The sequence below is a fragment of the Microcaecilia unicolor genome, chromosome 7 (assembly GCF_901765095.1).
Source record: "Microcaecilia unicolor chromosome 7, aMicUni1.1, whole genome shotgun sequence".
NCBI lineage: Eukaryota > Metazoa > Chordata > Amphibia > Gymnophiona > Siphonopidae > Microcaecilia > Microcaecilia unicolor.
In genome coordinates this window covers 93,712,620-93,767,139 of record NC_044037.1, presented here as the reverse complement: position 1 = coordinate 93,767,139, position 54,520 = coordinate 93,712,620, and the positions used below count along the sequence as shown (strand labels likewise).

Genomic DNA, 54,520 nt, shown 5'->3' with positions numbered 1-54,520 from the left:
ATGCGCCAAGGCCCCCTTTTACCACAGCTGGTAAAAGGGAAGTCTCCGCTTCCTGCAGGAAATGGCTGTGTGGCAAGTAAAGCACTTGCTGTGTGGCCATTTCAGGGGAGAGCCATTACTGACACCCACTGATACTTGAACTGAACTACATCATTGAGAACATCAACATAGCTCTGTTTTATGTGATTCAAACAAGACTGGTAGGCCAGCCAGTTGCAAAACAAACTCTAGCAAACTAGCTGGTGTATACATATCTGCTATTAACAGTCATCTATCCTGCCGTCTACAGAAAAAAGCCTGTTGAAATAAAATTATTTTAATTAGCTTAACCTATAAATGGTTAATTAATTTAATCACCATAAGGCATGCCCAAAGTTGATATTGGCTTTTATTATATGAGATAATAATCATACAATAGGGGAAAATATCCCTAACTAGAGTACGATTACTAATACTCACAATTATCAAGTACTCACTTTACTCAAAAGTTATAATGAGCTGTTTATGCATAACCTGCTGATGCATTATTAGCCCGTGCCGAAAATAGGTGTGAGGCAGCGGTAATAAAAAGGGTGGCAGAATTAGGCTAGGAATAAGGAGTGCTGGAGTGATCGATGAGTGAATGAGGATTAGTGAAATGTATGCATGCAAGACATTGTAAGCTATTTTGAAATAAATGGTTTAAGTGAAACATTATAACTTTTGAGAACAGTGAGTACTTGATAATTGTGAGTTTTATTATATGCGCCAGCTGTGAGAACAAAGAATGCTCTGGCATCCTGGCCTTTTAGTTCCACTATTTACAGAGCTTACAAAATTCAGGATACACTGAAATCTGGGTTTTTCAGCCATTTACGTTTGGTTCTGTTTTCCAGGCTCTCATTTCCTTTACTTGAATTAAAATTATGCCTTTGCTTTATTGTTACCACATTTCATTTGACATGATTGATATATATGTTTACTTCCCTTAATATTGACTCCAGTCAACTGACCCACCCCGATCGAAAGTGACGACCCCAGTACTGCCACTTATCGTCAGGTCTACTAGTGGCACAAAGAATTTTGGTTTGATTTCTGTGTGTGTGTGACCGTATTCCTTGCTCTTGTATTTTTACAGGATTGCCAGCGATTTCTCTGTAGTCTTTGCCACCGTGAATGAGGCGGTCTCGGCTTCCTTGATCCGCCCCGACCAGAAGTGACAACCCTGGTACTACCACTTATCTTTAGGGCTACTACCGCTGCCTGCTGTATAGCTGCACACCATACGCATGCGCCGAAGGAATATGCTTAGGGAGCATGACCTGCTTCTTTGTGCACTTCTTTGTACGCACCAAAACATGCTGTTAGGAAAAATTTCTTTGATGCCTTTTTGGAACTTTGTTGTACTTTTAGTGCCGACTTCCATTTTGTGCTTTTACAACCCTATTCCGGTTTTCTGGGGACACCACCCATTTTCAAGTCTTGCACCCCTTGTTGTGCCAGCATTTCCTGGTCAGCCTGTGACAAAAGTCTGTCTTAAATGCCCCCGTAATCCCTATGAGACTTAACTGTCGTTCCCTGCAGGGGAAACATCTTCTACTATAATAAAAAGCACCTCCAACGTTCTGAAGCTTCCAGCTTGACTGAAGGGTTTGTAATGGTGTAGACATCCGGTCTCTCCCATCTGTCTCTGCCCGGCCCTCGCGTCAAAACGTCATGACGTCGAGGGAGGGTAATCAGACGCCAGGAGTCAACGAACCCTTCAGTGAAGCCACACAGTCAGCTTCACAACGTTGCAGGTGCTTTTTTATTATAGTACAGATGTGTTCAAGTTTGGCAAAGGTATGAGGAACTTATCGCTGGGTGTCTGGAGGGGGGCAGGGGACACAGCAGAATCGCTGGGTGCTTGGAGGGGGGCAGGGGAGAAAGCACAATCGCAGGCAGGATGGAGGGGGGGTAGGGGAGAGAGCGCAATCGCTGCATGGCTCGAGGGGGGCAGGGGATATATGAGAATCGCAGGGTGGCTGGAGGAGGGGCAAGGGACACAGGACAATCGCTGGGTGGCTGGAGGGGGGGGCAGGGGACACGAGAATCGCTGGGTGGCTGGAGGGGGGGGCAGGGAATAGAGAAGAAAATCGCTGGGTGGCTGGAGGGGGGCAGGGGACACAGAACAATCACACACACTCTCTCACCCAGACACACTCGAACCTAGTCTCACTCTCTGTCACACACACACACACACACTCGCACGGTGCTGCCAACCATGGACAGGGGGGAGAGGCAGGGAGTCCTGAGACCACAGGGGAGGGCTTCTGTTGCAAAATAACTCTCCTCTCGTGTGTCTGGGCAAAAAACTCTTTATTTGGGAGTCAATCCCCTTCTTATATACTCTATGAATATTCATGGATATTACATGTATTATCATTACTATTGGTTACATTTTGCTTACACAACCATGATCATGCATTGCTTACAAGAACAACTCTACATGAACAGCTCGTGAACCTGCTCAGGAATGTACAAACATCACCTGCTATTCTGCTACTTTCTCAGGAAAGAACAAAAACATCACATGCTAGATTCTCAGGAATATACAAAACATCATCTGCTGCCTGTATCCAAATACATTCTATCTACATCTCCACCTTTTTTTTTTTTTTTTTTTTTTAATGAAATCTCCGTGGTGTGCCAGCTGGAGATGGAGGTGGAGATGTTTGTAATAGCTTATAAACATATTGAGCAGAGTGACGTGTTGGAGCGAATGGACGAGGAAAACATAAAGAAAAAAGGTTAGGAATGCATTGTATACAACAGCAAAAAATAGTGAAAACAAAAATACCAATGACTAAATACTGGATAATAGGGCGGAGCCAGGTCCAAGGGATCCATTGCCACAATTGATCCCATACATCAGAGAGTAGGTTATTATGAATAGTAATATGAGTAGTTAAATTCCGTAGGAAAGCTAATTGTTTGTCAATGGCCTTTGAATTGTCAGATAAATTAAAACAGCACATGTCCTGAAACTCTTCGCAACCATGATGGTTAAGTAATAAAAGATAATCAATGGCTGCTCGATTTTGTAAAACTCCATGACGTAATTGCTGTTGCTCAGCATTAAGTAAACTAATAGCAGTGGAGGTTGCATTGATTGATTTAATTGCCCAACAGGCTAATTCACGAATATTTTTTGCATTTGCCGCTGCCAATGCAGGGACACCTATTAATGAAAATGCAAGTGCCAGATATTCAGTTTGACTCAGAAATTTAACATTATCATTGCAATTGGCAGCAAGGGTCATACGCTTGGATCGCATATGTGAGGAGTTAGAAAATAAAATATGTTTACTGGGAAGTACCATAGTGAGTCGACTTAGACAGCATGTAGTACCATCAGATATATTAGCTGGAATATAATTAAAGGTATACATTCCACATGACCAAAACCAGCCAGGGGGTAAATGAGTAAATTTATAAATATATGAAACATTTTCGTAGGAGCTACAATTTAACAAAGTTGGTCCAAAATTAACACAATTTGATCGGGTACAATTAACCATACGAGCACATGTCATATTGATACTAGCTATTTGATTGGTTCTCACATGCATTGCCAAAGTAGGCGGCAACAGGGTTTGTGTTCCCCAATTATGGTATTCATAAGAAGCATTTCGATAGGATGAATTAACAGGAAGCTGTGAATAAAACCAAGTATCATTTTGCATATCTTTAGGATCATGACATACTGGAATCAGGCAAGTTGCCAAAACTTCTCCAACTGCCTTTTGATGAGAAAGACAGAAATCAGTTTGGTTCAGTGAAATTGCAAACGCTTCCCAAATATTTTTTGTGGGAAGTAATTGTGACTGTCCACAAGGTATGTACAAACAACAACACAGTAGAAGCAATGTAATGGAATTAGCATTAAGCGCTGCAATAATAGCCACTACGAAGTTATCATCAGTCTTTTCAATATGAGCTTTTTCTAAAGTCTCTGTAGCTTGTTGACTCAAGGCTTTAATTTGTCCCCAAGTAACAGGAGCATTAGGTTGACGAGTCACTGACCGTTTGCGTGTTTGCATCTGCGGTCCTTGAAGGGTGAGTGTGAAATTGGGAATTGGGTTGTGAAGACCTTGATGCCACGACATGAGGTTTCACCCACTTTGCTGGAATCCACACCGGGCCAGAATCTGTTTGAACAGCAGCGTAACCACGACCCCAGGTAAGGAGAGGCACAGGGGAACTCCACTGATCAGAAGGTAGTTGTCGGTATATGACCAAAGGACGAGATAAAGGTGGGGCAGGAGTACGAAAATGTTGTTCAAATCTGGAAGAAAAAGTTTTTGTAGCAGGATTATTGATGAGATTGAGATGATTCAGTGTGTAAAGGATTTGTGCTAAGCATTCATCAATGCTTACTCTATGACGGAGAATACCGTCTTTTTTTGTAGTCAGATTACTTAAAGCAGTTTTCAGTGTGCGATTAGCACGTTCAACAATAGCTTGACCAGTGGAGTTATAGGGGATACCAAAAAGGTGCTCAATATGCCAGAGGGTCAGGAACTCCTGTAAGGAGGTGGAAGTATAAGCAGGGGCATTGTCTGTCTTGAGAGTTTTAGGAACACCCATGACCGCAAAAGCTTGGAGAAGATGAGAGCGGACATGAGATGTAGTTTCCCCTTTTTGTGCAGTGACCCACAAAAATCCAGAATGAGTATCAACAACCACATGAAGCTTAGACCATTGACCAAAAGGGGGAAAGTGAGTAACGTCCATTTGCCAGAGGCTATTAACTTCCAGACCACGAGGATTAACTCCAGGAAAAAAGGTAGTAGGAGCTGAAAAGGAACATTGTGGACAATTTTTGATAATAGCTCTAGCTTCTTCTAAAGAAATTTGAAACTGGCGAGCTAGGCTAGGTGCATTTTGATGATGAAGTTCATGACTGCAGTGTGCTGTGGAGAAAAAATGAAGATGGCGATCCGCTCGAGCATTCCCTTCAGACAGACCACCAGGAAAAGGTTGATGACTGCGGATATGACCTATAAAGAGAGAAGAAAGGCGATTCTCCAAGTAACCTTGGAGGGTTAACAGTAAAGCATAAAAAGAGGCATCCATTTTGAATGATACATAACTGTCGGGCATGCGACGGACAAGATTAGCACAATATTGACTGTCAACAATAAGATTCAGTGGTTGATCTGAAAATAAAGAAAGAGCCAGGATGATGGCAGCAAGCTCTGAACGTTGAGCAGAGGTTTGTGGAGAGGTAAATTTGACGTGCCATTTGTTCAGATTGTACCAAGTAACCACCCCACGAGTGGGACTACCATCTGTAAAGACGGTGAGAGCAGTAGGGAGTGGACGTAAAGAAATGGGATCATGAAGAGTGATTGGCAAAATGGATGTGCCCTGTATGCGAGGGTCTTTAGGATAGTGGCAATCTATAATACCAACATAAGTGGCTAAAATAAATTGCAAGTCGTCGGAGAACTGAATCATTTTTTCCCACTGCCACAAAGAATGAGGAATGATGAGTTTAAGAATGTCGAAACCAGTCATGAATGTTGCTCGCTCTCGAGCTTTAGTAATCAGCAAGGCTAGTTGCTGGGGCCATTGTGTAATAGTAGAATGGAGAGTATTCTGTAAATAGACCCATTCTATCAATTTCGGAGGAGTTGTATCTTGATATAAGACACCAAACGGTTGTCGGTGGGTGGGGTCTTTGAGAACGCAAAAACAAAAAAGGGCAAATGCATCTCGTCTATCTGTCCATTTTGTTTGTAAGATTTGATCCAATTGTGACAGAATTGTTTGTTGCGATGCAGTGAGTGTAATTAATTCAGCAGGTGTTTTATGACCTTTTAATGCGAGAAACAGGGGTTGTAAAAATTCTGTAGGAAGTTTCAAGTAGGGACGTAACCAATTGAGATTTCCTAAAATCTCTTGTAATTGATGTAATGTCGTGGGAGACTGTAAATTGAGATGAGGAGCGACAGGTTGGGCTGCAGCTTTAGTCATACGGAAACCTAGATATAAATAGGGTTCCTTTTCTTGAACCTTCTCTGAGGCAATTGTTAATCCTGAGGAGGCCAAGATAGAAATTAAAGTAGATTTCCAAGAAGGGGGAAGAGTTATCCCTGCAATTAGTATATCATCCATATAATGATATACCAAAAGTTGAGGGAAATAGGCACGAAATGGTTGCAAGGCTTGATGAACATAGTATTGACAAATAGTGGGTGAATTTAACATTCCCTGGGGCAAAACTTTCCAACAATACCTAGTAGTAGGGTGTGCATTATTGTAAACAGGTACAGTAAAAGCAAAGTATTTATAATCTTTTTCCTGGAGAGGAATTGAAAAAAAACAATCCTTCAGATCTATAATAGCTAATTGATAATCATAAGGAATCAAATTAGGATTTGGAATACCACATTGTAACGGGCCCATTGGTTCTAAAATCGCATTAATAGCTCGTAGGTCATGTAAAAATCTCCATTTTCCGGATTTTTTCTTGATCACAAATACCGGAGTATTATATGGAGAATTGGTAGGCTCAATGTGATTTAATTGTAATTGTTCTTCCACCAATTGATGTAAAATCAACAGTTTTTCTCTGGTAATCGGCCACTGCTCTACCCAAACAGGTTTGTCAGTTTTCCATTCCAAAGGAAGAGAAAAAGACATATTTATGAACTGTTAATCAGGTAGGATCAATGATGCATCTAATTGTTCCAAAAGGTCACGACCCCATAAATTAAAGGGTACTTGTAAAATACAGGGCTTAATATGTCCTAGAACCTTGGTATCGTTAGGATATGTAATAGATAACCATTGAGAACTTTGGGAGGCTGACTGAGTTCCCCCTATTCCTGTCACATGTGAAGTATCTTCAATGGGCCATTCCACAGGCCATTGTTTATAAGCTATGACAGAAACATCCGCCCCGGTATCTAATATACCAACAAAGGGCTTTTGTTGCAATAAAAATTGAGCAGTGGGTCGTGCATTAGAAACCGGTTTTAAAACTGCACTTACCTGTCGCGTAGATCCAAAGCCCCCTGTACGAGAGACAGTAGAAGGAATAGGTGCTGTAAAATATGGTAAAATAATTAATTGTGCCCACGAGTCCCCGGGAGAAATTGTTAAAGGTGATGAGGACCATACTTGAATTTTAACAATGCCTGTGTAATCAGCATCAATAACTCCAGGGATAACATGAATACCTGCCTTCGATGCAGAGGAGCGAGGTAATACTAAACCTACAGTAGCCGCTGGAATGGGTCCTTTAAAGGTAGTATTATATACCAAAACTTCATGAGGTAAGATGGCAGTTTTACATTCCGCTGCAATAAGGTCAATTCCTGCACTACCTTGTGTAGCAGTAGTACTATGAGCAAAAGACCCTTGCACTCCCTTTGGACCGAGGTTAGGAGTTAACCCGGAGCAAAGTTTTTTGGGGGTGGCGGTGTGGAATTAATTGGATTAGAGCGACATTGATTGGCCCAATGATATCCTTTTTGACATCGAGGACATTTTCGAGAAGGTCGAGAAGGTCCTTTTGCAAAGTTGGCACCCCCTCCTGGGGCTCTACACTGAGCTCGAAAATGTCCTGGTTTCTTACAATTAAAACACGTCCCCTGTGGCTTATTACCTTTTTGTATAGCTCCTGCTAACAAATTCATAGAATAACCATGAGTCCCCACATCTGCACATGCGCTCAATAAATCTGCTAAAGTAATTCCTGGGCGATGAGCTACAGTCTGCAATGCCTTTTTGCAATCTGAATTTGCATTTTCTTGGGCTAATTTAATCAATAACTCTGTTTGCGCATCAAGATTATCAATTTGCCTAGTTACAGCTTCCTGCAATCGATTAACAAATTGAAGGTAAGATTCGGTTGCACCCTGTTTAATTGATGCAAAAGATTTTGTTGGTTTATTCCCTTCTGGTGTTCTTTTAAATGCTCGCAAGATACAAGTGCCTATGGCTTGAAAACAGGTATCGTTTTGTTGAATTTGCATATCAAGGGTTGAAAATGGTCCCGATCCATAAATTTGATCAGGCACCAAATTAGTCCCAGTGATAAGTTGTGCTGCTTGCTTATATTCATTATCCCACACTACATATTGCGCAGGAGTTAACAGCATACGGAAAAGGTCTTTCCAATCTTTTGGAGTCATTAAGTAACCGTTACTAATCCCTTCTATCATGCCTTGAACAAATGAACTTTTTAAACCTGATTCTACGATAGCTCTACGTAATTCTCTCAAAACTTGATAAGGTAGAGCAGTCCATTCTGCATGATGTGTTTCGTTCCCTGCCTCTATTGTTGTAGTTCTAGTAACTGGGTATAAATTAGGATTAGGTTCCGAATTATCCCATAGATCATCGTTCCAAATGAATTCACCATTTTTTCGTGCTTGCTGTATACCTAATTGAATTAAACTAGGTCGTTCTACGCTCTTTGGTGTTTTGGTAATAATAACGCTATCATTAGCGTTGTTGTTTTGGATATTTTCAATTGGTTTATTAGGGGTAGTAGTAGTAAAGTCAGGAGTTTTGTTTTGCTCTTCCCTTCCCATATCGGTGGCCAGCCGACAAGAAGGAGGAGAAGGTGTAGGTCCAAGAGTCGCGGGAGGTAAAAGAGACCAGGTCTTGCCTGGCAATTTGTTGGATATATTTTCGTTAGTAATGCCTGTCAATCCAGAAGAGAGAATTACTATAGTAGAATATATCTCTCTCCAAGTCAATAATATAGGAGTCGAAACTCTAGGCTCTAAACGAAACTGCTGCCCTATCTTTTCCCATGTTTGAGGATCGAATGATCCCTTCTCTGGATACCAGGGACATTGACAAACTATTTCCTCAATTAAACGCTCTATATCTTTAAGAGTTATTGGATTTCGGGAGGAACCATATCTTTGCGTTATAGTATATAGCTCCTGTGCATGTTGTTTATGTGATGATGTTAAATTTCCCCCCATACTTACAGTGTTCCGTAGAAGGAATGGCGCGCTGACTGTTCCAGTCGTAGTAAGTACGTCACGTTTTCACCGATCACGTCGGGGATCACCAGATGTTGCAAAATAACTCTCCTCTCGTGTGTCTGGGCAAAAAACTCTTTATTTGGGAGTCAATCCCCTTCTTATATACTCTATGAATATTCATGGATATTACATGTATTATCATTACTATTGGTTACATTTTGCTTACACAACCATGATCATGCATTGCTTACAAGAACAACTCTACATGAACAGCTCGTGAACCTGCTCAGGAATGTACAAACATCACCTGCTATTCTGCTACTTTCTCAGGAAAGAACAAAAACATCACATGCTAGATTCTCAGGAATATACAAAACATCATCTGCTGCCTGTATCCAAATACATTCTATCTACAGGCTTCCTCAGACCTCAGGGGGGGAGGCTCCTCAGAGGGGGGGAGGGGGAGGGGCTCCTCAGACCTCAGAGGGGGGAGGGACTCCTGAGACCACAGGGGGAGGGGGAAGGGGGTCCTCAGACCACAGAGGGAGGAGGAAGGGGGTCCTGAGACCTCAGAAGGGGGGGAGAACATTCTCAAACCACAGGGGGGGAGAACATTCTCAAACCACAGGGGAGGAGGGGATCCTGAGACCACAGAGAGAGTAGTGAATGCTTGGAATGCCCTCCCGCGGGAGGTGGTGGAAATGAAAACGGTAACGGAATTCAAACATAAGTGGGATAAGCATAAAGGAATCCTGTGCAGAAGGAATGGATCCTCAGGAGCTTAGTCGAGATCGGGTGGCAGAGCCGGTGATGGGAGGCAGGGCTGGTGGTTGGGAGGTGGGGATAGTGCTGGACAGACTTATACAGTCTGTGCCAGAGCCGGTGGTGGGAGACGGGACTGGTGGTTGGGAGGCGGGAATAGTGCTGGCCAGACTTATACGGTCTGTGCCAGAGCCGATGGCGGGAGGCAGGACTGGTTGTTGGGAGGCGGGGATAGTGCTGGGCAGACTTATACGGTCTGTGCCCTGAAGAGCACAGGTACAAATCAAAGTAGGGTATACACAAAAAATAGCACATATGAGTTATCTTGTTGGGCAGACTGGATGGACCGTGCAGGTCTTTTTCTGCCATGTACTGTGTACTATATGTACCACAGGGGGGAGGGGGTCCTGAGACCACAGGGGGGAAGGGGGTCCTTAGACCACAGAGGAAGGGGGAGGTATCTCTCTCACACACTCTCTGTCTCACACACACTCTCTCACAGTCAGTGTCTTTCTCTCTCTCACACAGTCTCTCACACTATTTCTCACACTGTATCACATTCACTCTCTGTGTCACACAGTTGGTCTCACAGACACTCTCGGTCTCGCACACTCGGTCTCATACACTCTCAGTCTCACAGAGAGTCTGTGTATCGCACACAAACTCTCACACACACACTCTCTCACACACAGTGTATCTGTGTGAAACTCACTCTCAGTCACTGTGTCTCACATACGCACTCGCACACACACTCTCATTCTCACACTCATTCTCACACACACACTCTCATTCTCACACACACTCTCACACTCTCATTCTCACTCACACTCACATTCTCATTCTCACACACACACACTCTGACTCACAGACACACTCGCACCCAGACTCACTCTACTACTACTACTTAACATTTCTAAAGCGCTACTAGGGTTACGCAGCACTGTACAATTTAACATGGAAGGACAGTCCCTGCTCAAGGAGCTTACAATCTAAAAGACAGGTGTACAATCTGAAGACAAGTGTACAATCTAAAAGACAGGTGTAAATCTAAAGACAAGTGTACAATCTAAAAGACAAGTGTAGAGTCGATCTGATAGGGCATACTATATTTCTCGAAAGGTTAGGTGCCAAAAGCAGCATTGAAGAGGTGAGTTTTAAGCAGAGATTTGAAGATGGGTAGGGAGGGGGCTTGGCGTAGGGGTTGAGGAAGATTGTTCCAGGCATAGGGTGAGGCAAGGCAGAATGAGCGGAGCCTGGAGTTGGCAGTGGTAGAGAAGGGTACAGAAAGGAGGGATTTGTCCTGTGAGCGGAGGTTACGGGTGGGAACATAGGGGGAGATGAGGGTAGAGAGGTAGTGAGGAGCCGCAGACCGGGTGCATTTGTAGGTAAGGAGGAGAAGCTTGAATTGTATGCGGTAACTGATCGGAATCCAGTGAAGTGACTTGAGGAGAGGGGTGATATGAGTATATTGGTTCTGGCGGAATATAAGACGTGCGGCAGCGTTCTGAACGGATTGAAGGGGGGATAGATGGCTAAGTGGGAGGCCGGTGAGGAGTAAGTTGCAGTAGTCAAGGCGAGAGGTAATGAGAGCGTGGACGAGAGTTCGTGTGGTGTGCTCAGAAAGGAAAGGGCGAATTTTGCTGATGTTGAAGAGGAAGAAGCGACAGGTTTTGGCAGTCTGTTGGATATGCGCAGAGAAGGGCAGGGAGGAGTCGAAGATGACTCCGAGGTTGCGGGCAGATGGGACGGGGAGGATGAGGATGTTGTCAACTGAGATAGAGTGGAGGAAGAGGAGAGGTGGGTTTAGGTGGAAAGATGAGGAGCTCGGTTTTGGACATGTTCAGCTTCAGGTGGCGGTTGGACATCCAGGCAGCAATGTCGGATAAGCAGGCCGAAACCTTGGCCTGGGTCTCCGCGGTGATGTCTGGTGTGGAGAGATATAGCTGGGTGTCATCAGCATAAAGATGATACTGAAAACCATGACATGAGATCAGTGAGCCTAGGGAAGAGGTGTAGATTGAGAAGAGAAGGGGTCCAAGGACAGATCCCTGGGGAACTCCAACAGATAGTGGGATGGGAGTGGAGGAAGATCCATGAGAGTGAACCCTGAAGGTGCGGTGGGAGAGATAAGAGGAGAACCAGGAGAGGACAGAACCTTGGAACCCAAAAGAGGACAGTGTGGCAAGAAGTAAATCATGATTGACAGTGTCAAATGCCGCGGATAGATCGAGGAGGATGAGGATGGAATAGTGGCCTCTGGATTTGGCGAGGAGCAGGTCGTTGCAGACTTTAGTGAGTGCTGTTTCTGTCGAGTGTAGAGGGCGAAAACCGGATTGAAGTGGATCGAGGATGGCATGAGAGGAGATAAAATCAAGGCAGCGACTGTGAACGGCGCGCTCAAGTATTTTGGAGAGGAAGGGTAGGAGAGAGATGGGGCGGTAGTTGGAGGGACAGGTAGGGTCAAGTGATGGGTTTTTTTAGGAGAGGTGTGACTACGGCGTGCTTGAAGGTGTCAGGGACAGTTGCAGTGGAGAGAGAGAGGTTAAGGATGCGACAGATGGAGGGGGTGACAGTTTGGGAGATGGTGTTAAGTAAGTTGGTGGGGATGGGATCGGAGCAACAGGTGGTGCATTTCGAGGAGGAAAGAAGGCAGGAGGTTTCATCCTCGGTGATCTCAGGAAAGGAGGAGAAAGAGGCCATGGTTGGTTGGTTGTTGGATGGGGCTACAGGCTGAAGAGGAGGTGGTGGCTTGGTAGCGAACTCAAGGTTGATCTTTTGCACCTTGTCGCGGAAGTAGTCAGCCAGTGATTGAGGACAGAGTGAAGGGGGAGTGGGAGCGGGGGGCACTTTGAGGAGGGAGTTAAGGGTGGTGAAGCGACGACTAGGGTTGGAGCTGAGAGAATTGGTCAATTGGGTGTAATAGTCCTGTTTTGAGGAGTGGAAGGAGGATAGCATGAATTTGTAGTGAAGGAAGTCTGAATGGGTAAGAGATTTCCTCCAGAGGCGTTCAGCGGATCAGGTGCAGGAGCGAAGGTAACGGCTGCAAGGGGTCAGCCAAGGCTGGGGATTAGTACGCTTTGTGGGACGGGAGGTGGATGGAGCGAGGGTGTCCAAAGCAGAGGAGAGAGCGGCATTGTAAGCGGAGACCGCTTTGTCTACAGTCTCGGAGGACATGATGGAGGGGAGGAGATTAGAGATACTAGAGGATAAAGTGGGGGGGGGGGGGGTCAATAGCCTGGAGATTCTGGAGGTGGTGGTTAAAGTTGGACGGGGCAGAGGGGGGGGGGGGTGAAGAAGTGTAAATGTGATCAGGTGATGATTGGAGAGAGGGAGAGCAGAAGCTTGGAAACTGGAGGGTGAGCCGGAGGAGGAGAGGACGAGGTCAAGACAATGGCCGTCACGGTGAGTAGGGGTGGTGGAGCACAGCTGGAGGTTGAAGGAGGATGTTAGGGTGAGGAACATAGAAGCGTTAGGGTCGGATGGGTCATCAACTTGTATGTTAAAGTCTCCGAGAATGAGGGACGGAGATGAGGGTTCAAGAAAGACGGAAAGCCAAGCATCAAAGTCGGTGAGGAAGGAAGAGAAGGATTTATCAGGGGGGCGGTAGATGACTGAGACTCTGAGTGGCAGCGGATAGAATAGCCGGATGGAGTGGGCTTCAAAGGAAGAGAAGCAGTGAGACTGCGGTAGGGGGAGGGGTTGGAAACTACAGGAGGGTGAGAGTAGTAGCCCAACGCCTCCACCGCGGCCAGTTGGGCGGGGAGTGTGGGAGAAGAGATAACCTCCATGGCAGAGGGCCGCGACTGAGGCCGAGTCTTCCGGGGAGATCCAGGTTTCGGTTAGGGCGAGCAGTTGAAGGGAGTAAGAGATGAAGAGATCGTGGGTGAAGGGCAGTTTGTTGCAGACTGAGTGGGCATTCCACAAGGCACATGAGAAGGGGAGGGAAGAGGGGGGGGAGGGGAATAGAGACGAGATTGGAGACATCCCGGAATCGTTCGCATGGATAGGGCGGGGACAGGTGAGGGGGACCTGGATTAGGGTTAATGTCTCCCGCGGATAGCAGGAGGAGGAGCAAGAGAATGCGGAGGAGGGTGGGGGAGGTCGGGCAGCGAAGGCGACGAAGACGGGGTGAACTTAGGAGGAATGGGGATGGGTTAATGGCAGGAAGGATGTGTTGAAGGTTAAGACCTAGGAAGGAGGAGGGGGACAAGAGGGATGGTGAGGTGGTGGGGGATGACGGTGAAAAGGGTATTGCCGTGGCGGGCAGGGCGGGAGGGCAGCGAGTTCTAGTGGTAGACAGTGGGAGTGGGGGGGGAAAGAAGATTAGGAAGGGACAGGGCAAGGAAGAGAACGTGGACAGGGGCCATAAGTGTCTGAGGTGTAACAGGTGACTATGTAGTGACTGCGGTGACTGAGCATATAGATAGAGCATATAGATAGAGCTGGAAAGCTGGGTTTTGGACTGGCGAGTAGGTAAGTCAATGGCTGACAAGCTAGCAGGCAGGTAGGTAAGTCAATGGCTGAGAGGCTCACAAGCGGGCAGGCAGGTTACTCGATGTGTTAACAGGCAGGCAGGTAGCAGCTGGAACAAGCGGACAGGAACAAGCTGGGATAGATGGACAGGAGCAAGCTGGAACAAGCCGGGACAAGCAGGAACAGATGGACTGTGTCAGGATGTGCAGACGGACAGGCTGGAGCAAGCCGGGGTAGGCAGGAACAGATGGACTGTGACGAGTTGGACCAGAAGACGACAGAACAACAGGATACGCTGAGATGGTTGGGTTGGAACACGCTGGAACAGACAGACTGGCACAAGCTGGGTCATGCAGGAACGGATGGACTGGAACAAGTTGGAACAGTCGGGCTGGAATGGACGGACTGGTGTCGCGTGCTCGAGGACCTTGGCATACTGTCAGGCTTCTTCCCCGGGAGCACTGGGTTCGTGAGCCCATGGGCCACTACCGTGGAGCGGCAGTGGCAGGCAAGATCACCTCCAAGGTATAGATGAGACAAAACTGGACCGGAACCCCGGACTGGAGTTCTACACCGGAATACACGGAACTGGAACACACCGGACGGGTGCGCATTGGAGTGGAGCCCGCTGGACTGGAACACACTGGAGGGCCCCACAGGACTGGAACATACAGGAGTGAAACCCACTGGACTGGAACACAATGGACCTAGGCTTCACCTACGCTTGACCACCTTTCCCCGAGGGTTGAGCCCTCAGGTTCTGGCAGCCAGTAGGACTTACAGGAAAACCCGGAACTGGAACTTGCAAGCAGGAACAGCAGGAATGAAGATCCAGGAGTGCCCTCTGGCACCTAGGCGCAGGCAAGGCCGACAGGCAGGGACTGTCCGGGTTCTGGCAGTCGGCAGGTTTAAACACAATGACTAGTAAACTGTACCTAGGCTAATAGAAACGCTATACCCAGGCAAACCAGTCATACACAAGAAACATACACAGAGCACACTCAGGAGACTTGAAAGCTATACACCAGCTAACAACAAAGCTGTGCCCAAGCTAACAAGTCATGCACTGGAAACAAACACAGAGCACTAGCAAAGCTATACACAGGCTAACAGGCCACACGGTGCCTAAGCTGGCTAGTCTAAACAAACACAGAGCACTAGCAAAGCTATACACAGGCTAACAAGCCACATGGTGCCTAAGCTATCTAGTCAAACATAGAAACTCACACAGAGCAAACACTGAAACAGTGTACAGAGCACTCTATACACCAGGGCCCTAGATGAACAATGCAAAGGCCAGGGCTGTAGTCTCTAAGTGATTAATAAAGCCCTTCCACACCAGAGGCACAGCTGCAGCAATCACCTTGCATCCAAACAGAGGCTTGACACACAGAGAAGTCAGCCCAGCGGGAGCCATCTTGGATACTGGCATAGAGGAGTCGGTGGCTGCCATCTTGGAAAAGGCATAGCCCACACAGGTGAGGTTCAGTAGGGCAATCAGCACACAGAGCCAGAGAGAAACTAAGACAGAGACAGACACAGAGACAAGCAGAAGCCAGCACAGCCACTGACTCCCAGAAACAGGGTAAGTCTGAGGGTGGTCACGGCCACAGACGTAACAACTGGAACAAGTTGGAGCAGGCTGGAACAAGCTGGGTAGGCTGGAATGGACGGACTGGAACAAGCTGGAGCAGGCTGAAGCAAGCTGGAACAACGAGTTGGAACATGCTGGGGAAGGCTGGAGCAGATGAACTGGAACAAGTTGGAATAGACGGACTGGAGCAGGCTGGAACACACTGGAGCCAGTGGACTGGAACAAGCAGGGGGTAGGCTGGATCGGCGTACTGGAACAAGCTGGGATCAGGAGGACAGGAGCACCCTGGAGCTCGCTGGAACAGATGGATTGGAGAGTCTGGATCAGGCGGACTGGACCACACTGGAGTCGATGGACTGGAACAAGACAGGGGTAAGCTGGATCAGCGGACTGGAACAAGCTGGGATCAGGGGGACAGAAACGAGCTGGAAGACGCTGGAGCAGATGGATTGGAGCAAGCAGGGAGAAGCTGGATCAAGCGGACTGGAACACACTGGAGTCGATGGACTGGAAAAAGCAGGGGGAAAGCTGGATCTGCGGACTGGAAAGCAGGGGGAGAGCTGGATCTGTGGACCGGAACAAGCTGGGAACAGGAGGGCTCTCTGTCACACACACACACATTCGCACATTCACTCTCTCTCACACACAGTCTCACTCACACACACTCCCAGGAAAACCTTGCTAGCGCCCGTTTCATTTGTGCCAGAAACGGGCCTTATTTACTAGTTTTTAAGTAAGAGATCTTATCTTCTCCTAAGGCTTACACATGCTCTTCTTAACAGAAACTTGACTTGCAGAGACAGATGCTTCACATTTAAATTAACTTATGCCACCTGCTTACAAGTATTATTACCAAAACTGTTCTCATCATTGAGATGGAGGGATTGCATTTCATTATTCTAATCGGTTGCATATATCTTAATTTTCAAGTACTTCGGTAGGAACTATTGTTTATTTATACTTTCATCTTGAGACTTCTCCGTCTCTGGATTTTCTATTGCTTTATTTATTTGTTTGTTTATTTATCATTTTTATTGATGACCTTGTCAACGTAAATTACAGGCAACAGAACCATGTTGTCCAACAAAGATATACAAGCATACCATAATACCGGGTTGTAGGCTGTCATCTGAGATTTTACATTTTTCTCCCCCTTACAATCGCCGTCTGTTACAATAGAGCCTAGTCAATTGCCGGCGGTGAATTGTGGTGAAGCCAACCGTCGCCATTAACCACCTGTTCCTGTCATCTGCCCCGGCCTTCGAGGTCCTGCTGCTACATTCTCTTCTACCCTGCTGCCCTGTCCATTTGCCACCGGTCCTTCTGTTTCAGCTGTTCCTGTCATCTGCCCCGGCCTTCTGTTCCAGCTTGCTCCAGTCCGTCTGTTCCAGTCCGTCTGTTCCAGCTTGCTCCAGTCCATCTGTTCCAGTCCATCTGTTCCAGCTTGCTCCAATCTGTCTGTTCCAGTCCATCTGTTCCAGCTTGTTTCAGTCCGTCTGTTCCAGTCTGTCTTTTCCAGCCTGTTCCACTCCATCTATTCCAGTCCGTCTGTTCCAGCTTGTTCCAGTCCGTCTGTTCCAGCTTGCTCCAGTCCGTTTGTTCCAGTCCGGCTGTTCCAGCCTGTTCCAGTCCGTCTGTTCCAGTCCATCTGTTCCAGCTTGTTCCAGTCCGTCTATTCCCGTCCGCCTTGCATTGTTGACTCTAGCCATATTGTTCCAATTTGTTGAATATAACCATACTGTTAAAGTACCTCAGTCATTTATGGCCCCTATACACATTCTCTTCCTAGCCCTGTCCCTTCCTAATATTTTCCTTCACCCCCTACCTCTCTCCGCTACAGGAACTCACTGTCCATCCATCGACTTCATCACCTCACCTTCTCTCCTACCCTCTTCCTCCCTCTTAGCTTTTAATCTTCATCTCGTTCTTCCCTCCATTTTGCCTCCCCCTTTCCACCTAATTACCTCTCGCCTTCAACGCCTTCGTGGCCACACCTCTCCTACTCTCCTCCGCTCTCTTTTACTCCTTCTCTTACTCTCAGCCAGTGACATCAATCCCAATCCTAGCCCTCCTCACCAACCATTATCCCAACATTACAGATCTCACCGCGACCTCTCTAACCTCATCACTATTCCTCTACTCCCCTCCTCTTCTCTGCCCTTCTCTTGCGCCCTATGGAATACCCGCTCTATCTGCAACAAACTTCCCTATATCCATGACTTCTTTATCTCGTGTCACCTCCATCTGCTCGCCATAACAGAAACCTGGCTCTGCCCTGATGACTCTGCTTCAGTCGCAGCCCTCTGCCATGGCGGTTATCTTTTTTCACATACTCCTCGTCCTGCTGGTCGCGGGGGCAGTGTTGGGTTACTTCTCTCTCCCTCCTCCAGATTTCAACCCTTCTTCCACCTCAATCTCACTGTTTTTCCTCCTTTGAGGTTCACCCTATCTGTCTTTTCTCTCTTCTGCCTCTTGAATTGAGGTCATTTATCGTCCCCCTGATGTCCCTTTCATCATTTCTCAGTGACTTTGATGCTTGGCTTGCCTTCTTCCATGATCCCTCCTCCCCCTCTCTCATCCTTGGTGACTTTAATATTCCTGCTAATGATCCTTCTAACGCTTATATTTCCAAGTTACTCGCTTTAACATCCTCCTTTAATCTCCAACTATGCTCCACCTCCCCCACTCATCAAAATGGTCACTGTCTTGATCTTATCTTCTCCGCCAACTGTTCACCCTCTAGTTTCCTTGCCTCTGATCTTCCCCCCTCTCATCACCATCTTATAACTTTCACACTTAAATCTCCTCCCTCCCAATCCCGTCCTATCTTATCTAATTTCTCTAGGAATCTTCATGATATTGACCCTTCATCTCTTTCCTCCCATGTTTCAAACCTTCTCTACTGTGGCACCATCCAAGTCTGTCAACGAGGCTGTTTCTTCTTACAACAATATTCTATCCTCTGCCTTAGACACTTTTGCACCTTTGATGACCTGCCCTATAAAGCATACAAAACCCCAACCTTGGCTGAATTCTAATATCCGCTACCTACGTTCCTGTACCCGCTCCACCGAATGCCTCTGGCGGAAATCTCTGGCCCTTGCTGATTTCTTACACTAAGTTCATGCTGACCTCCTTCCAATCTGCTCTTTTACGTGCCAAACAAGATTATTATATCCAACTGACTAACTCTCTTGGCTCTACCCTCGTCTACTCTTCACCACATTGAACTCTCTTCTCAAGGTGCCCCTCCCCCTACTCCCCCTTCATTATCTCCTCAGACCCTTGCTGAATTCTTTCATGACATGGTTCAAAAGATAAACCTTGAATTCTCTACCTTGCCTCCTCTCCCTCCAATGGTCCATTCCCCCTCTCTCTCCTTCCCCTCAGTCCTTTTCCTCCTTTCCTGAAGTTACTATTGAGGAAACTACACTTCTCCTTTCTTCCTCAAAATGTACCACCTGTTCCTCTGATCCCATTCCCACCCATCTTCTTAATGCCATCTCCCCTGCTCTTATTCCTTTTATCTGTCACATTCTCAACCTCTCACTTTCCACTGCGACTGTCCCTGCTGCCTTTAAACATGCTGTGGTCACACCTCTCCTTAAGAAGCCTTCACTCGACCCTACTAGTCCCTCTCTAATTACCGACCCATCTCCCTCCTCCCTTTTCTCTCCAAATTACTTGAGTGTGCTGTTCACCACCGCTGCCTTGATTTTCTCTCCTCACATGCTATTCTTGACCCACTACAATCTGGTTTTCGCCCTCTCCACTCAACCGAAACTACACTCACTAAAGTCTCCAATGACCTATTACTGGCTAAATCCAGAGGTCTCTATTCCATCCTGCATTCTTCTTGATCTTTCTGCCACTTTTGACACTGTCGATCACAGCATACTCCTCGATACCCTGTCCTCACTTGGATTCCAGGGCTTTGTCCTTTCCTGGTTCTCTTCCTACCTCTCCCTCCGCACCTTCAGTGTTCACTCTGGTGGATCCTCTTCTACTTCTATCCCTCTGCCTGTCGGCGTACCTCAGGGTTCTGTTCTTTGTCCCCTCCTCTTTTCTATCTACACTTCTTCCCTTGGTTCATTAATCTCATCCCATGGCTTTTTCTACCATCTCTATGCTGATGACTGCCAAATCTACCTATCTACCCCTGATATCTCACCTTGCATCCAAACCAAAGTATCAGCATGCTTGTCTGACATTGCTGTCTGGATGTCTCAACGCCACCTGAAATTAAACATGACCAAAACTGAGCTTCTCAATTTTCCCCCCAAACCCACCTCCCCGCTCCCCTCATTTTCTATTTCTGTTGATGGCTCTCTCATTCTCCCTGTCTCTTCAGCTCGTAACCTTGGGGTCATCTTTGACTCCTCTCTCTCCTTCTCTACTCATATCCAGCAGATCGTCAAGACCTGTCATTTCTTTCTTTACAACATCCGTAAAATCCGCCCCTTTCTTTCTGAACACTCTACCAGAACCCTCATCCACACCCTTGTCACCTCTCGTTTAGACTACTGCAATCTGCTTCTTGCTGGCCTCCCACTTAGTCACCTCTCCCCTCTCCAGTCGTTCAAAACTCTGCTGCCCGTCTCGTCTTCAGCCAGGGTCGCTTTACTCATACTACCCCTCTCCTCAGGTCGCTTCACTGGCTTCCTATCCGTTTTCGCATCCTGTTAAAACTTCTTCTACTAACCTATAAATGTATTCACTCTGCTGCTCCCCAGTATCTCCACATTCGTCCTTCCCTACTCCCCTTCCCGTGCACTCCGATCCATGGATAAATCCTTCTTATCTGTACCCTTCTCCACTACTGCCAACTCCAGACTTCGCTCCTTCTGTCTTGCTGCACCCTATGCCTGGAATAAACTTCCTGAGCCCTTACGTCTTGCCCCGTCCTTGACCACCTTTAAATCTAGATTGAAAGCACACCTCTTTAACATTGCTTTTGACTTGTAACACTTGTAACCTCTCGCTTCTACCTACCCTCCTCTCCTCTTTCCTCTACACATTAATTGATTTGCTTGCTTTATTTTTTGTCTATTAGATTGTAAGCTCTTTGAACAGGGACTGTCTTTCTTCTATGTTTGTGCAGCACTGCGTACACTTTGTAGCGCTATATAAATGCTAAATAGTAGTAGTAGTAGTAGTAGCCTGATGGTATGACCGTGATAGAACAGTAACAACATACTTGTATAATACCACAACTGTTTCTTTTTACATTCACCATTCTATCGGTATGCCATCCCACACAATTCTCTCCCCCTCCTCCTCAATGCCCTCCCTTACCCCCTACCCCCCCCCCCCCCCCCACCCTGCGGGCTTAATCGTTTATCGTTTATTCATCTTACTATACCGTTTCACATTGTAGTTACAAACAAAGAATGGTTTACATGGTAGTATAAAATCATGGTAAAAAACAATCATGAAAGAACTCCATCGAATAGATAGGAAAGCACACTAAAAACACTCTTTCTTCAATTTTTCGAATTAAAGGGCCTAGGGGTGAGATTAGGAAAACATCTAAAGATATTAGAGAACAATTTTGTAAGTTCTATGCTGACCTCTATACTAGAGATTCAGCGATACAGATGGATGATATTCGGTCATACTTATATACCTTAGAGTTACCAGTCATGGCCTTGGAACATAGGGCTCGATTGGAGGCTCCGATTGAGGTGAAGGAAGTGATCCAAGCCATTAAAACCTTGAAATCTGGAAAGTCGCCTGGGGTAGATGGCTATACTGGCGAATTTTATAAAGCATTTGCACCTCAATTAGCACCAGTGCTTGCTAAAGTATTCAATTTTATTCGTGAGGGGGGTCCCCTTCCATCCACAATGGCACAGGCTTGGATAGCTGTTATTCCTAAACCTAATAAAGATGTGACCGAATGTGCATCCTATCGACCTATATCTGTATTGAATGTGGATGTGAGAATAATGGCTAAGGTTTTGGCTGTTAGGCTTAATGTGGTTTTACAGACCCTCATTCATCCAGATCAAGTAGGGTTTGTTTTGAACAGGCAGGCCTCGGATAACATCAGGCATACTCTTGACATTATGTATGTAGCGAAACAACAAAGGACACCCTATTGCTTGCTAAGTATCGATGCAGAGAAAGCATTCGATCGTGTTCATTGGCAGTTTCTTTATCAGGTCTTAGAGAGATATGGATTTGGGTCCAAGTTTCAGAGTTGGATTCGTGCACTTTATGAATCTCCCAGAGCATGTGTCCGGATTAATGGACAGGTTTCCCCATTTTTTGACCTACAACGGGGTACCCGGCAGGGGTGTCCTCTGTCGCCTCTTCTTTTTGCCCTTGTAATGGAACCTTTAGCCGTTACTATTAGAGATAACCTCAGAATAAGGGGGATTGTGGTTGGCCAACTGGAATCCAAAATTGCACTTTTTGCAGATGATATTCTCTTGACCCTCTCCTCCCCCATGGAATCACTGTCGGAGGTCTTTCAGGAGATAGAACGTTATGGGCGGGTGTCAGGGTTTAAAATTAATGTTACTAATACGGAGGCCATGGCAATGGGGTTGACTGAAGAAGAGTATGGTAGATGTAAACAAAAGTATCCCCTAGCTTGGGTGACAGAGAGTATGAACTACTTCATACTCTCTGTCACCCAAGCTAGGGGATACTTAGGGATCCGCCTTACAAAGAGCTTTGACTGTCTGAGTGATGCTAACTATGTCCCATTGTTGAATAGGATTAGGATTGACCTGGAACATTGGGAGCACCTGTCCCTGTCATGGTTGGGCGCATAGCCACTGTTAAAATGAATATTCTCCCTCGCTTACTCTATCTTTTTCAAGCTCTACCCATACCAATTAAGGGACAATTTAATCCAGTCGATGCAGAATCGCTTACATAAATTTATTTGGCAGGGAGGCAAATCTAGACTTCCCCGGGCTATTATGTATAGGGCACGTAGGACAAAAGGGGGACTGGGTGTTCCTAAATTGGATCTTTACCACTTGGCTGCACAAGCCAAAGCTGCTGTAGAGTGGTTCCAGGAGCCGTTGCATAAGTTATGGGTGCAGATGGAACAAAGTTTGGTTAGAAGTCCATTGAAATTGGGACATTTGATTTGGCCGGCCCCTGGACCATGATATCTGGGATCTAATCTGCCTCCTATTATTCAGTATACATTCATATGCTGGGATAAATTGGAACGTAAAAAAGGTTTTTATAACTCTCGATTGTCCCCTATAGCATATCACTCAGCTTTTCCACCAGGATGTGTTCCCTCTGCCTTCACTAGATGGAGGCGACAAGGATTAGATTTATGGGGGCAATTAGTGGAGGGTACTGGATTTGTTCAGTTTGCTGATTTGGCGGATATTTATAGTTTGCCCCACAGGGATCAATATGCTTATAACCAACTATTGCATTTCCTACAATCTCCTGGTATCAAGGAGAAATTATTTGCGGAAGTTACCTTTTTAGAAGAAATTTGTGTTCGGCATGAAGGCACTAGGGGGCTGATAACTTTGTTGTGTGGATACTTGAGGGATTCTCTGCCTGAGGTTAGTCATTACCGTGCTAGATGGGAAAAGGAATTAGGAGTGTGCTATGAGGAAGCCGAATGGCAGAAAATGGAGAGAGGAACCGTTAATTGTTCCCCAGCAGTTAATATTCAAGAGAATAGTACTAAAGTTTTATATCGTTGGTACCTCACACCATCCCGTTTGAGTCACATGTTTCAGGGGGTTTCGTCCCTTTGTTGGCGGAACTGTGGCCAAAGGGGCACTCATGGTCATATTTGGTGGTCATGTCGGAAGGTGCAAGCTTACTGGAAGGCGATTCAGTGGAAGGTGCAGATGTGGGTGGCCCACCCTATTCCTTGGGACCCAGCTATATTTTTGTTTAACAGACATGTTCCTGGGGTGCTGGGAGGGAAACAGATCCTGGTTAAACATTGCTTTAGTGCAGGGCGGTTGGTGATTGCTCGATCATGGAAGCAACCTGGGTGTCCTTCAGTGAGTAAGTGGAAGGCTCTTCTTGAGTACATTGCTGAAAGAGAGCGACTGTGGGCTAAAGAGAAGAACACTTTGGCTAAATGGAAACAGGTATGGGCAGTTATGGGTATTTCTTAGGTTGTTTTTGATATGAGGAATGGCAGGGGATAAAAGTGGGGAGGTCCCTGGGAGGAAGAGTTGGGGGGTAGAGATTAGGGTATTTTATTTTGGCTGAGGTTTTGGTGTTGATCATTTTGTTATAAAATGTTAAAATGTAACTGGGAATAGCTTTGTATTAAGAAGGTGTTCTGTGACAGCAGAGACCTTCGGAGAATTGACTTTGTCTACTGGAAATGATTAGCTGTGTTTATGTCAAAATGTATGAGTGATAAAGTCTTTCAATAAAGCTCCTGGTTAAAAGTTAAAAAAAAAAAAACAACACTCTTTCTTAAAAATAGAAAACACCAATTCATACTAATACAGTCATTCATAACTAAGTACATAAAAAGTAAATAAACGTTCTTCATATTTAATATATAGATATTCTGTATGTTTCAAAATCCATTCAAAATCCTACTATGGGCTGTTGGAGTCAGCATGTCCCAAAATGGAGACCAACACTGAAATAGGGAGTCCCCTTTCTGGGAGGCCAGATCTTCTAATTCCCTGCACTCCATAGCACTCAGGGAGATCATTAAGGATCGCCACCGCTGTAGGTTGGGTGGGTCTGACGATATCCAGCCCAATAGGATTGTCTTCTTACCCATGGCAGTTGCTCTGCAGGTAAATGCTAGCATTCCTTTCTTTCGGCCTCCCGTCAGCTGGTATGTGTCAAACAGAAGGGCAGGAGCAGGGCACCAATCTGACCCCCAAATTGCTGACACAAATGCACAGAGCCGAGTCCAGAAGGCGCGGACTAGGGGACATAGCCAAAACATGTGGCCCAAATGTACCCCCAGCCTCAAGCACTTCGGACAGTCAACTTGGGGTCTCAGGGTAGTCCTGAATGCTCTGTGTGGCGAGATATACAGTCTCATGGTAAATTTGTAGTGTAGTTCATGCAGGGTCACATCTCTAGAGATTCTATATCCAGTAATTAAGCTAGATTGCACCATCTTGTCAGTAATGTGACATCCCAGCTCTCCGGACCAAGCCTGAGCTGGTATCTCGTAATTTATCCCAGGGCATGCGTCTCTGAGCTGGGTGTGGAAATGCTTTAGGGGAACCAAAACCCACGCCTCCAGATCAAATAGGTCTGTGAGTTGCCTCCGTCTCTGCGAAGTCAACGAGGTTCGCTGAAGGGAGGCAACGTGTGACTCAACTGTAGATATGGCAAGAAGGCCCGGGGGGAGCCCATCGTTCTCACACAGGTCTCTGAATGATTTACAGGCACCCTCCTTTGTCAGTACTTGGAAGAGAAATATGATTCCTCCCTCCCTCCATTCTCGGTATACCGCCGAGTCCGTGCCAGCCGTAAAGTCTGCGTTACCTCCAATCGGCAGTAATGGGGACGAGTGTCGCTCAAAGCCTTTAAATTTGCAGAGCCAGCACCATGCTCGCTGTAATGGTAAAAATATGGGAGCATAATCCTTCGTGGTAGGTGCTCGCCCCGCCGGGGCATGTAACCAATAGCTAAAATGAAAAGTACTCAGCACCTTGGTCTCTGCAAATGGAAAAGAGAAAAAAGATGTACCCCGAAACCAATCGCTAATGTGTCTCATGCAGCCTGCCACCGAAACTCTCTGTATGCTGTGTATGCCCAGCCCTCCCTTATTCACCAAAAGGTATGTCTGTACAAATGGGACCCGAGACTTCTTACCCCTCCAAAGAAATTTCACCAGTAATCTATGTAGTTTCCTTTCATCTTTTCTCAAAATGAACAGTGACAACACCTGTATCACATACAGCCACTTGGGGACCAAAATCATGTTATACAAAGCGACCTGACCCCACAGGGATAACAGAAGGTGTTGCCACATTTCTAGGGAATGGCCTGTCTCTATCCACAGGGGAGCGAGATTGGTCTTGTGAAGCTATGTCAGCGAGGTCGGTATTCGGACGCCAAGGTATTGGAGATGCTCTAGGGCCCACCTCAGCGGGAATGGCCCTGCCCATGTCGCCCTTACCGAGAGGGGAATCGGCAATGCTTCTGACTTTTGCAAATTCAATTGGAAACCTGAATAGTATCCAAATTCCTCTATATGCTCTAACGCTGCCATGAGAGATCTTTGGGGCTGTGTTAAGACCAGTAGTATATCATCTGCATAGGCCAATACTGTGATGTTGAGCTGAGGTAACTGGACCCCTGCAATTCCCGGGTCCTTTATAATATTATGCAACAGGGGTTCTAAGTATACGAGAAACAGGAGCGGGGACAGCGGGCAACCCTGCCTAGTGCCTCGTCACACCGGGAAGCTTGGAGTACACATCCTATTCACCAGAACTCGGGCCCCGGGGTCGGCATATAACGCTTCCACTGCTTGTAGGTACCACCCAGACAGGCCTATGTAGCGAAGCACTGCAAAGAGATAGTCCCAGTTTACCTGGTCAAAAGCTTTCGTGGCATCCAAGCCCGCCAATAATAAAGGTTGGCCTGTCGATTCAGCATGTGCAACCGCGAGTAAGGCTCTACACACGTTCAGTCCCATGTGTCTCCCCCTCACAAATCCCACCTGATGGTCGCCCACCAAGGTCGGAAGATAGCGGGCAAGCCTTTCCGCTAATACTTTGGCCAAGATCTTTGCGTAGACATTTAGGAGCGAGATCGGGCGGTAAGACCCTGGCAGGTCCGGAGGTTTACATGGCTTGGGTATAAGAACAATTAAAGCTTCATTCGCTCCCCTGGGCAGCCTCCCCTCCACCACGGCCTCCTCGAGATGTAAAGTCAGGGGAACACTCAACTGATTCACTAGCAGTTTGTAATATTCTGTGGAGAATCCATCCAGGCCCAGGGCCTTCCCCAAAGTTAAGGCTTTGATCACCTGTTGTATCTCCCGGGCCTGGAGGGAGGCACACAGTTGGTCTCTAGCTGCCTGCGTTAGTGTTGGGAGGCCCGCATCTCTCAAGTAATCCTCCAGAGACAGTGCATCCCGTGGTGGTTCTTGCTGGTAAATATGGGAAAAATAATCATAGAAGATTTGCTGTATGTCCTTGAGGTGAGACTTACGGGACCCATCCTGCGCCAGCATCGTGGGAATAAACGTCCTATCAGACCAGGCCTTAACCACCCTAGCAAGCAATTTCCCCGGCCGGTTGCCAAATTTATAATATTGGCACCAGCGAGAAAAAGCCTGCTTTGTATGCTCATGAAGCAGGGAGTTCGCGGCCGCTTGATCCGCTATGACATTGTCGTAGCTCGTCTGGGAGGGACACCGGACATGGGTGTGCTTCACCTGTTGGTATTTTCGTTCTAATAGGAGTATCCCCTGAGAGATCCTCTTGTGTCATGCACTCAAGTAACTAATAATCTCGCCCCTCATAACTGCTTTTGAGGTTTCCCAAAACAATGTCGGCTCATCCTTGTGGGCCGCATTCGCTGTCTCAAATAGGTCCCATTTTTGAAGCAGAAACTCACGGAAGTCAGTGTCCCCAAAAAGGGCCGGGAATCTCCAAGATTTGACCCCCCCCCCCTCCCCACTTTGTGGCCCAACATTATATCCGCCCAAACTGGGGTGTGGTCTGAAATTGCCATTGGGCTCATGTCTGTCTGGACTACCTGGGAGAATAGGGATGTAGAGACCAAAATATAGTCAATACGTGACCAAGTCTTGTGGGCCTTTGATAGGTGTGTATAGTCCCGCCTTTGGGGATACAGTAGTCGCCAAGGGTCCACCAAATCTAGCATTTTACACAGGTATGGCAGTCCTTTGCTCCTAGGCAGCACTCCCCACGCCCCGACCGTGGAGCGATCCAGATCTGGATCAAGAACCTGGTTGGAATCACCCGCTACGATCCAGGGGGCGGTATCGTGCTTTAGGCCCAAGTTAATCAGCGCCTGAAAAAACCCGGCATCGTATGTGTTGGGGCCATATATGGCACACAAGAAATATTCCCGCCCTATTATGTTAAGATGGATCAAAACATATTCCCCCCCCCCCACCCCCGGGTCATTCTCCACCAGTCGAGATGTACATGGCAGCCCTCCCCGCCGGGCTCCTGAGGAAGAAAAGTAGCACTCCCCCACCCACCGTTGGTGCATTCATGGGGCTAGCACCCAGTATGGTCTGCACCGGGTGCACATTCAGGGACCCACAGGGGAGATAAAGGTAGCAGTTGCTGTCTTGCCCAGATTGCCCCAAGAGATGATTTTGGGCAGGGACTGGCCGCCGTTCGCAGAGTGTCTAGAAAATAAAAAGGTTATGGTAACCACCCGAGCACAGGCATGGGAGCAACAGGGAACGGAGCCCAGGTTGGACCAAATCTTCCCTTTTCAGGGTGAGGAGGTAGGAGAGCCAGGGAAGACTTGCAAGGCGAGGGCGGACAGAATGGCAGAGAAAAGGGAACGAAGAGAGGCCTTTGACCAGGGCAAGAGGGGAGCTTATCTACCCTGGGAGGCAGGCCGACTAAAAGAGCACTTTCCTCATTTCCCTAGGGAACAGGAGTCTGATCCTACGCTGGAATATGCCTGGGAAAGAGCCCGTAGGGAGGAGGGAAGCCAGGCACTGAGGTTTGTAGTAGAGGAAGGAGTATTGTATAGGGTTAGGCCCACCTGGGAGAAACCAGAGGGAGGGAAGCAATTGGTGGTACCCCGGGCGTTCAGGCCCTTAGTAATACGCATGGCCCATGATCATCCCCTAGGAGGGCATAAGGGGGCCCAAGCCACACTGGGGCAGATACTGGAGCGATTCTACTGGCCCGGGGTGTACAAGGAGGTGGAAGGATACTGTAAGTCCTGTCCGAATTGCCAGAAAATAGCCAATCGCCTCCCACCCCGGGCTCCCTTATGTCCCTTGCCCCGAGTGGGGTGTCCCATAATGCGTATGGCCATGGACATAATTGGCCCAGTTACTAAATCAAAAAAGGGGGTACAAGTATGTACTGGTGGTGATAGATGTCACGCGAAGGCCAGCACAGGGTCCCCCATCAGCACAGGTACTGGACGGAGGCGGGGGACGGTTTTCGACGAGAAGGGGGGTCGACTGGGTCACGGAAGGGGGCTGCAGTGGGCTGTAACACAGGGGGAGGAGTAGGGAAACACGCTCCCTACTCCTCCCCTTGCTTTGGTATCAGCTGTCACTGACGACAGTGCGTTCCTGCCTAGTAGACCACCTACAAGGGAGGCACAGTCCCAGGCACATCCTGTTGGAGGTGAGAATTATTATATAGGATTATTTGCGATCAAGTATTTCGCAAGAAAGGCTTGTAAGCCTTGCCATGATTGCTATTGAGAATGATATATGTGCCCAGTTAGATATCAAAGATTTAATTACTAATTTCGTGAACATGAAAGCACGAAAAGCTAAGTGGTTGTAAACCCTCTATTTGTTCAGCAATCCCACAAAGATGCACTCCATCTTTCAGCTCCTATTTCCTTTGCATCTTGTGCCACACGGGGGGGTGCCAACTGATAGTCTGCAGGGGGGCACCAGAGACCCTAGGCACGGCCCTGGCCGGCAGGCCACAGCTCAAAAAAGGCAAAACCACTGCTACACATCTTCCCTAGGTGTAATGGCAAACAGTTCAAAAAAAATATCTTCCTTTCTCTTTGAGTAGTGCACACAGGAAAAACAATAATCCCTCCCAAAACAACACCCTTTTCACTCTAAGTAGTTCAGCAGCACACAGTTCAAAACAGCTTGAACTCTATGGGGAGATACAAGGGTCCCACCCTTTCTGGGTCACACTTTCACTATCACTGACCCTCCTCCCACATGATCCTTTTCTTCCCCCTTTCAGTCCAGCTGCCATACCAAGAAGTCACCTGCTTCCTCAGCTTTTTCCCCAATGATTGAGCCCGTGCTGCTATGTCCATGGGTTCCTCCAGGCTCTCCCCCTTCTCTCTCTCTCTCCAGCCTCTTGCCACTCCATGGGTTCCTCATCCCACCCTTTTCTCAGCTGTTCCTCTTCCTCCTGATTAACCCCAGGGTACACCTGCCTTGCCTTGTCATGGTTCTCCTCTGGAGGCTGCTGGGGAGGATAGTTTCTACACCAGGGTTTCCCCCCGGGGCTGATGGGTATTGTAGTTCTTTTCTAGCTTCCATTTTTCAGTGGGAAGAAACCCTTTTCTTTTCTCCCTCTGCGGAAGTAGCGCAGGCAAGGCTCTGTCCTGTCTCCCTTTCCTCTGGACCCTCTTCACTTCTTCTTCCACTTCCATTTTATCCACCCTCTCGTCCTCCTTTTCACAAGGTCTATGAAATAATGAGTAGACATGAATTGCTTGTTTACTGTTTCCAAAAATACAAGGCCTAGGGGATCATATGCAATGAAATTACTGAGTAGTAATTTTAAAACAAACTGGAGAAAATATTTCTTCACTCAACATGTAATTAAATTCTGGAATTTGTTGCCAGAGAGCATATGGTAAAACAGTTAGCTTGCGGGGTTTTGAAAAGGTTTCAATAATTTTCTAAAAGAAAAGCTCATAAGCCATTCTTAACATGGACTTGGGAAAATCCACTTCTCTAGGGTAATGCAGCATTGGGGGTGCTGAAATTTTTTTTTACAGGTGATGCATTCCCCTCTCCCCTCCGAGTTCAAGTCCCTCTCTCCCTCCCCTCCCAGTTCCAGTCCCCGTCCTTCCCAGTTCCAGGCCCCCCTCCCTCCCTCAAGTTCCAGGCCTCCCTCCCTCCGAGTTCCAGGCCTCCCTCCCTCCCTCTGAGTTCCAGGCAGGCCCCCCTCCCTCCCTCTGAGTTCCAGACCCTCTTCCCTCCCTCCCTCTGAGTTCCAGGCCCCCTGCCTCTGAGTTTCAGGCCCCCTGCCTCTGAGTTCCAGGTCCCCTCTCCCTCCCTCCCTCCCTCCCTTCACATTCCAGGGGCCTGGCCCCCCTCTCCCTCCCTCTCTCCCTCCCTTCCTTCAAGTTCCAGGGTCCCTCCCCTCAGAATTTTACCCTCCGAATTTTATGTTTCAACGTTTTTTATTAGGTTTCCATCCGGTCATCATCAAACATACTCCATATATTTTCACTATACATCATAAAACAAAACCTGAACATTATAAATCCTCAAAAATATGACATCCAGATATTTTCTTTTTTAACATTTCCTCCCTTCCGCACCCTCCCCCTCCCCCACCCCCTCTTATGCCAGTTCCCCCCTCCCACTTACCCCTTCCCCCCTCTTCTCTCTTCCTTCTCCCTGACTATTCGCCTAGACCTGTACTCTGATAGTCCAGGCGGATTGCTCCCCATCCCCCCTCCCCCTACAAGGCTTATGGGTTAGAAGCTTTACGCAAACAGATATCTACTTTCTTTTCTCTAGGGCTTGATGGTAGTCCTATTAAGGAGCAGACTATGGCCTCTGGGGCTCAGCATATTCAAGTAAGGATCCCAAATCTGTATATAATGGGCATGCCTTTTCGGGGAACCCCTTGCCTTCCTCTCTTCCCAGGTTGCTAACAAATGCACCTGGTTCCTCCAGTGCCAATATGCCGGCGCTTCCGGCACCGTCCAGTACTGTAATATAGTCTTCCGAGCTACCAAACTCAGTTTTCTGCATAAAGTTTGTGCCCCTTCTATCGATTCAAAAGAATGCACCGATCCTTTGTGTGTAATTTTTAACACCGCAGGATAAATCAGGGCAAAACAGATTTTCCAGGAAAGAAGCTTAGTGCAAAGCGGCGAAAAAGCGCGTCTACGCCCCACCACTCCAGCAGAATAGTCTTGAAAACATAAAATCCTTTTATTGTCATAAATCAAGGGATGATCCAGACGTGAAGATCTCAATATAAATTGCTTATGTGCAAAGTTTAATACTCTCAGGATGATCAACCTAGGTTTGCCCATAGTGGTGTTCCGGGGTCCCAATCTGTGGGCTGTCTCCACTCTTACTGGCCCCATATCAGCTGGAAATGCAATTACCTCTGTGAGCCAGTGCTCCAGTGTAGTTGTCAGTGTTCTGTCCTCCACAGTCTCTGGGAACCCCACCAAATGCAAATTATTTCTTCTGGTGTTCCGGGGGTCCCAATCTGTGGGCTCCCTCCACTCTTACTGGCCCCATATCAGTTGGAAATGCAATTACCTCTGTGAGCCAGTGCTCCAGTGTAGTTGTCAGTGTTCTGTCCTCCACAGTCTCTGGGAACCCCACCAAACGCAAATTATTTCTTCTGGAGAGATTCTCCAAATCCTCCTCTTTTTGCTCCAGGGCGTCCACTTTTTTGGGGAGATTTTTTTGTGTGTCTTCAACCTCTGTCACTCTGTCTTCTACCGCGCTGGTTCTAGCTTGAAAGGCTACACATTCCCGCGTTAGATCTTCAATGCGGGTATGTAGCTGCTCCAATTTGGTTCTGATTGGCGTGAACCTTCTCTCCAACATCTCCTCCATTACTGCCGACATTTCCGACGTTATTTCGGCCACCCACGCTGAAGATACTGACGAGCCTGCGGAACTTGAGGGGGCCGCCATCTTGGATTCCAGCGGTTTATTCCAGAGCTTGTCTTTCTGCCCTGTTTTCGCCGCCATCGCCTCGATATTAGCTGCGCTAATTGTATCCAGGGTATGCCTCCTCTGTTCCGATTGTATGTCTCGTTATTTGCAGGGTCTAAACATGACCCGATTCTCGAGGGGCTAGGCCAGGGCTGGAGAGTCAATCACTCCCGACTGCTCTCCCGCATGACGTCCATGTCTCCTACCCTCCGAATTTTAAAGGTCATCGATCTGGTTATTCTTACCTCAGGTTATGGCGGCGGCTAAGGGCAAGGCTGGCTGGCCGCTGGCACACACATGACACGCACACATAGACCAGACGCTGCAGCCTTGTCGTCGACTCGGGGTTATGGTGGCGGCTGCAAGCGGAGAAGGCGGCAGGCTGCAGTAGCAGTAAAAAAAGCTGCGTGCAGCGTGCAGGAGGAGGATCAGACACATCAGCTGATCAGGCGCTGGCTGGCATGCACACAGACACTGCCTGTAGCCTGCCTGCGTCAGCCCACGCCACGTGCGTGATACTCAGAGCCACAGAGGAGTCAGGAGGACAAGGACAGGTTATGTGATGACCCGAAGACCGAAACCCGGACAAATCCAGGAAATGAAGAAACCCGCCCCGACTCCCGACGGCGCCCTCAAAAAGAGGACATGTCCGGGGAAATCCGGACATATGGTAACCCTAGAGAGGAGGATAGGACACCCCCTAGCCCTGCCTGCCAGCCTGTTTGTCCGCAAATCTGGACAAACAGGCAGGCTGGCAAAATCCACCTGCTTGCCCGGCTGTCAGGGCCTTGCCTAGGGTCTCCGGCGCCCCCCTGCAGTTGGCCTCTCCGGCGCCCGCCCCCCCCCCCCCCCCCCCCCCCGAAAACGAGCGCTACACTACCCGCGCTCTTCTCCTCAGATCCTTTTTTTTTTTGTTTGTTTAAATTTACCTCTCCAGCGTGTGGCAGCGTTAGTGAGAAGGAGGCGGCACTCCCCCGCCCCGACGTGTCTTCCCTTCGCTGTGTCCCGCCTTCTTCTGACGTCAGAAATGACGTCAGAAGAAGGCGGTACCGAGCGAAGGGAAGACACGTCGGGGCGGCCGGGGGAGCGCCGCCTCCTCCTCACTAACGCTGCCTACGCTGCCGCGCGCTGGAGAGGTAAATTAAAAAAAAAAAAAAAGGATCTGGGGAGAAGAGGGCGAGGTAAGCATGGTGCGGCGGGGCGCCATCCTCTGCTGCCATGCTTACCTCGCTTACCGCGTCGGCACGGCCCTGCCGGCTGTGTCCTCAAAAAAGAGGACATGTCCGGGTAAAACCGGATGTATGGTAACCCTATGAGGTAGAGCACCATGTCTGGCTGTGTAGGTCTGTATTTTTTGATGTGTGTTTAAGTGTAACCCAAAAGTGTGTAAAATAAATGTATATATATACCTGACTACCACATCACCAACCCAAATCTCTGCCTACATTCCCCCTCCTCTCACATTTCTGATTGTAGCAGACAAGAGTCTGAGGAGAAGCAGTAGGGACTATCAAATAAAAGCATTAGAAAATTAAGAATGATAGAACACAAGTTCACTAGTAGGACTGAGAGCACACATGAGCAGTGGTTAAAGGCAGGGAAAACTACCAGATGAACTTCTGATGAAAGAGAATCAAGGAAGGTAATATAAGCAAAGTACAGTCTTGACAAGCCAGGAAATGCTCTAAATTACAAAAATTCAAGCACTAGCAGCTAAAATGTGCTGGAGATTGGAAAAGGAATAGAGCTTAAAATAAGCTTTTGGAAGAGTGAATACAAAACCGAAAGTAACAGTTCAGGAAGTAGTGGGAGTGCCTTTTCTCATAAAATGAAACTGAAGTTCTGGACTGAAGTTCATTACGCCTTCCTCCCCTTGTTTATCTAGTTCACTTCTGTTTCTATAAATATGAGTTGTAGTAAAACAATTATTCTTCAGTACGGTTTGTTAAACTAAGTAATTATACTCTTTTATTCCTTTTCAAACCAGGAAGATTTCCCTTAAAATCAGAGCAAATAAAGGTAGACAAATGCTGTGATACTTTTTTATTGAAGGATGTTTTCTATTTAATTGTCTCCTTAAGCTGTCTTTTCTTACTGCAGATCCATGGGAACGTAAAGACCTAAAATCCAAGAAGAAGCAAACTAAATCGCTGCTTATAGCTGCAGTGAAAAGAATCTGTGAAGAGGTAAGATTTTGTTCTGCTTCATCAATGCTCATTGGATAAACTCTTTCATAACATCATTGACCCATTCTGTTACTAGTAAATTTTAATACTATTCAAATAAATAACCATAGCCAGGGCCGGTCAAACCCAGTAAGTGGGGTAAGCACCGCAGGGGGGCGCCTGCCTTCAAGGGCGGCACTGCGCCACCATACCACGCTGCCCTTGGGGTTTAAATCTTTTATTTACCTCCGTCCCAGCGTCCGCGTCATTTCAAAGCCCTGCCTGTCTCTAGCCTTCCCTCCCTTCGTGAGTTTGTTCCCACAGAGTCCCGCCTTCTGACATCATTTCCTCATGGGCGGTACTCTGCAGGAATGAAATCACAAAGGGAGGGAAGGCTAGAGACGGGCAGGGCTTTGAAATGACGCGGCCGCTGGGACGGAGGTAAATTAAAAAAGACTTAAACCACGTAGGGTGGCAAGAAGAAAAAGGGGGATGTTGGGGGGAGAAGAGGGCGGGCAGGTGGCCATAAATGGGATGGGGATGGGGGCGAAGGAGAATCATTGGACAGGGTGGGAGAAGAGAGAAAGGAGATGGGGGGCGCCAACTGATAGTCTGCGGGGGGCACCAGAGACCCTAGGACCGGCCCTAACCATAGCCGATAAGAATACCTGCGAACAACGCAAAAGTGTTGTTTATAGAATAGCATTCATATTAAAAGAATGCTTTCCATTGAATTGTTACGTTCAGTCCTCTTGATTCTAAATTATTCAGTCTAAAAATCAATTTGTGCACCAAACAAATTAATTTCTTCCCCCTGTGCCCTCCCCTTGGATTTTCCTTCACTATCAATAGCAAAACATTGTAGTTCATTAAATTGATGGTTCATAGTACTGCAGTGGGTAACCATCCAGCATATTTTCGAAAGAGAAAGACGACCATATTTCGACCCAAATTGGGAGATGGGCGTCCGTTTCCCGTGGGCGTCCAAATCAATATAATCAAAACCCGAATTTTGTCGTCCTCAACTGCAGTCCGTCACGGAGATGAACAAAGATCAAGGGGGCGTGGCGAAGGCGGGACTGGGGTGTGGTTATCGGCCGAGGAGAGATGGGCATCTTTAGCTGATAATCGAAAAATGAAGGGCGTTTTTGACGAGAATCTGGTCTGCTTTATTTGGACCCTTTTTTTCAGGTCCAAGTCCAAAAAAAGTGCCCCAACTGACCAGATGACCACCTGAGGGAATCGGGATCACCTTCCCTAACTCCCCCAGTGATCACTAACCCCCTCCCACCAAAAAAACCCCACTTTACAAACTTTTTTCCCAGCCTGTATGCCAGCCTCAAATGCCGTACCCACCTCCATGACAGCAGAATGTGTTCTATCCTCTTGACAGCCTTTCCCTGGTTCTGATGTGCGTGTCGGGTGAGTGTGACACCTTTCTGTTAAGGGCACTGCAGAGTCACATCAGCAATGCATTGTGGTGGGTGTAGGGTATTGGGCTCCGTGATTCCACTAGCTTGTGTTAAATGCTCACGATGTTGGTAGTTGGTAGGCTCTACTCCCATGGTGCTTTCCCCTCTGCTTACTGGGTCAGAGTGTGCCCTGTTTTGTTTCCGGTAGTCCATGAGGTAGTAGCCATTTGTGTAAGACAGTTTTAAATCCCTTTAATGTGTTAGCCACGTTACAGCACTTAGAGGCAGATGCAGCAACCAAACGTAAAAAAATCAAAATCGTTAAAGTCCCTAACGATTTTTAAAAAACGAAGAATGCACCAAAAAAAAAAGTCACACATGCTCAGATCGGTATTCAAACGTACAATGTATCAAAGAATCACAATACACATCGGTAATCGGCCCCTAAATCATGCGCAGAGCAGCCAAGCGTTTTGCTGGCTGCTCTGCGCATGCTGCAAACGTAAAAACAAACAAAAAAAAAAGCCACAACACATACACGTGGCTACCCGGTCAGCAAAATCCAAAAACAAAGGAGCGTCCTGTATGAACGGCCTTGCCCCCCCCCCCCCCCCCCCCCCCCGCTGCTCCCCACTTTTCGCCCCTACGTCAGAAGGAGGCGGGGCCTAGGCCAGGGAAGAAGAGACGTCATGGAGACTCTACAACCAACACAATAGATCTTCCTGCCCGTGCAGCGCTTCAGAAAGAGGTGAGAGGCGCTGCTCGGGTCGTTAATAGGGAGGGGGGTCTCGGTGGAGGAAGGGAGCGGCGTAGTCGACCTCAGGGGGGGCAGCGGGGGCGGGGCACGGGGCAGAAGAATGACGGGAGGCGGAGTTAGCTCTGCAGAACACAGGAACAGGAAGGGAAGGGAGGGGGACCGGGGCAGCTAGCATTTTGCTTTTTCGGGGGGGGGGGGGGGGCAGCGGGGGGGGGGGGCAAGGCCGTCCATACAGGACGCTCCTGATGAGCGCCCTTGCCCCCTCCCGATCCTTTTTTTATTTTTTTTATTTGATGTGTTTTCTGACGTCCTTTGGACCAATCACAGCGCTTTTAGCTCTGCTAATGCGCTGGGATTGGCTCAAAGTTTGTTTATTTTTTCACTTAATGATTTTTCCTGGCACAGAGCTGTCCTAACGAGAGGTCCAGACCTCTCGTTAGATTTCCTGCCTTTTTCCTGCGTAAAGGCAATCGGAAAAGGTTAGTGCATGTCGTTTCAATGGGGTTTTCACACTAATTGCTCATCTCCATTCCGTTTTCGTTAGCTGCTGGCTTCCTCGGTAAAAGCCCTTTGATGCATGCAACGGATCAAATTTTCCTCGTTGGAGGGTCATTAAAGGCTCATTTAGCTTTAGTGCATCTGCCTCTTAGTTCTTACCTTGAATGTTGCTGAAAGAGGGCATTGTACACCATTCTGCCAGCTTGGACCTACTGCTAATCTCAGTACCAGCGAGACTCGTTGCCAGTGGGGCACAACCTCTGATCTGCAATTAACTGTGAGTAAACGTGCTTATTCAAATAAAGGACTTTTTCAGCGAGATTAGTCTTCACACCTGAAGACTAATCTCGCTGAAAACATCCTTTATTTGAATAAGCACGTTTACTCACAGTTAATTGCAGTTAATTGCAGATCAGAGGTTGTGCAGATCAGGTGTGAACTGCTGTGCCAAGATTATACAGCAGCAACAAGTCCTGTCCCTGGAGCACCTTTAGTGGGTACTGCAGTGCACTTCAGGCAGGCAGACCCAGGCCCATCCCCCCCCCCCCCCCCCCCCCCCCACCCGTACCACTTGTGGTGGTAAATGGGAGGCCTCTAAAACCCACTGTACCCACATGTAGTTGCCCCCTTCACCCCTAAGCGCTATGGTAGTGTTGTACATTTGTCCCACCCACGACCAAATGGCTTGGATTAGGACGTTTCTGAGCTGGACGTTTTTAGTTTCCATTATCGCTAAAAAAAAACAAAAAAAAACGTCCATCTCAGAAAGGACCAAATCCATGGCATTTGGTCCATCCAAACCGTGTTTTCGAAATGCAAGATGGATGCCCATCTTTTTCGATAATACGGTCTGTCCCACCTCTTCACATACCCGTTTTCGGACATAGACGCCCATGGAGATGGGCATTCGCGTTCGATTATGTCCCTCTATGGGATGGGAGCTTCTTGTTTTTTATGTGCATGGCAAGACCTATGCTTGTTAATACTTGTTTTTAATGCACTAGTTGCTTTACCAACATAAAAGTTTGGGCATGGGCACCAAATGATATATACTACATAGGTACTGCTGCAGTCTGTATAATTTTTCAAACTGTATATACGACCATTCGTATGTCCTGCACCTGTGTTCTGTTCCTTCACTTTGAAAGGGGCAGGTATGGCATGGATGGCTGCTGGGTAAGTACCTGTTCCCCAAAACATCACATACCTGCAAACCCATCAAAGTGATATTGATAGTGATATGAAACCTTCTCTGTAACATAATCTCTGGACCAATAAAATTGTCCAAAACAATACTGTATGTTACGTATATCTATTCCACACCTCTGTAGCATGGACACTGGAACAGAAATATCTAGGGCACTTGGCAGCACCACCAATCTGTTTTCCCTTGCCATACCTCCACATCACATATATCTTTTTCCCTGTGTACATGATAGCGAAGTGCCCCAGGCTGCCCTCATTGTCCAAACAGTCTCCAAGTCCCCACCCCCACCCACCTACCTATAAGACATCTCTCTATTACAGGCCTAAAACTGTAACCTCCCTGATCCTAATCTCAACTCTCCAGGAACACATTGAGGGGCATAATCGAACGTCGCCGGCCAAATAGATTGCCGGTGATCTCTGTTGGCGGTGGCGCTACAGCTGGCCGGAACTGTATTATCGAAAAAGATGGCCGGCCATCTGTTTTTCAATAATACGGTTTAGCCCAGCCAAATGCCGTGGAGTTCGCCGGGTTTGAGATGGCCGGGTTTGTTTTTCAGAGATAATGGAAAGTTATGTCAGCCATCTCAAACCCCGGCCAAATTCAAGGCATTTGGCCGTGGGAGGAGCCAGCATTTTTAGTGCACTGGCCCCCCTGACATGCCAGGACACCAACCAGCCACCCTAGGGGTCACTGCGGTGGACTTCAGAAAAGCTCCCACGTGCATAGCTCCCTTACTTTGGGAGCTGTGCCCCCAACCCCCCCCCCCCCCCCCCCAAACCCACAAATGTACTGCACCCACTAAAATTGCTCCAGGGACCTGCATACAGCCTCTAGGACTTATTGCTGCTGTATAACTTTGGCACACCAGTTCACACCTGAAGACTAATCTCTCTGAAAACGTTCTTTCTTGAAATAACCACGTTTACTCACAGTTAACTGCAGATCAGAGGTTGTGCCCCACTGGCAAAGAGTCCCCTGGTACTAAGATTAGCAGTAGGTCAGAGCTGGCACAATAGTGTACAATGCCCTCTTTCAGCACCATTCAAGGTAAGAACTACGTTCTCTAACGTGGGTAACACAGGAAAGGGAACTAAAACTGGCTTACAAAAATGGCCACTACCGCATGGACTACAACAGGAAACAAAACAGGGCACACTCTGACCCAGTTAGCAGGGAGGGAAAGCACCATAGGAGTAGAGCTCAATACCCTACACCCACCACAATGCATTGCTAATGTGACTCTGCAGGGCACCTAACAGAAAAGGTGTCACACTCACCCGAGAGCCACATCGCAACCAGGGAAAGGCTGTCGGAGGATACAACACATTCTGCTGTCATGGAGGTGGGTATGGCATTTGAGGCTGGCATACAGGCTGGCAAAAAAGGTTTTTAGTATTATTTTTTTAGTTTGGAAGGGGATTGGTGACCACTGGGGGAGTATGGGGAGGTCATACCCCATTCCCTCCAGTGGTCATCTGGTCAGTTGGAGCACCTTTTTGAGGCTTGGTTGTGAAAATAAAAGGACCAAGTAAAGCCGGCGAAATACTGCTTAACGCCGCTTTTTTTTCCATTATCGGCGAAAGCCGGCCATCTGGTAGCCACGCCCATGCCCGCCCATGTCCCGCCTTCGCTAATCTACCAACACACCCCCTTGAACTTTCGCCGGCGAAGCGACGGGAAAGCGGCGATGCTGTCAAAAATGCCACTTTTGATTATACCGATTTCGCCGCTTTTAAGAAATCGCCGGCCATCTCCCGATTTGTGTCGGAAGATGGCCAGCGATCACTTTCGATTATAAACTGGATTGCCTACACACATAACCTACAGATTACAGGTGGAGGCAGAGGAGCGTGTCTTTTCTCTGTTTTTGTAATGTAGTACACTCCATTTCCAGAGCCAGAAACATAACAACTAAGCTCCTAGTGGCAGGACCCATTCAATGTTGCACACCATTTGTTTCCTTCCCCTCTGCAAATATCATTTCTCTGTCCTATGGCTGGGGCACAACTTTGAATAGCACAATATGATAGAAAACCCATGTCCATACCCTGGCTAAGCGCATGGAGTCAGACACCTAAAAATGTGCCAGTATTGCAGGTGGCACTATAGTTATATACCAGAGTATGTCACGTCTTGCTAACAGTCATGACATCATGTGTAAGCAGGCCACTGGTGCACAATGATGCATCACATGTGTATAATTTATTTATATTCTCTGATATTTTCTTTTTTTTACATTTTTAACTTTATTGAACCCTTTCAAACAATAGAGAACACAAATAGCTTCCTAATTCCTGTACCTCCTTTTATTAAAAAGTTGATTATGCGAGTTTAATTTTTCTTTTGATGTATGTATTTGTTTTTTTACCCCACTGATTTCTGTACAAGTGGGTACTTGAGCATGTACTTTGAAACTTATATGTATAAAATAATGAGAATAATTCTTGGTACCTATGATGGTAAAACACTTCAGACCAAGCTTATATATTCTTAGTGTATCATTCAGCTTTGAGTATGTGATAGAGGATAATGAAGATAGATTTGGCCTATGAAATACGAATATAAAAATTACTTTTTAATAATTTTATCTATGTTGCAGACAGTGGTGCTCACAGAATGAAGACAATATGGGGAGTGCCCAAAGAAAAGAATTTGATAATACTAATATTCCTAAAATCAGAAACCCTGACTGGATGTCATCAATCCCAGATGGAAGGTACATCTCTGATCTCTCCATTCCTGGAACTCATAATACTCTGAGTCTGTATGGTTATAACCTTTTTCAGTGCCATAGCTGGTGCCTCTATACACAGTACGAGGCTGGGATACGATTTGTTGATCTACGCTGTAGGCATTTTCATAACAGCCTACCTATCCACCATGATCTGCAATTCCAGCATTACCACTTCAAAAACGTTTTGAAAGACACTATTAATTTTTTGTACCATCATCCACGGGAAACCATCATTATGCATGTCAAGGAAGAATATAAAGCTGCCAATAACACAGAAAGCTTCTCTGATACTGTAGCCCACTATATCCAGGAAGTTGAAAGCTCTTGGTTCTGGAAATCAACTGCTATACCTACCATGAGCCAAGCAAGAGGAAAGATCATCATCCTGCAGAATTTTGGTGGTCCTCAGATGGGAATCCCTTACAATACCTTTTGTATAGCAGATGCATATCATGTACCAACATTATTTGCTATAGGTTGGAAATGGTCCACTATTGAAGAGAATTTAAATTCAGCTCGATATGGTGACTGTATGCAAATGTATCTAACATTCTGTTCAGGATCCAGTTTAGGAGCCTATCCCAATGCTGTGGCTGACAGGATAAACTATCGTCTTTATAATTATCTGGAGAGTAAAGCAGAGAAGGTCAGATGGGGAATTATAGCTCTGGATTTCCCAGGTGCTGAGCTGGTCCAACTAATTATAAAGAGCAATTAGATACAATAACTAAATCATAGTCATAAATTTTCATCAAGTGTTTTAGAAGACTGTATTGTGTTTATTGGCATAGCCAGATGATTGATGAACTTAAGTGGGTGGGCACCAAATTCTCTCCCTGTCTCCCCCACCCCCCACCCCCACATGCAAAATATAAATACCAGAGCTGGCAGAAATCTCCAGGTGAAGACTTCCTCTTCCTTTCCTGCTCTGACATCCAGAACTCTTCCAAGGTCTGCAGCCAGTGGCACTGTCCCCGAGCTGCTGCCACCACTGCTGACCCATGCCCATGAATGCTTGGTTTTCCTGCATACATGAAAACTGAGCATGCTTGTGGGGGAGGGGGGCAGCAATAGCAGCAACAGCAGTTTGAGGATACAGCCAGCTGAAGACCACCTCCTTTGGTCTGGCAGCCTGGAGAGCCCTGGCTGCCAGACCAAAGGAGGTGGTCTTCAGCTGCCACAGCTTGGGGATCCCTGCCAGCCACAGCAAGGGTAATGGCTAATTTTAGTGGATCTGAGCCCAAACTGGGGGGCAGGGGACACAGCCCCCCCCCCCCCCCCCCCCCCCCCCCCCCCCCCCCCCCCCCCCATTGTGATGCTACCAATTGTGTTCAATACAAAAAGGAAGTGCATTTCTGTTTTTATTTCTTCAGTGTTGCAGTACTTGCCATGTTTCAATTTTGGTGTTCATATTTCTATTTTTCTAATTTCTGATCCCTTGTTCAGTATTTGGTGAAGGCCTGTCTGTGTTTTGTGTGTGAAAAAGTCATTTAAAGCTGTTTCCTATGTGGCAGCAGTTGTGGGTAGGGAGATTGGGGGAGAGGGCCCCATCCTTAATTTCTGCCCTGGGGCCCAGTCTGCCTAAAACTGGCCCTGGTCTGGATTCTATACCAATGATATACTCAAAATTGCCAGTCCTCATGAACCCTCTATATATCAATATGCTATATTTCTGATAAACAATGGACATATGGCCTCATCTATATATAAGAATCTTCTCTCACATCAATACAAGCATAATCACATGCTCAAAGAGTCATGGGAAGTAGATACTAACCAACGAATCTCAAAATCCACACAGGTTAATTTTTGGAAATCCTTGATTAGGCCATTATCTTTAGCTAATCTTATGCAATCAATGTTTTTTTATACCATAGAGCTGTATGGACACCCCGGAAACTCCAAAGTGCCAAATTAGCAACATCAAATATATGTTGGCACTGTCAAACACATATAGGAACACTTGTTCACATGATTTATGAATGTGAAAAGATTAAGCCATTTTGGCAATCTATCTAGAAAATCATTTGTTGTATATTCAAAATAAATATTCATATTTCCACATCACTAATAATGTTTAAATCTTGTTCACCTGATGCTTGTATATCAGATCATTATAAACCATTATTTGATGTTTTAGTTACCATTGGACAACATATGATTCTAGCAAATTGGAAAAATGCCTTGTTACTAAATGAACACTTTTGGTGGCAGTCCGTCCTGCTTTATCACAAGCTTGAATTTGCCTCTGCATGCCTCACTGAAGCACTTAGCAAAAAGACTCTGATATGGTCTCCTCTCGTTGACTATACTCAATCTCTACAATAAGCATTTTATGTGATATTGAGAGACATCTCTTCAAATGCATAGTTCTATGTATTTTTTTTTTTTACTGCCTTTGTTTGTTATTCATTAATTGAAAATTCAATAAAATTTCTGGAAAAAAAAATATCCAGGTCTAATTGAGCCTGCGGCTTTAAAACTGATGATCACCATGGGCTAAATATCGCCTACCCTATCAAAAAATCAAGATAAGCTGTTTCCCTCTTATGGCTTCTTTCACGCATAGCTGCTTTGCTTCAGTCCACAGTGTACTAAATTTTAAATATTGCATGACAAATATAAATAGTTTCTCATCTGAATTTGATCCATTTACATTCCATTGAGTTACCTCTATGTTCTCAAAGCTGACTTCCTAGACTCCCTGGCTTATTTTGAAACCATCTTGTATCAATATTAACTTTTATAAGAACAATTTTAAATACTGACCCTACTTCTATCAACATCTTATTTATCACTGTGCTTCTGACTTTAAATCATGTGTTCCATTGCCATTGCCTGTTTGTTTTTTTTTACTGTTTTCAAATAAAGAAGTTACATATTTAATGTGGGAAGAATCTTAATTTCCCACTGGACGTGGTCATGTTTCCAATTTCAAGTACTCAAGATTTTACATTGCCTAGGCACAGGTGTAACAGCTAAGAGTCCTATTTCATGAAGGCCTTTTTTAGGTTCAAGGAAGTGTGTTTAATCTCACTTAGGGGGGGTCTTTTACTAAAGATTATTCATATGGGTCCTGCTGCAGATAACATGCATTCATCTGTAGTATAAGACCCCCTTAGATGTTTTAATAAAAAGCTACCTGTGTATACATATGTTCTCCGTGGACAGTGTGATCATCTAGCCACACAGTTGAAGTGACGTCAGGGTGACGTTACCGACCCGGGCTTCCAATAGCACAGAAAACTCTAAGAGCTCTCTGCGCATGCACGAACATTCCCGCCCGTAGTATAGTATAAATAGCTGACACGCCTCCCTGTCAAACCAGTTTTTTCCGCGGTACAGTTACGACCCGCTGCTCTTCTTAGATTCTCCTCATAATTTTTCTTCTTTATTTTCTCAGTTTTTCTTAGTCTTGTGACCAAAATGTCACAGAAACCAGGTTTTAAAACCTGTTCTAGTTGTTCGGGAAAGATGTCAGTCACGGACCCGCATGTTCAATGTCTCCGATGTCTGGGGCAGCAGCATATACCGGCAGATTGTGCTGACTGTCAGAAGATGTCAGACAAATCCTTGCAAATTCGTCTTTTAAAGTTGCAGGATCTCTCAAGGTCTACCTCTGCCTCTGATATTTCTACTTCAACAAAAAAGAAGGCAAAGACTAAGTATATTCTCAAGCCGGTACAGGTATCAGCTGTTTCTCTCTTTGATGTGCCTGCAGATTCTGTATTCCCCCCTGCTGCTATGTCCGGGGGGATAGGATCAGGGTATTCCCGACGGACAGTCAAAATTGGATGCTTCTGTGAGCTCCAATAGTACTGCAGGGACCCAGCAGAGTAATCGGCAAGAACGGCAACCTTTGTCAGCTGATTCCATCACTGCTCCGCTTCGACAGTTGGAGTCAGTGATATTGATTCCAAGTAATTTCTCGACACCGAGCAGGCATCAGGTTACCAACAGCTCGGTTCACTCGGCTTCCTCTACTTCTAACAGCTGTTCTCCTTTTCCTAAGAAAAGAAGGAGATGTCACTGTTCTGCAGTCTCTAGAAGCAGGGCATCTGTTTCACGTCATAAGAGAGGGCATCAGAGCCGTCATACAAGTACTCGATGCCGGGGGTGTCAATCTTCTAGTACCAGTTACTCGAGATCCAGACGATCAACTGTGCTTCCTGATGCACCTTTGAATACTAGCTCTTCTTCTCATCAACCAGTTCCTGTGCCTTCAGTTTCAGATCAGACTTGTCTCTTCAGGTTTTTACAATTATTGACTAAGTTTCTAAAACAGCATACGCCAGCTGTACCAGACTCTTCAAGGTCTCTTAATGAGGGACAATCCTTGAATAATCATAGTAACATAGTAAATGACGGCAGAAAAAGACCTGCATGGTCCATCCAGTCTGCCCAACAAGACAAACTCATATGTGCTACTTTTTGTATATACCCTACTTTGATTTGTACCTGTCCTCTTCAGGGCACAGACCGTATAAGTCTGTCCAGCACTATCCCCGCCTCCCAACCACCAGCCCCGCCTCCCACCACTGGCTCTGGCACAGACCGTATAAGTCTGCCCAGCACTATCCTCACCTCCCACCACCGGCTGGCTCTGCCACCCAATCTTGGCTAAGCTCCTTAGGTCCATTCCTTCTGAATAGGATTCCTTTATGTTTATCCCACGCGTGATTGAATTCTGTTACCGTTTTCATTTCCACCACCTCCCGCGGGAGGGCATTCCAGCCTAGACTTGGTGAGAGAAGGACGTGTGCTTGAAGGCTCGGTCTCTAGAGAGCAGGAAGGGTGCTGGGCTGGCTCCTTCCCCAGGTGGGCAGAGAGGCCCGGGGAAGAGTTTCCCAGGAAAGGCCCAGGACATGGGGCCTCTGGGCCCTACGGACCAGAAGGCCCGGAAGGGTTGTGTGCAGCTCAGTCCAGCCTCGGGGAGCAGAGAAAGGAGCCCTGTGGACCGCAGGGCTCAGCGTCTCCGAGATGAAGAGGTAACAGGTACCTCCTCCATGACCCAGCGGTTTCCGGAAAGGGAGCCTGAAGAACATGGAGGGGGGAGGTGGATAGGGAGGGCCTCGGACCTCCAGACGGTGGAAGGAGAGGAGCCGATGGTGGTACACCAGGAGCTTCAGCCGGGTCCGGGCGTACAGGACTATGATAGTGATTGGTCGGAGGAGGAGGAGGATGAAGACAGGGAGGATGGTGTACAGTCGGTGAGTGAAGGACCGGGGCACTTGGCTGAAGAAGTGGTACAAAGGGTGCGAATGATTAAAGCCCTGGAGAAAGACATAGAGGAGCAGGGGAAACGGCTGAAGATGGCAAAAGCCATGACTAGGCTGGCCCCGGGAGATAAACAGGACATTTACAAGAAAGAAGAAGCTAGTTTGTTAAAGCAGCTTCAACACAAAGAAAAGACTTTGGTTTCATTAAAGAAGAATACTGATAATCCCTTAAGGGAACTTTACATAAACCAGGAGAGAATGGCACAAGGCACAGCAAAATCTCAGAGTCAGGTTTCCCCAGTATATACAGCAGAACTTTTTCAACAACAACAGTGTGTGAGTGAGGACTTGCCAGCTACAAACACTGGACATACACTGCAATTTATGAAGGGCTTAGCAAGTCAAACAGATTCTGGTGCACTTACTGTGATGGCTGCTTCTGGTAATGAGAGGGGAGGAGGCAGCAGGGAGTCCCTAGTATCTCTGGAGCCTACAAGGACAGAGAAAGAGCTTCAAAAGGCTCCTACACATTTGCAGGCTATGGAAACCAGAGATAGAGACTTTTTCCTACAAGAGCTCCAGACAAGTGTTCCTAGTCTTGCAGAAAGAAGGTTTCCTGAAGAAGGCAGGACAGGAGAAGGTAAAAAGGACAGTTTTACTCTGGTTGAAGGTGCATTTGCACATTGTTTCAACTATAAATATCAAAATTGTCCCACTCAAATTATCTTACCTCTTTGTGTCTCAGCTTTACTCTGTTACATAGTTATCAAAATGGCTTCTTAAGCTTGAACACTGACTATTTAAATCTATGTCATTCAAGATGACCTCACTATCTGCATATCAGAGCTGGATGTTATACCAATGACCACCAAACAATTTCTAAATTTAAATCCCCAGCTCCTTTGAATTGTTCCAATTTATAGTTGATGATTTTTTAAAGACCTATGTCCTGATGCAGGTTTCCCGAAACATGAACTGTGTTGGTGACAGGTCCTTTAATGATACAAGCTAAGTAGCTTTTATTATATATTTGTGAAGAATAGTTAAAAAAAAGTTTTGTAAGGAAGATTAAGCTTATTAGCACTGACCTATGACGATATCAGTGAATCACTAGGCTGTGACCTAGTGTGAAAAGAGTCACTGCTGAGGTTGAATTAGATTGCTCCGTTGTTTTGAAATGGTTGAGGTGCTGGGTTTTGTTTGAGGTCATCATAAGTGCTCCCACCTAATAAGGGAAAGGGAAATGGGACTTGATATACCACCTTTCTGTGGTATTTTGCAACTACATTCAAAGCGGTTTACAGGTGATGCATGTGGGAAAAAAGAACCCGAATTATAGCTACGTCATGCAAGGTTCCACGTTAGGAGTTACGGACCAAGAAAGGGATCTGGGTGTCATCGTCGATAACACGCTGAAACCTTCTGCTCAGTGTGCTGCTGCGGCTAGGAAAGCGAATAGAATGTTGGGTATTATTAGGAAAGGTATGGAAAACAGGTGTGAGGATGTTATAATGCCATTGTATTGCTCCATGGTGCGACCGCTCCTTGAGTATTGTGTTCAATTCTGGTCACCGCATCTCAAGAAAGATATAGTAGAATTGGAAAAGGTGCAGCGAAGGGCGACTAAAATGATAGCGGGGATGGGACGACTTCCCTATGAAGAAAGACTAAGGAGGCTAGGGCTATTCAGCTTGGAGAAGAGACGGCTGAGGGGAGACATGATAGAGGTATATAAAATAATGAGTGGAGTGGAACAGGTGGATGTGAAGCATCTGTTCACGCTTTCCAAAAATACTAGGACTAGGGGGCATGCGATTAAACTACAGTGTAGGAAATTTAAAACAAATCGGAGAAAATTTTTCTTCACCCAACGTGTAATTAAACTCTGGAATTCATTGCCGGAAAATGTGGTGAAAGCGGTTAACTTAGCAGAGTTTAAAAAGGGGTTGGACGGTTTCCTAAAGGACAAGTCCATAAACCGCTACTAAACGGACTTGGAAAAATCAAAAATCCCAGGAATAACATGTATAGAATGTTTGTACGTTTGGGAAACTTGCCAGGTGCCGTTGGCCTGGATTGGCCGCTGTCGTGGACAAGATGCTGGGCTTGATGGACCCTTGGTCTTTTCCCAGTATGGCATTACTTATGTACTTATGTACTTATGTTGCCAGCAGAAGAGCTCTGCTTGCAAACACAGCTGCACTCTACAGGCTCCCTGAGTGCAGGAACTGTTGCTAAATTACAAGGATTAGCTGCAGCTGGGCAAGCAGGCTCTGGGGAATCCTGCCTTCCAGAGCTGGAAAGACAGGAGGGTTTCTGCCAATCAGGAGGAAGCAAGGGGAAATTCCTCTCATAACACAGTGACTGGTCTCGCGCGGGACCCTTCTGAGCAGAATGCAACAGACAGCCAGCTGGGAGCAGAGGAGCCTGAGCAGCAGTGCAAGGTTTCTTCTGAACAGATAAGCAGGGATCTCCCCTGTGGACAAAATCTGGAGAACAGTGACAGTCTAGTAAATGGTTTCAGTTTGGACTTGGGGGGGGGGGGGAGGCTGCTTTGGATGGGGTGGATGAGCAGGGTGGGGGATTGGTAAGAGAAGAGGGACAGAATGGGTGTACTTTTGAAGCTATAGAGGTGGCAGTCTGTGATCAGAGGAGGGGGAGGAAGGGAGGGGGGTGGTGCCAGGGCAGGCTGCAGAAGGTAGAGGGGGTGGGGGCGTGGGGACAGCTCAGAAGGGGCAGTTGGAGAAGGGCATGGGTTTGGATGGTCGGGACGGTTCCAGGTCAGGGAAGAGCGGGGGTGGGGAGGGGAAGAGGTCGGTATCTTTTGCGGCTGTGGTGAGGGGGGAAGGAGAGCAGGGGAGGGGGAGGTTAGGTTTTGCGGGTAGGGGGGGAGACGGGTTTGGAGGAGGAGGGAGGGGGCAGGGGCAGATCCCCAAACGCCGGAATGTCGTTCAGCTCAAATGGGTGGGGGAGGGGGGTATGCCATCCCGGGGTAAGGTTTTGCAGTTGGTACTAGGGCTAGGGTTTATTCCAGAAGATTTATATGCTTGCATCCACCCGGCTAACATTCCGGAATATGATGTTAGTTTTTTGACTCAAAGGGGGATGGAGGTGTTTTGGGAAAAGTACGAAGAAGTTTGAGGGAGGGGGGAATAGAGAAATTATAGGGTGATTCCGATAAGCAGACCTGATCTGGTGCAGGTGACCCTTTTAGTCCGGAATGAATCCATCTCAGCAGCGGACCTGGCCTTCTGGGTTCAGCGGTATGCTGAATTGAGAACTCCACTAACCAAGCTCCCGGATCCAAGTAGAGTATGGGCAGGGGGGTGGGGGGCTTTAGTTAGGCTTAAACAGGTGGGTCAGGTGGTCCAGCATATTCCCTCGGCAGCTTTTATCGGGAGAGATAGGATCCTGTGCTTCTATAAAGGACAGCCAAGACAATGTTTTAGGTGTGGGTCTTTCCGCCACTTTAGCATGTCCTGCCCGGTACAGCAGTGTGCAAAGTGTGGGTCTAAGGATCATCTTTCGGAAGAATGTTCCTCTATCCGGTGCAATCTTTGTGGGGATCTGGGGCATGCCTTTCGGGATTGCCCGAGGGCTTTTCATAATGTGGGGGACGGGGGAGTTTGGTTCAGGAGGGGGGGTGGGGGGAGGGCGGTTTCAGGGTCAGGGCCCGGAGGTACAGGGAGTAGGGAAGCTGCAGAAGGGGAGGAGGGAGGAAGAGGTTTCAGGGGTACGGGGGGAGGAACAGGTGAGGGAACGGGGGGAGGGAGAAGGGGTTGGGTTCAAGTTCGTAAGAAACAAAGGGGGGCTGAGAGGAAGGGTAGGGAGGAATTGGGTGGCTCGGGATTTGGATCACAGGAGTGTAGGGTGGAGAACCGTTTTCAGATTCTGGAAGAGGAAGGTAGGGAGGAGGAGATCGAGGAAGGTGGGGGAGGGGAGGGAGAGGGAGTCCTGGGGGGGGATGAAGGGAAGAGGAAATTTGAGGTGGAACAGGGAGAGGGTGGTAGGTGTAAGAAGAAGGGGGGGAAGGTCCGGATGGTAGGGGTTGGGAGCGAAGGAGGAGGGGGGGGGTTGGAAGTAGAGGGAGTGGAGAAGAAGGGGACAGGAGAAGGGATTAAGAGGCGGTCTGATAGGATCAGATCTAGACAGGAACAGGGTAAAAGGGGTGATGGGAATGAGGTAAGGGGGGTGGGGGGGGCAGGGGAGCAGCTCAGTTAGGGAGCAAGTAGGGGAGGGGGGTGGGGGCCTTCTTTTGTGAGAGGGGAGATGGTGGTCTGGATGACTCTAAGAAGAAGAAGGGGAGGAAGAAAGGAGGGGGAAGGGAAGGATAAGGGTTTTAAACTTGGTGTTCGGGATTGGGCGGAGGAAGGAAGGGATTCTGCAGAAGGGGTGCAGGGCGTTGGTAGTGGGGTGATGCAGAGGGCAGATATGCAGGAAGGAGGTGAGCAGAGGATACCTTCTACTCAATGATGGTAATGGCAGGAATTGTTTTTTTGTTTGCCACATTGAATGTGGCGAGTGTGGCTTCCCAGAGGGCGCAATGTTTGGCCTTTGATGGCCTCTCTAAGATATAGGCAGACTGTATTCTGCTTCAGGAAACACGGCTACAAACGCTAGAAGCGATTAGGCGGGCACAACGGGCCTGGAGATGGGGACCTTCGGTTTGGGGTTTGGCAGGAGAAAGGTATGGGGGGGTAGGGATCTTATTTAAAACACATAATGTAGATATTCAAAAAGTGATAGAGTTAGGTATAGGGAGGTGTTTGGTGTTAGATGTGTTGTGGCACGGGGTGGCGTTGCGGATTATTAATATTTACGGGCCTCAAAGTAAGAAGGAACGTTCCTCGTTGTTTGGGAAAGTTAAACTTTATCTCTATACAGCACGTCAGGTGGTTTGGGGGGGGGGGATTTTAATACTATTTTAAGGAGGCAGGATAGTGGAGGGAGGACAGCGCAGGTGAGGTATGATGGGGTACGTTTGGCTGGGATAATGAAAGGGGCAGGGCTGGTTGATGTGCACATAGAACATTCCCCTGAGGTACAGGGTTTCACATTTTCACGGGGTCAGTGTAAGAGTAGGATAGATAGATTTTTGGTTCGGGAAGGGGCATGCGGGCAGGGCCCCAGATTAGTGGACGTAGACTTCTCGGACCATAAGCTGGTGTTAATTGAGGTAGGAGGTTGGGCGGGGCATAGGCCAGGAAGGGGTTTATGGCGGCTCAACCTTAAATGAGTAGCAGATATGAGAATGCAGGAGGAGTATCGGGCCTTCTTGGAGGATCAGCTCTCCATCCAGGGTATTTTTCCCTCTATTGGAGAATGGTGGGAGGTAGTCAAAAAGCGCACGAGGAGATTTTTTACCCAACAGGCAAGAAGGGAAGGACGGGAAAGGACGAGGTTAGGAACGGCACTTAAGAAACGCAGGGATTATTTACTCTCCACAGGGGGTAGGAGGGAGGATATCCTGGAACTGCAAGCGCAGTTAGAGAAGGTCCAATACGATAGATATGCCTCCTTGCTTTATGAACGTGATTTCGGGAAATTGATTAGTCCTGATCCGTTTGTCTGCTGTAAGGAGCGTAGGGTAGTGGGAGGGTTAAGGGACGCAAGGGGGGTAGTGCAGGTTTCGAAGGAGGGGATTTTGAAGGTAGTAGGAGAACATTTTGCACGTTTTTTTTCGGGAGGACACTTGGATAAGGAGGTGATGGGACACTATATTGACGGGACACCAGGGGTGGGAAAGGGAGGGCCCCATCTCCAGGCCCTGTCGCGTCCCTGGACACTGGGGGAAGTGGAGGAGGCCATCGGGGCCTTACGGAAAAGAACGGCTCCAGGGCCAGATGGCCTGACGGCTGAATATTACCAAACTTTTAAGGTCCATCTGGCTCCAATTCTGTTGCAGGTCTGGGAAGCCGCACGACAGCAGGGGATTCTGCCCCAATCTCTGACAGAGGCAGCATTAGTTTTGCTTAGTAAAGGGAAAGATCCTGGGTCCCTGTTGAACTGGCGTCCTATCGCCTTGTTGAATGGGGACAGGAAAATGTTTGCATACATGCTCTTAAAAAGGATGAAGTCAGTGGTCCAGGAAGTGGTGGCAGTCTCACAGCAGTGTGGGGTTAAGGGGAGGGGGGTCTTGGAGGCGGCTGCATGGGTTAGGGAGGGTCTAGAGCACAGCCGGGGGGAGGGGAACGGGAGGTTGGTGGTGGCTTTAGACCAAGATAAAGCTTTTGATAGGGTACAGTGGTTTTTTCTTTGGAGGTTGTTAGAGCATTATGGATTTCCAAGGGATTGGGTGGCACAGTTACAGTTACTTTACACCGGGGCCAGTTGTTTTCCTCTGGTAAATGGTTGGAAAGGGAAGAGTTTTGGGGTCACAGCAGGGGTTCGGCAAGAGTGTCCCCTAAGTCCTCTGTTATACACCTTCGCAATAGATCCCTTTGTTAGGCGTTTAGAGCAGGGAGGGAGGGAGGGAGGGATTTCGGGGGGTGGAGGTGAGTACAGGGTGTCATTTGAGGGTGGTAGCTTACGCAGATGACATCACAGTGTGGGTGGCGGATCCAAGGGAGGGGGAGAAGTTGCAGGAGTTGATTTCCAGTTACTCACGGGCCTCGGGGTCACTGATTAATTTCCAGGAAAGTCAGAGTTTATGGGTGGGTCCACCAGGGCTGGCATTTGCTTTGGGAGGGGGGTTTCCGGCCGCAATTGCCAGAATGAGAGTGTTAGGGGTTTATTTTGATCAAGGAGATTATGCATCTTTTAACTGGCAGCGGTGCATCCAGGCAGCTACAGTCAAGGTTGACAGATGGAAAGGCTGGAGGATGACAATGTCTGACCGGGTTCAGCTGATTAAGAGGCACCTGGTGCCCATGTTCCTGTTTCTCAGTTATATTTGTTTGGTGCCAGCACTCTGTTATACTACCCTGTATAGTGTGTTTTTCCAACTACTGTGGGGGAATCGGCTGAACCCGGTTAAACGGAACATTACATACTTACCCCGGAAGGATGGCGGGGTGGGAATGGTGAACCCAGTGTTATTTTTCAGTTCCCTGTTCCTCCAGTTTAATTTGGGACGGGCAGTGGGTAGGGACCCGCCAGGGTGGGCACAAAGTGTCTTGTTATGGTGGGAAAGATTTTGGATTCCATGGCGGATGGGGGGAAGGGTGGCGGCTTTAAAGAAGGGGGCACCCATGCAGGTAGGGTACTATTGGATGTTGGTTCGGTTGGTAAGAGTCTGGGGGATCACGGTGGAGGAAATTAAGGCAGGGAGGTATGGGTGGAAAGGGTGCGGGCCCAGGCCTTTTCAGCACCCCTGACACTCCGAGATGCACCTGGGTCGGTGCTGCGGCAGGGCTTGCTATTGGTTACATCAAGGCGGATTCCGCCTAAGTACAGGGACATTGCTTGGCTGTCCTTTCATGGGAAATTGTATGTGAGAGGAAATCTCAACTATAGGACTATGCAGGATCGGGATTGTCCAAGGGGGGAATGTGTGGGTACGGAAGAAACAATGGACCATTTTTTGCGGGATTGCCCCTTTTCAAGGACCGTGGGGGATAGAGTGGCATCGCTTTTGCACATTTCTAGCTTCCTGTCGTACTCATATGCTGATTGGGTCTATGGGCGGCAGCAGCGAAGTGGGGGTTTGGATCCGGTGACGGAGTTTATCATTTCGGTAATACTCAGGTTTTACCTTTGGATGGCTCGGTGTGGGGTGTCCCTGCACCAGGACTACAGGTCGGCTGAACAGGTTAGTTGGGACATAATTAGGGGAGTTCAAGAGGTGGCTAAATGGGAACGGGTGACGGAAGGGCTACAGAAGGCAAATGTGTGGTGGAAACATGTTCATTTGAAACCTCCATAGGGGAGGTTTGGTATAGGGTGGGGGTTTTTAAGGGGGGGGATTTAGTTGGCTTTGTATAGGTGTTTAGGGTCTAGGAGATATGTGGGAGTTTTTTATTGCTTGTACATACTTTTGTTGAAGTATTGTTTTGCGTTTCTTTTAATAAAAGAGTTCTCCAACCATCCACTACTCTCTCCGTGAAAAAATACTTCCTGACATTTTTCTTGAGTCTGCCCCCCTTCAATCTCATTTCATGTCCTCTCGTTCTACTGCCTTCGCACCTCCAGAAACGTCTGTATCATATCACCCCTGTTTCTCCTTTCTTC

General features: G+C 47.3%; 1 protein-coding gene across 2 annotated transcripts; it reads left to right on the top strand.

Annotated features, from left to right (window-relative positions):
• The first annotated feature begins 1,734 nt into the window (after window positions 1-1,734).
• LOC115474224 (1-phosphatidylinositol phosphodiesterase-like) lies at window positions 1,735-42,401 on the top strand. 2 transcript variants are annotated; one of them, XM_030209601.1, is made up of 3 exons: window positions 1,735-1,821; window positions 34,457-34,542; window positions 40,998-42,401. In XM_030209601.1, the coding sequence occupies exon 3, from the start codon at window positions 41,026-41,028 to the stop codon at window positions 41,848-41,850; it is 825 nt and encodes a 274-aa protein (XP_030065461.1). In that variant the 5' UTR covers window positions 1,735-1,821; window positions 34,457-34,542; window positions 40,998-41,025; the 3' UTR covers window positions 41,851-42,401. The 2 variants fall into 2 exon arrangements, with proteins under 2 accessions (XP_030065461.1, XP_030065460.1); XM_030209600.1 differs by lacking the exon at window positions 1,735-1,821 and adding an exon at window positions 33,992-34,375.
• The last annotated feature ends 12,119 nt before the right edge of the window (window positions 42,402-54,520 follow it).

What these genes read in the sequence shown, in the direction of transcription:
- LOC115474224 (XM_030209601.1), top strand. Translation starts at nt 41,026, where the DNA reads ATGGGGAGTGCCCAAAGAAAAGAATTTGATAATACTAATATTCCTAAA.